This window comes from Rhododendron vialii, chromosome 2a (genome assembly GCF_030253575.1).
Source record: "Rhododendron vialii isolate Sample 1 chromosome 2a, ASM3025357v1".
NCBI classification, from domain to species: Eukaryota; Viridiplantae; Streptophyta; class Magnoliopsida; order Ericales; family Ericaceae; genus Rhododendron; species Rhododendron vialii.
Genome location: NC_080558.1, coordinates 39,440,706 through 39,505,695, shown reverse-complemented (window position 1 = coordinate 39,505,695; position 64,990 = coordinate 39,440,706). Strand labels below are relative to the sequence as shown.

General features: G+C 37.9%; 2 protein-coding genes across 4 annotated transcripts; one reads left to right on the top strand and one right to left on the bottom strand.

Annotated features, from left to right (window-relative positions):
- The first annotated feature begins 4,746 nt into the window (after nucleotides 1-4,746).
- LOC131316481 (potassium channel AKT1-like) lies at nucleotides 4,747-16,855 on the top strand. Its single transcript, XM_058345867.1, has 12 exons — nucleotides 4,747-5,111; nucleotides 8,942-9,307; nucleotides 9,882-9,939; nucleotides 10,030-10,350; nucleotides 11,337-11,582; nucleotides 11,808-11,906; nucleotides 12,445-12,477; nucleotides 12,612-12,797; nucleotides 13,564-13,758; nucleotides 13,868-13,943; nucleotides 14,881-15,471; nucleotides 16,198-16,855. Exons 1-12 carry the CDS (start codon nucleotides 4,846-4,848, stop codon nucleotides 16,491-16,493), a joined length of 2,733 nt encoding a protein of 910 aa, XP_058201850.1. The 5' UTR covers nucleotides 4,747-4,845; the 3' UTR covers nucleotides 16,494-16,855.
- Nucleotides 16,856-20,382: 3,527 nt separating this feature from the next.
- Nucleotides 20,383-28,226, bottom strand: LOC131316452 (probable boron transporter 6). Of its 3 annotated transcripts, none has more exons than XM_058345823.1 (14): nucleotides 27,911-28,226; nucleotides 25,817-25,925; nucleotides 25,648-25,730; nucleotides 25,306-25,498; nucleotides 25,038-25,176; nucleotides 24,783-24,948; nucleotides 24,528-24,694; nucleotides 23,162-23,335; nucleotides 22,945-23,040; nucleotides 22,735-22,851; nucleotides 21,882-22,207; nucleotides 21,336-21,615; nucleotides 21,080-21,184; nucleotides 20,383-20,817 (listed from the first exon to the last, which is right to left on the bottom strand). In XM_058345823.1, exons 2-14 carry the CDS (start codon nucleotides 25,915-25,917, stop codon nucleotides 20,788-20,790), a joined length of 1,977 nt encoding a protein of 658 aa, XP_058201806.1. In that variant the 5' UTR covers nucleotides 25,918-25,925; nucleotides 27,911-28,226; the 3' UTR covers nucleotides 20,383-20,787. The 3 variants fall into 3 exon arrangements, with proteins under 3 accessions (XP_058201806.1, XP_058201804.1, XP_058201805.1); XM_058345821.1 differs by having other exon boundaries at nucleotides 21,053-21,184; nucleotides 27,911-28,225; XM_058345822.1 differs by having other exon boundaries at nucleotides 21,053-21,184; nucleotides 21,882-22,204; nucleotides 27,911-28,223.
- Between the last annotated feature and the right edge of the window lie 36,764 nt (nucleotides 28,227-64,990).

The following is a 64,990-nucleotide window of genomic DNA, read 5'->3' as shown; positions in this document are numbered from 1 at the left end:
CGGTGTAAATGTTTCCTCCAAATCAATTGCATTGCGCCACGTCGCCATATTTTATTAATTGAGACCACTATTTTGACACGCGTCGCAATGCAATTGATTTGGAGAAAATAAATGTTTACACCGACGGTGTAAAGAATTTATTCTGTTTTATTTACTCTCCCATATTGTTTGGACTTTTTCGACATTTGTGTCAATTTTCAATCGCTCGTATCTTCCAATAAAAATCTCCAATAATAAACAATATGGATCTTGTTTGATAGTTCTCGATTAGATCTATAATACAAAATTTTAAAAATTATTAAAAAATATCATAAATTGAGAGATATAAGAGTTTAAAAAAATGACACAAATACCGAAAAAAACCAAAGATTTTGGTACGGAGGGAGTATGATTTTTGAAGGTGCGCCCCGTGTTGCATCCACTATCCTTCACATGAAAAGTCACTTCCTAATACAAGTATATAGTTTAGAAAACAGATAAAGGGGAAGTGGATTTTTGCACTCTTCTTTTTACTAACCACACTCTTCATTTTTGTTTTTTGTGTGTCAAATTACCAAAATACCTGTCCCACTTTTCAATACGAGTATTGTTAATATGTGCCCTAGGGACATATATTAGGATTGCATTAACTCTTTTACTATATTTTACTTTTTTTTTTTATGGGGAATGAAAAATAAAATGTTTTGGGCATGGCCCGACAAACAGAAAATTACCCCACGACATTCTTGTGTCATTCCCCATCTCGCAACCCACGCAAGGACCCAAATGAAAAGCTGGACAAAAAAAATACTACTTTTTTTTAATAATAAAAAATAAGTATTTATTTCATATTTTTAAACTAAAAAATAATGTAAATAAAAAATAAAATTTTGATTTTTTTGTACTGTATAAAAGTTCTTATCGAGATCTTTCAAACAAGATCTATATTGCATATTTTTAGATTTCAGTAAATCTATTATTTTTTAGCTTGAAATTGTCTTTTAAAAAATAAAGACTTCTTTCTTGTTATGGAACCGGGCCATTTGTCCATTAAGTACTAACAATAATAATTGCAACCATCTTTTTTAGAGACATGGTGTTGAGATGATCCGAAACACTAATGTTATTGGTACCGTGTTTTTTTTTTGGATCAACAATGCTATTGGTATCATTGAGAAGATCATGAATGGGAAAATTCATTTTGATCGGATATAGTTAGGTATCAGATAACATTGTGTTTTCTAAATATTTTTTTTTGTTAGATACCTAGATGTTTGAAGAAGATAATTTTTTTCAGGAATAAACTTCTCAACAAGTCCTATAAAATGACCGATTCAGATTATATCATTATGAGCTTGGTGCATGTTTAAAGTATTTTTTAAATGAAAATTGATTGATTGTAGCCTGTTGGCTTTAAAAAGCGTTGAAAAAACAAGTTGATAGCGAAGTATTGAATAGTGCCTTTTTGCGCTCTTTTTTTCCTTCTCTTTTTGCTTTACGTAGGGTACCAAGTTGATAATTAAGAGCATCTTCAACCCATACTCCATTTCTTCATTTTAGAGGAAAAATATTCTTCAATTCATCCTGTAAAACTTTCCTCCATTTGGGAGGATGAACTTTGATCTTCTAAATATAAAGGATGAAGGAAAAAAATAGAGGATCTCTTCCAAATATGTGTTAGAGTTGAGAAATAGAGTGTTGGGTTGGAGTTGAGATAAATAGTACAATCCTCTAAATCTACTTTTCAAATAAAATAGATTAATTTGATCATCTCAAATAGAGATTTGGAGGGTGTTGGATTGGAGATGCTCTAAGAACTCGTGGGAGTTCAAAGGATTAGGAAAATGGTGGGAAGAGAATATATATATAAAGTTCAGGTTCGGCCCTGAGATTTCTGAGGTCCTAGGCAAAATTTGAAAATAGGGCCTCTCAATTTTTAGTATATTTATAAGTTGTTCAAGATAACAAACAAGCAACGGTTGTAGTTCAGTGACAAAGTACTTAGAGCATCCATAATGTAATAATCAAAACTAAAAGGTTGCTAAAGTTAGCAATGTTTGCTCAAAAAAGTGCTCACATTGTAATAACCAAACTTAGCAATCTCTTAGCAACTCATTAAATTTTGACCTTTGAATAACCAAACTTAACAACTTTTACCAATAACCAAAACTCAATAACCAAACCCAATAACCAAATTCAAAACTAAAAAATTAAAAAACACCTCACATTAGAATCGTCTCATCGAGACGAATAATTTGGTGTGGTCGGGTGCGTGATTGGAACTCGTTTGCAATTGGACATAGATGCATTGCGTATTGTGGTTTTTTTTTATAGAGATACAAAAATAACCAATGTGGAGATCAAGTTTGTTATGTTTGATTATGAACTAAATGGATAATCAAATGCTGACGTGACACATTTTGATTATCGATTTTGATTATTCCCATTGCGGATGCTCTTATACTGCCTTTTAGAATCTCAGGTCGAGAGTTTAAGACTTTAAAACTTCCTTTTCAAAACCTTTTTTTGTACATGTTCCAAAGCTTTAGGATAAAAACAAAGCCGTCGGGAATTGAACTTGCATTTCCGCGCTTCAGACACTCACGCTTAACCACTGTGATACATTAGCCTAGTTGAAAAATATTTCACATACCTAATATTTAATATATTGCACTATTTTGGGGTCCAATTATTTGGCCCAAAATGAAGAATCCTAAGCGATCGCCTGGACTTATGCTCAGGGCTGGCCCTGATAAAGTGAGAGAATTGAAAAGTCAAAGAGTATCATGGTCTCAATGGAACAAGTTTTTCTCACATTAACTTCTTTCACTATTTTCTATAGTAGTGGGCTAAGTAGTTCTCATTTAATGATTCTTAACATTTGTCCTCATGGCCTGTTTGGATGCATCACTGTGAAGAGGGATTGTAAAATACCCCTTCTAATCCATGGGCCCGGCACTAATACGCCGTTTGGGAAAGCAAAATACAGGGGGGATTTCTCATTACCCCCTCCTCCATAGTAGCTGCTAATACCCCCTGAGGGGGTCTTCCAGATGGGTAGGTCTGGAGTAGTTATTGTGGAATCCCCCCTAATTCCCCTATTTTAGGACGATTTTACCCTTTGTAATCCCCCTTCCCCACCCTAGGTACCCATTCTGCTTCTGTTGGAAGAAACGATAGGGAAAGCTGTGCAAAAGAAAAAAAATTAAGTGTTCCAAATTTTAATTCGTTTAAACCGGTGGAAAGATTTTAGTTTTTTGATCATTTTTTTCTAAATGGTCATAATTAAATTTTGACTGTAGAACTCTCGTTGATTAACCGTAAGAAAGTCATACAATCAAATATCTAACCAATGAGAGCCCTAAAACCAAAAATTAATTATAATCCTTTAGAATAAAATGATCAGAGAAATAGTATCTTTACATTGATTCAAATCGATTGAAAATTAGAACACTTAATTTTTCAACCTACAGTTTATATATTAAAAAATATGATTAAAAAATTAAGTGTTCTAATTTTCAATCCGTTTGAACCGGTACGAAGATCCTATTTCTCTAATCATTTTATCATAAATTGTCATAATTAATTTTTGGCTTTAGGGCTCTCGTTGGCTAACCCTAAGAGATATTTGGTTGTATGACTTTCTTAGAGCTAATCAACAAGAGTCCTAGAGTCAATTTAATTATGACCATTTAGAATAAAATGATCAGATAACCAAAATTTTCACCGGTTCAAACGGATTGAAATTTTGAACACTTAATTTTTTTTGCTTTTTTCTCAGCTGTCCATCTCGTCTCTTCGAACACTTAATTTTTTTTCTCAACTCGTATTTATTCTAATTAAAATGAAACTAACAAATTTTGTCATAAAACACTGTATAAGGGCAAAAAAGTCATTTAACAGTTTTTTACATCAATCCCCCTTCCTTATACCCCAAATTAATCATCCATCCAAATCAAGTACTATTAAATTTACTAACCATTCAAAACAATTGGATAATCACCATTCAATAAAGAAAAGATGGTATAAAATAAATTAAAACTAAACCTAACATTTTTATATAATTAATTATTATATTAGTTAACTAAATTATTATTAATTATTTGTAAACAAAATTAATCAAAGTTGGAGGCCAAGTCATCATATATTTTAATGTAATGAATAATCTAACTAAACACTGCACAAGGGCAAAAGGGTCATTTGACAGCTTTTTACATCATCCACCATTCCTTATACCCTCTATTAATCCTCTATCCAAACAAAGTATTACTTAATCCCCCTTCTCTAATACCTCATCCAAACAACCTACTATTTAATATCCCCTCCATAAACATCACATCAATGTGGGCCATCCCTTACTATCCAATACCCTCTACTATCCAATCCCCCCTTATTACATAACACCTCCAAATTTAATCCCGCATCCAAACGAGCCCTCAGGAGACATATTAAACAAAACCCTTTCAATATTCCCTTTTTGGTTTTTTTGAAAGGATCAAATGTCTTGTAAAACAAAATCATGGAGATGCATCAGAGTCTAGTAAAACTTGGAATGATTATGTTGTTATTCAAATGAAATGATTTTTGCATAAAATTTAAGGACATTTTTGGCAAGTCATTCATTTAAATGGTGTAGTACAAAATTTACTACTCCAACGTACGATGCAACATGAGCGCGACCAATACGGATGCAACAACGGAAAGCAAAGCAAAACAGGGGAGAGAGAGAGAGAGAGAGAGAGAGAGAGAGAGAGAGAGAGGCGAAGAGGGCATGGAAGGCCAAATGCCAGAAAGATACACATGACGCATAGAGAGAGAGAGAGAGAGAGAGAGAGAGAGAGAGAGAGAAAAGAAAACGGGGGGTGAATGGGGAGAGAAATGTCGTGGGTTGGGAAGAAGAAGAAGGTGGCGTCCACGTGCGGCGGAGGGGGTGGCGGCAGAGGGGTTTTGCCTTTCTCAAGCGCAAGCGATTTCGAAGAACATACCAATAACAACAACAATAACATGTCGAGGGACGAGCGTAGCTCCTACTGCAGCCTCTCCGCCGGTATCCTCCCTTCTCTCGGTGCCCACACCAACCGCAACACCAAAGTTCGCCCCTTCATTATCTCCCCCTTCCATTCCCGTTACAGGTACCCCCTGTATATCGTATATCTATTTTTCGTATTCGTTTGTTTGACCTGATATGAGTATCGGATGGGACTATACTCTCTCTCCGTGACAAGGAATGCAACATGGGACACAATCGTATTCAGAGCCGCTTGATATGCGTGGGTCCATGTTGCGTTTTAAAATTGTCTACTTTTGTGACCGTATCTGTTTGTTTGACCTGATACGAGTATCAGATTGAACTATAAAGGTAACTAAATATCCCGTGTTTAGTTAAACAAAAAGTCCAGGGAACAAAGCTTTCGGACACAACTTTGTTCGGAGCCATCGAATGTACGTGGGCCCATGTGCATCGAACGGCTCTAGCAGTTGTGTATCTAGCATTGCTCTTAGTTTGTATTTATTACTCAAACTGAACATGCATTGGAACCATGAACGTCTCCATATGTAGTATTAGTAATCTGATCACTATTAATCAGGTCGATTTGTATATCTGTTGGTTCAGTTTGGTATTAGTCTCATTAAACAAACTAAATGAGCTTGAATGTATGCACTATGCTTCATTTTTTCTTTTTGGTAAATTACTTTTCATTGAAAGAAAACCAATCAGTATAGGAACAGCGGGCCGTAACCCTGAAAAACAAAGACAACCAATTCACTCATCTGGCCTTTGCTAGGAAAAAATCCACAAGTCCTAAACCCAAACCCCTGAGTACATTGAAAAAACAAGCTATTAACAAGAAAAAAACAATGAGAGGAATGTTCCACTTAAGAGTTAAGACAGATTAGCCTATTGTCATCTGTCTTCTTTATGTGTCTCCAAGAGCAAAAGCTGGCACGCAAATCAGACTCAATTTTAGCAGTGAGATCCCCAATGCTGAGGCTCTGTTGCTAAACAATTATTCTATTCCTCTCGCACCAAACATAAATGACAGCAGCCAAGGAGAGTTTAAAAATTGAGCTCTTAAACATCTGATTCCTCCTGTTTGCTAAAGCCCAATCCACATCATCCTGCAGATGCAAAGCATCCCTACCAGATTCAAACTTGTGCAAGAAATGATTCCAAACTCTAATAGAATAAAGAATAGCCAAAGAACAAAAGTTGACGATCTTCTTGGGCCATGCTGCATATATTGCATAACACATACTCCATCAGTAGCTATCCCCCACTTCAAAAGCCTGTCCTTGGAGGACAATCGACCAAGGATAGCTATACACTCAATTATTGCCCACTGAGGCACATGGTGGAGAAACCAGATCACCATGCTCCAAGGGGCTTTGACTCCAATGGTTTGCCAAGCTGATTTGGTAGAAAAGTAACCAGTAGCCTAGAGAGCCCACTGCTGATTCTGCACAGCTGATATTAGGGGTAAGGGAAGCAGGGGTACGAGCCATAATGTCTTGGACTGCATGACTTCTGACCCTAGGCCATCTCCACCTGCCATCATCAATCATAGAAGTAACTTTAGTTGTCAATAACCAGCGGCACCAGCCTATCCCAGTGGGCCTAAAGGGTGCCAATTGTCTAACCACGGGAAAGTGTTTTTTTCCATCCCCTACCACATTCTTTGTCCGAGGCTGAGCAATAGACCTGAGTTTGAAGAGGTTACTAATTCTCCAAGAAGCATTGTTAGGAGCATTTGTAGCCTAGAAACACTGCCTTTTTAATCACAAGGGTAAGGATCCACTTCACGCAGAGAGTGTCTATCTTCTTGCAAACAGCCCACAAATGTCTAGACATGTATGTGATATGCTTCTTTGATAGTTCTCTTATGGTTATACCATCACCCAATCAGGTCATGCTGAACAATATACATTCTCTTATGGTTCAATTCCCCTTTTCTGAATTTGGGTTTTGCTCTATTTCATTTATGGGTAACTTTTTCTTTCCACTTTCTGTTGTAGGTTCTAGATCTTAGGGTATATGTATTCCCATTCAACATATACCAGGTAATTCCGAGCCTAAGTCCTTGTAACGTCCCGCACCAACTGACCTGCTTACCCTTAGCCTAACCACGTGGCTCAAAAAACTAACCTCAAGTTATACAGTAGCTGGTCGGAAGCAATTATATATCAAATTCATTTTCATTTCATGGCTGATGTGGGATTGCCCATTTATGGGCTCTCACAATCTCCCCACTTTATAATGCAACGTCCTCGTTGCATTGGCCCAACCCTTCTCTTGGTGGTCATAGTGTGACACTTAGTTCTGTACAGCACATTAGTGTGCTCGTACTAGATTCTAGAGGTGGTTTCCACCATGTAGACCAGGGTTATGCTGTGATACCACCTATAATGACCCACGCTAGCTTACCTGCTTACCCTTAGTCTAATCACGTGGCTCAAAAGGTTAACCTCAATTTATACAGTAGCTGGTTGGAATCAATTATATATCAAATTCATTTTCATTTCATGGCCGATGTGGGATTGCCCATTTATGGGCCCTCACAATTAATTGTGAGAAGGTGGGGAGATTGTGTGACCCCAAGCCCATAAGTCCCACATCGGGGAATTGGGAAAAAGTAAAGTAATTTATAAGAGATTCCGACCAGTATAACTCGAGGTTAACCTTTTGAACCAAGTGGTTAGGCTAAGGGTTAGCAGGTCAGCTGGGGCGGGTCGTTACAGTCCTGGTACAAACCTCAAGGGGAGAAATAAATGGATGCTAATCATCATTCCACCCTTAGAGATTCGACCTAGGGCGCGTTAAAAGGAAGTTCAGGTCCTAGCCCCAGTGGTCTGTGTAATTTTTCAGCTGTATATATCATACAAAAATGTGCATGTGTACATGAATTATAGGTCTGTATATCACTTTAATTTTTGGTTTCAACTAGATGGTGGACACACAAAACGGGAGTGCTACAGTTCTACGAATATCTCGGTAATCAAATCCTTGATCAGCCACTGTTAAATTTGAGATATTGAATGGAGATGGAAGGGGGGAAAAGGATATTTAAAACCAAGGCATTTGTAGGGGGACATTTGGGCATGGGAAAAATGGTGCATGGCTTTGTAGAAAGGGGAACACCAAAATGGCGATATCTGTTTAGTAGGTATAAGCTTAGATTGTGGACTTTTCAACTACAATGCGTTGTCTTGATTGTGCTATGGTTTTGATTTTATGGATCTTGCTAGGCTTTACCGCTTTAATTACATTTTGGATTTTTCCCTTGAGAATATGTTGTTTTAGTTTTGTTGGTCTGTATTCAAGCAAAATCAGAATACTTTGCGCACTTTGTTTTCTATTAAACTGGTACTATGTATGGTCTATGAGCACATTGAGGTCATGAAGTCTAATTTATATAAAAAGAGAACGGAATGCTCTCATTGCGAAACAAGAATTTTAGTCTGCGAAGCACTGATTTCTTATGTTTATCTCCTTCCTCTTGCTTCCCATTTGTTTGTTTGTGTTGTTATATAGTTAATTTTTTAGGGTCTTGTATGATTGTTTTTGTAGTAGTAGGTTTTGGATTCATGCTTCAAGAACCAATCGATTGTTTTTCTTAGTTGATATTAATTGTTGGTTTATTGCTTTAAATTTTTTTAATGATGTAGTTGTCATGTTCTATTTTCTTTGTGAGTTTCATTTAGTTATTCTACTTCATGCTTGATTCAGTTGATTTGTGAACAGAATGAATGCGCATTCTCAGTATCTCACGTGCAGAGACTGGGGAAATGTCTGGTATATGCATTTTGTGTCTTTTCTTCTCTTACGACTAGGAAAACAATCATTTGCTGGATTTTTTTTCTTTAACACGTGTCAATTATACTGCTTGATTTTAAGCTGATTAGTTTTTTTCTTCCCTTTTTCCCAGTACTAAATTTGAAAAGCATGCGTGACTGACCTTTGCAGGATTTGGGAAACATTTCTGGTACTTTTGGTATTCTACACAGCTTGGGTTTCCCCCTTTGAATTCGGATTCCTAAATAAACCCACGGCTCCTCTCGCCATCACTGATAATGTCGTCAACGGATTTTTTGCCATCGATATCATTTTGACATTCTTTGTAGCCTACCTCGATAAAGCCACTTACCTTCTCGTCGATGAGCCGAAGCTGATTGCTTGGAGATATACAAAAACCTGGTTGGCTTTTGATGTGATTTCCACCATCCCTTATGAGCTTGCTAAGAGTATTCTACCTTCACCTGTAAAAGAATATGGCTTTTTCAATATGCTTCGTCTTTGGCGTCTTCGGAGAGTGAGTGCCATGTTTGCAAGGTGAGCTAATTGAGGAAATTATTATCCAGTTTGTTATGCTACAACATGATTTAACAATCTGTCGATTCATTAATTCACTATCTTTGAGTTTGATTGTCTGGTGAGTCAAATTGTACTGAGCAACAATTGTGTTAGTTATGAGTTTTCTTCATAATTGTTGCAATACGACTTCGATAATCATATTATGGGCTCTGTCATTTCACAGGGAGAAACACATACCAATATAACATAGCACTCTATAGCTAATGAAAACATTTTCTTTGATTCACAATTAACAAAGATGAGTAGTAAGAACTGCTGGTATCGTGGTATTGTCTATTGTTAATATTGGAAGTTGTTTACCACAACGCGGAGTCAACGTATAACCCATCACATTACTTTTCAACATCTTCTAGAGGTAACGAAAATCACATTATAAAGCTGACAAAAGTTTTCCTGATCTTTTTCTCAACCTATAGCCTCATAACTGTCATCAGTACATTTCCTTTTCTCGTTATGGGATACTTCATTCATATTGATCTCTTTAATTTGTTCTGTGTTTTTTTTTTTTTTTTGTGAAATGATATTATCTCAGATTGGAGAAAGATAGACACTTCAGCTATTTTTGGGTTAGATGTGCCAAACTCATATGGGTAAGTGCATCTTCTTCTTCTTCTTTTTTTTTTTTTTTTGCATAAAAGAGATTTTGTCAGGATTATCAATCTAAATAGTCTTCTGTGTAGGTAACTCTATTTGCAGTTCATTGTGCTGGCTGCTTCTACTACCACCTAGCTGATCATTACAAAGACCCACAAAAGACATGGATTGGGGTTTCTATGGGGGGAGACTTTCACAAGCAGAGTTTGTGGATTCGGTATGTGACAACAATCTACTGGTCCATCACCACTCTAACCACCACTGGCTATGGTGATTTGCATCCTGTTAATACACAGGAGATGGTCTTTGACACATTTTACATGCTCTTCAACCTTGGATTGACGTCATATCTGATTGGAAACATGACCAACTTGGTTGTCCATATCACCAGTCGAACTCGGCAATTCGTGAGTAAATTCTTCTTTCTTGATTAAGTTGATACTGATACTTTGGCTTAGGTAGTTCTGTGCATACTTTTTCTAAGTTATGTGAGCTATTTAGGTCTTAAACTACTTTGATCTAGTGATAATTCCTTATCAAAGCTTTCCACTCTAAACTTTTTACGTGTGGAAAACATAAGAACATACCATTTTTGTTCAGATTCCACCAATTATGGCTTTGAAGGTGAAGATGTTCCACCAAGCACTTCTCCAGGAAGAAAGATTCATGCAGCAATGCATTGATGCTTGAATCAATGGAACGAGCCTAAATGTGATTTCATTTACATTGCAACTCAAAGCGGAAAATTTTCATAGATTGAAAGTGATTCCAATCCATGCTTAGAGCATGAGGTTGTTACACGGTCTTGGGTAGAACTTAACCCCAAAAGCTAGCTATTGACGTGAGGATGCCTTGACGCTTATATACTTCATATTACTTTGGTACCCAGGCGATGTGGGACTTCGCTTCACACCCTCCCTCACGGGCAGCGTGCTCATTCGGCAGCACCTGCCGCATGTAGGCCAGAGACATGCACCCTATCCATCTCTGGTACCTAGCTCTATACCATGTTACATGGTATTAGGTAGAACTCAACCGCAAAAGCTAGCTATTGAAGTGAGGGTGCCCTTACGCTTATATACTTCATATTACTTTGGTACCGAGGCGATGTGGGACTTTGCTTCACTGAGGTCACTCGAATGGTATAAATTTATAATTGTTTTTGTGACGTTACAATTTTATCAACTGATAGTGCTGGTTGTATTTCTGGTTTTTGTATTGGGGAGACACGTCCTTGGTGCCTTTTTGTACATATTTATATTCCCTTAAAAAAAAAAAGGGAAGAAAAAGTGGTGGCTTATTTTAGCTAGTTCATTGTTAGATAAATGATCTCCATGGGGCTTTAACTCATTATTTCCATAAGCTATAATGGTATTTCTCTGTGGATGCTCAGAGGGATTCTATTCAAGGTGCCTCAAGTTTTGCACAAAGGAACCAACTACCACCTCACCTGCAAGATCAGATGCTTGCTCACTTGTGTTTGAGGTTCAGAACTAACTCAGAAGGGTTACGCCAACAAGAGTCTCTTGATGCGCTTCCTAAAGCCATTAGATCAAGTATTTCACACTTTCTCTTCTATTCAGTTGTTGACAATGTGTACTTGTTCCGAGGGGTTTCAAATGACTTACTTTTTCAGCTGGTAAGTACTTGCATTACCTTATCTTTTTGTTCTTATTATTTTTGTGAAGAAGACTTCATGTCGCGCACCAAGCGACAAATTCTGCATTTCAATTAACCTTTGCTGACAGTGGAAGCACATTTGCATGCAAATTATCTTGATGCACATCTGAGAAATTCTATTTTTTACATATCTATTAAGTACCTTTTATGTTTCCTTCACTTCCTGATATTTTGAACTTTGTAGGTTTCGGAGATGAAAGCAGAGTACTTTCCTCCCAAAGAAGATGTGATTTTGCAAAATGAAGCACCGACGGATCTTTACATTCTAGTTACTGGAACAGTTGTAAAAACCTCTCTCTCTCTCTCTCTCTCTCTCTCTCTCTCTCTCTCTCTCTCTCTCCCGTAAAGTTAGAGAAGATACAAGGAGTCAAAATGAAGTGTGTTTTTAGGAGTAAATTTCAGAGAGCATTGCCTTAATTGAGTACTGGATTGGTATTCTACTGCAGTTTTTCTTTCTCTTTAGTGTTGGAGATAAACCAAAAGGGTGTGTTTGGCAGGCTGGTAAGGAAAGGAAAATCAAGCTTAAACTGAGTATTTGTCTTTCAAACCCAAACTCCCAGTGAATTCTCCTAGATAGCATGTGTACAAATTTCTTGACTTCAAAAGTCTTGTGGTACCTAAGATTAAAAACTAACCAACTAATTCATAGCCACTCCATGGCTCAATTAATAGGATAAATTTGTCATAGGTAACTTCAATTTCTGCCAGATAGGGCTTCTAGAGTCTCCTAAAATTGAAAAACAGGACTTCATGTTCAGTTATCTCTGGTTTTTTGTTCCCTCTCGCAAATTTCTGCTTCTGATATGGGATTGTTTGTGCAGGATCTCATCGTAAAAAAGAATGCAATAGAACATGTAAGTTACGAAGTTGTATCCTTTCCGATTTGCATCTTATGGCATACATCGCTATTGGGCTTGTGAAAGAAAGAAAGATTGCACAGAATGTTTGGCATTTATTAAATAGGTTTACGTGCAATGGATGATTGCAGGTTGTTGGAGAGTTAAAGACAGGGGATGTTTGCGGTGAGATAGGCGTCCTTTGTTACAGGCCACAAGTATTTACTGTTCGGACTAAACGATTGAGTCAGCTGCTCCGGTTGAATCGTACGTCATTTTTGAACATTGTTAAGGCCAATGTTGGTGATGGGACAATTATCATGAACAATCTTCTTCAGGTTTGCAAATGTGACACCTTATTTGGATTTATCTAGAATTGTTAACTGATGCTTCACTTAAGTTGGAACAGAAGTTTCTCCAATAGATAGCTCATTTCGAAGATTTTGATTTCCCCATGGAAAGCATTTTACTTGGTAATATGTTCTGCAATATGTCTGATTCCAACAATCTGTCAAAATTTAGAAAGTATGCAAAATGTAATTTGCAATATGTGTTCTCATGTAAGAAGAAGGATGTCTAAAGGACTTGCATGTACAGTGAACGTATCTTGTATTTAAAAACTGTTTGCTATATCCCTCTTGGGTAAAAAGAGCTCTTGTAGAATCTGCATGAAGTTATACTTGGTAATAGTTGCTTGGAATTTCCCATGAAGTTTATTGGGAGACAAAAGAAATAAGAGGTTCAAGAAACTCGCACCCACTATAAAGTCTATAATCATTTAGAAGCACAAAATGCTACACTGTTGATAATAATCTTTCCAGTCAATTAGAAGGGTTCACTTCTGTTATGAATTTCTGGGGGATGCGCTGGAGTTAGCAACCCAATGTCAAGAATGTGAATGCCTCAATAGCATAGGATGACATAATGTCATGACCATGCATTCATTTTCATGAGTTTTCTATGTTTGCAATCAAGTGGAATTATATTAATCAATTTGTCATTGAAAGTAGCACTGGTAATGAAAATTGCAAATTCTTTTATGCTTCTTTAGGTATGTAATTTCTGGAAATTATATTTTGTGCACTATATTTGTGGGTGATACAGCATTTGAAAGAGCGGAGCGACCCTCTGATGGAAGCAGTTTTGGCAGACACAGAGCACATTCTAGCTCAGGGAAGAATGGATTTGCCTCTCAGTTTATGTTTTGCAGCCATGAGGGGAGACGATCTATTGTTGCATAAGTTGCTGAGACAGGGTTTGAATCCAAATGAACTGGACAGCAATGGGCGAACAGGCTTGGTGTGCAGCTTCCTCTTATCTACTCATTACAGTTCTATACCATCTTCGAAATAAATGTCAAATTTTAAGGTTATTACTTGTTAGTTATTCATTTTCTTTTATGCTGCAGCATATTGCGGCATCAAAAGGAAGCATAGATTGTGTGCTTTTACTCCTAGATTATGGAGCAGATCCCAACAGAAAAGGTTATAAATCTATTTCGTCATCCGTTTTTCATCAACCAAATTGGTTTACTTTTACGTCTCATCTCCTCCTTTTTGAGGCCTATTATTGATGTCTTAACCCTTGATTTTCCTTCCTATGGACTTCCTACGTTTGCAATTGTGTTTGATCATTAACGTGTAATGTGGCCTCTAGAAATGGAAACTATTTGACTTCTTAAGACTCTGTATGGATCATGTGATTTGTGGAGGGATTTATGAAAGATGGACTGAAGATGCTAATTTTATGTCTTTGATTTCCCTATCCCTTTCCTTGCCGTTAACAAATCCCTGCACACATCCATGTTCCAAACACAACCTAGATGGTTGAGATCAACCAATTTCCGCAAAGAAATGCTGCAAGTATCTTTTGGGCCAAGGAGGGCCATTCAAGTTTCTTTGCACCTTTTTTAGGATCCTATAATTTGTGTATACTGTATGTACATAGAAATTAGAATGATGATCTCCAAGTTTTTCTAATTTTTTTGGTTTCTTGGTTTATTTCATGAGAATTCCTACAATATGTGGAGCGAAAGACAACTATGCACAGATAATTTGATTGCATCAGCTCTATTCATTTGGTTATACGGAATATGTAAAAAGTCATTTTTTTATTGTTTTCCCTGATAAAATCATAAGAGATTTATTGTTTTCCACATATATTAGTTCAACCTTTAAGTCCTTAACTTGCAGGTCTAACTAATTACACTAAGATCCTATATACATTGGATGCATAAATGAGACAAGTAACCTATCAATTTTCACTAATTTATTTCTAACCGCATATTTAAGAAATGATCTTATCCTAGAAGTTAAACTTTTTTTGTACATGCCCCATCCAAACTCAATATTTTGTTTCATCCTTGAACTACCGATCACTTTTAATGACATGATCATAGCCGGTTCCGTACCGTTTATGCAGATTCAGAAGGGAATGTTCCCCTGTGGGATGCACTTTTGGGGAAGCATGAATCGGTGATAAAACTACTTAGAGACAATGGTGCGAAGATATCTGCTGGTGATGTTGGTCAGTTTGCTTGCTTTGCTGTTGAGCAAAACAACTTAGATTTGCTCAAGGACATCATCAACCATGGTGGGGACATTACATTGCTCAATAGTCTAGGGACTACTGCACTTCACACCGCTATTTCTGAAGAGAACACTGAGATAGTGAAGTTCCTAGTAGACCAAGGAGCTGATATTGACAAACAAGATGTCCACGGGTGGACCCCTAGGTGTTTGGCTGACTATCAGGGACATGAAGAGATAAAAGCTCTATTCCAAACCATGAAGGATACTGGAAACCAACCTGCTTCTGTTCCTGAGACACATGGGGTGCTCTACCGTAACAAGTACCAGAGTGAGCCCACAATGGCTGTTTTTACCCCTGAAGTTGACCCACAAACAGATATCAAAGAAGTTAGATGGTCCGTTGGCCAACAGCGAAGGAGGGGGAACAGTTTTCACAATTCTCTGGTCGGGATCATGTCAGCTGCCAATAGACCCACTGAAGGTATTCTGCACATATCTTAAATTTCATTAATTTAGAGAAAGCCCTGTGTTAACTACATTTTGGAGGAATTCACGAGTTGAGGGCCTGAAATTAATCACTTTGAACTTGTTTAGCGAACATAACGAGGCTATGAGTAATGATTCTTCAAGGATTAACAAAGAATAAATAAAAGAAAACACGAATTAATTATGTCGTTACTTGGACTTAGTTAGCAAATATTACAAGGATATTTTGTACTCCCTCCGTCCCAAATTGCTGGCCCTTTCTCGGAGACCGTGCATTTTGCATGCCAAAAATAATACGGAGTAAAAAAAACTCATAAGTACATATTTTTTGCATGCAAAATGCATGGTCTCCGAGAAAGGGCCAGCAATTTGGGACGGAGGGAGTAATGATTATGACATTACCAGTAAATACCAAAAATAAACAAAAGAAAAGGTAGGATTCCATTAAGTTCCATGGCTATTGGTCTTTAGCCATGCGTAATCGCAATGGCATCTCCACACTGAGCTATGTGCTCTTTGAAAGAAGTGGTTATGAATTGCAAAATTTACCAGTTATCAGTTATCACATATCTGTTTTGGGATCATTCAAGTTTTTAAGGAACTGTCTCAGTAATCTCTTGAACTTTTTTACGATTCATGACAATTTTGTGTTGATAATTCAATGATTCATGGTGAGTTGTAACGTATGAATACTAATCACAAGTTGTATCAAACCATGCAGGTGAGAGTGGCTTTTTACCATCTTCACGCAGTTTCACAAAACCACCAAATTTGGGCAATAACCGCATAAGAGTAACAATTAGTTGCCTGGAAAAGGGAGAAGTTGCTGGGAGACTCACATTTCTGCCTGATTCTCTTCAAGAGCTACTTGCTATAGGCGCGCAGAAATTTGGGGTCTCTCTGACAAAAGTCTTGCTGAAAGATGGAGGTTTAATTGAAGATATCGAAGTTATTAGAGATGGTGATCATCTCATTCTTGCTGGTGACGGAGGAGTTGCGAATCATCAAGAGAAATAAGAGGTTTCCTCCTTCCACATCTTAACTGTACATTCTTGCCCTCATCTGAGAAGATGGAAATTACTGTGCATTCTTGCCTTATCTATCATAGTCCCATGTCAGATTGGATACCTGCAAGGTAGTGGACTGGTTGTGAATTGTGGATGGTGGAAATTCAAGATTACATTGATGTATGAGTATGACATATGTATTTGAGAGGTTATTACTTGCATATTTGTTTACTTTTGTTTTGTTATTTTTTTTCCCGCTTTTCTTTCCGTTGTACTGTTAATTACCTCGTATTCTCACTGCATATTGTTGGGTTTGTAAATTACCAAAAAAAAAATGTTTGGGTATGCGGAGCCTAAAAAGTACTTTACCTAGCTTGTTTGCTACTGTTGATACCAAATAAATTATTGTTGGGTTGTGGCTGTTGAAGGGTATTATGCCAACGTATTGATGTAAACCCTACTACCCTAGCATACAGAGTATTGTTTGTTTTTGTTATATCATGCTGGAACTCATGTGATCCGTTCGCGTAAACAATCGGGCTGAATAATGTAACTATGTTGCCGTTCAAAAAAAGAATAATGTAACTATGTTAGTTATGCTTTCTTTTTGTGATTGATTTTCTGTGTTCTTTTGTGTGTGGTTCGTCGGCCAACATATTAAGTATTGTTCAGCTCCTGCCAAATCAAAGTTTTATCTATTGCTCGTTCACTGGTTTTGGATGTGTTGAGTTCTTTCATATCAAAACTTTGGGTCATTTCTCTTGATAGAGTAGTCAAGACATAAGAGGAAAAGTTAAAAAAAAAAAAAACGACCGAGGAAGATGAAAAGATCTTTAAACTAAAGAAGACCGAGGCAGACCGTGTGGTCCTTCATGGTTGTTCCCGGTTTATGTGGGGCTCATAGGCGGACCGATTATGTCGAACGGCAAAGGTTTGTTTTCAACCTATCTCTCTGCCTGAGCGGAATTACTCTTGGACAAATGAGTGGGGAAAGAGCCCAAGTGGTTGGTAGATCACTCTCTGGCTTAGCATTTGGTAGTTCAAGTCAAGTAGAGCTCGAAGTCTTCTTGTACAGCTTAAACTGATGTAGAACAAGTGGCCGGGATGATTATAGAACAATTGGACCATGTCAAGTCAAAGAAGAAATAATTACTTATTGAGTGGAGTAGTATTTTATTTTGAAAACTTTTATTAATTTACGAATAATGTTAGGAGATCTTATTTGTGTTGCTTGTTTTGCACGTTTCTAATTTTTCTAATTTCCTTGGCGATCTTATTTCCTTTTTTTTTTTTTTTCTTTTAGTCTTGGTTTCCAAGTATTTGCTTGGTCTACACTCTAAGAAGAGCAGAAATAAGGATGTAGGCCTAAGGGTCATTTATTCATTTATCAAGAAAAAATTTCTAGAGTTTTCTCTCTTATTTCCTTGTCGATTCAAGGTGTCTTGTGGATTTGAGTGTTCTATCTCATCGGTTAGAACGCTACCTAGCCCCGTGTAAGTTCTGTTGCATCATAAACAAAACCCTAATTTGAATTGGATGAAAATGCTTCTAAGAAATGTAAATGAATGAGGACCAGTAGTTGGTTTTGGAAGGCCAAAGTCATCACAAGAAGCTGCCCAGGCCTCCAGATAAATTGTCTTCTGGACCTGGTGATCATCTGATGAGATAGTTATCCGTCTCTAGCGTTGTCACACGGGTATGCATCATGGCGGTTAGCCTCCCCGCGAAAAATGGAGGGTAAGTGTGAAAGCAAAGATTGAGTATATAAGTAAAGCCCTATCGACTACATGGTTCATCTGAGATATATCTTTTGAGGCCACGTAGTTTGACCGAAGGATGTCCATATTCAGCCGGTCGGGTCATTAGAGGCGGTATTAGAGTTGACACCGACCGGATGATGAGGAGCTTGAAGTGCTTATTTGGGTACTTGTCTCACATTGCTTGATGGTTGATAGTTGTTAGACCATGACGGCAACGATTTTAAGTGGAGGAGATTATGAGGTCCCACGTCGGTAAGACTGTCTATCTAAAAGCCCATTTGACAATATTCTTTTCCATCTGCAAACTTCTAAAAGCCAATTGTATCCGTTACTTATTAACTATTGATTAAAGAAAACCTGTTATAATTGGGAGCTTAACATAAACGGGGAGGTTCCGGGGACACTTAAAAAAACCCTCCAAATCTTAATCTCATAGTTCCCGATCAAATTTTGATGATCTGAGCCGCTCAATGTATTCAGAACGTGATTTTAAGGGAGCTCGTGAGAAACTGGCAAAAAAACTAACTGGGAAGGACTTGATTTGAGCAGTTTTTTATTGGACCGTTCAATAAAGTTCAATAAAACCGGTTCGGATGAAGCCCTTTCTGGTCTTTTTTTTTGCTTATTTCTCGCGGGCACCCTTAAAATCACGTTCTGATTACATTGAGCAGCCCGGATCATCAAAATTCGATCGGGAACTTGGGGGATTTTTTTAAGTGTCCCCGGAATCGCCCCGTTAACATAAAATTTAGGGTTTTTTTTTCCCAACAAAAGATCTCAAAAGTTCCATCTCTACACGGATCAAATCGTTCATTCCCTTTCTGCAGCTTGTCAGGATTGCCAATAAGCTTTTTTCCCCTGAAATTTGTGACACAGTTTTGGTTGTGGGTTTTGCTTACAACTTTTACGAGGAAAAACATAGCGTGGACGAGGAGGGTAAGCGTGAAAGCACCTTTTAAAAACCTCCCAAACAACTGATTCACGAGTGCGAGAATGGAGAGCGCGAGCACATAATGAGAATTGAGAGCAGGAGCGAAGGCCATATTAAAGGATTATGCGAAGACCATTTTAAAGGATTATGTGACTAAGTTCCTAACTGGGAGAGAGGTGCTTTATCGACTTGGAACTTGTAAAAGGCTTGACCAGACATTATGCAACCAACACCCTTTCATTTGGAGGACTTCATTTAGGTTGGCATTGAATTTACCGGAGGCTTCATTATGAGACAGAAAATTGTGACCATGCTCTTGTCGGAGGCGGGTTGGTGCAGCCCCTCAAAAGTATTTGCAGCTCTCAATCTTACCGTGACGGTCCGGATTTTAAAAAAACTTTGCCCCGGAAACTCATTCGCGGGAAAGTTTTTTAAAATCCGGATCATTGATTGCCGATATGGACGGTCAAGATGGAGGCACTGCAACATTGCTGCACACCAGCAGCGCAAGGTCCTGTTCTTGTAGATTATATATAAAAGAGTTGGATAAGAGTTGTTCAACTCCCATTGCTCATATTCCCAATAAGACAGCATAATAATAAGCCACACAGTGCTTCAAATATTCATCTAAACCTTCGGAACCTGTCACTTTGAACGGGTTTGGTTTGGTTTGGTCCCTTCGATTTGGAATGTCAAAAAATTTGAAAACCAGTTCAGTTTTGATTTTGGTTAAGTAGAACCGTATTTAACCGAACTGACACTTCTCAACACTAACCAGCTCTAGTCCTACATTCCCCCCATCACTCACTCTTCAACAGCGATTGCACTGCCTGAGCTCTCTCTCATCAGCCATCTCTTTCCCTTTCTCTACAAGAAAGTTGAAAATTGTGAGATTTTTGACGGTTTTTTTTCCCCCCCCCTTCTCTCTATGTTCTATTGTTTTGTTGGTAATTATTCTTCATAACCAAATGAAAGGAAAAATCCGGATGAAATCGAACAAAACCAGACTGATTTCAATCTTAATAGGAACCTTTTTGAGCTGAAAATTTCCTAGAAACACTATTAAAACCAGGAGGAGGGCCTTCTGGCTTTTCATGCTTAATAGGCAATGGAGACTTGAAAAGTTATGCTAGGTTTCTGTCTCTTTCAGAAAGAAAGAGATCATGAAAGGCATTAGACACACACACACACACAGAGAAGCCCGAATAGGTACCTAAACTCTTCATTCAGCAGTTTTGATCGACAGAAAGTAAACAGAGGACTTTGTCCTGTCTCTTCGTACCTGTTTTCTGGCAATTTCCTTAGCAAAAATATATAAGTCGCGATTTAAGGACTAAAAAAACCATCCTGTAAGCAACCTAGCTAGTGGCCTCACCTACTGGGAATATACAGTAAGATATAGTATCAGTTATATGCCTGAAGTGCTTCATTCTTTCATTCCCTTTTACACTTCTCTAATTCCTTTTCTTATGTTGTTCTTCTGTTCTCTTCTTTGGCTTTTCAGATATCTAGTGGCCCTATTATCAACCACAGTTATCGACGAGAGGATAAGCTTTTCTTGAACACTCTTCTCTCAAGTATAATTAGCACCAATGCCATCGAATCAGCTCTATTCATATCTGGCCATGATCTTCTGGGTAGACCTGAAATAAGAAGGCATTTTTCAAGGTCATATTTCTACCACAAGCATGAGAAAATTACTCACAGGGACTAACCTTTGTATATAAAATGCCAAACGTGAGAACTCTACATATGTACCTAATCTACCCCTCCCAGACCCCATTAAGGGGAATGGGTATACTTTTTCCAAGCATGAAGAAATAATCTACTTCATGTCAACTTGATGCAAATAGCAAAAGATGGAAATGCGTGACTAACCGGAAACTGCTGTTCTGGGAAGCTTACCGATCGCAGCTTCAACTCGCCTCTGTGGGTTGTTATCTCATCCAATATCTCTTGAGAAGATAAACCCATGTCTGGATTTTCCCCATCGCTAGATTGTTCTCTCTCCTGTTCACAAACAGGAGAAGGAAGCATATAGAACTCAATGTAACAACCCAACTAGTATTCAAAACCAATTTTTTGTACTTGAACAAAGAAAAACTCTCTTTCAAGTGCTATATTATAACTGAAATGCGATAACACTCATAATAAAGAATACCCTGAATGACAGACTCCTTACATGGACTGGAAGCCCAGCGACTTCTTCGTACTCAGCTGCATCTAATTCCTGAAGATATTGAGGTGGGAAGAATTTTGGAAGAAGATGTTCTCTTATGCTTATTAGAAGGAAGAAAGGTAATGGGAACAAGATTCCAGCTATTGGTATCCATGTGACCCCGAAGCAAATCAGGAAATACACAAGCTGGAGAAGTGTAAATGTGGCGATGTATCTGAATGGAACCGATTCCACAAATGAAGCATGGACCTCTTCCAGGACTCTGTTCAACACAATGCCACAAGAGAAGGAACTAAGATAATGCTGGAAATTCAAAATTTATTATTCTTCGAAGTTAAAAAAAACCAGTTTCCAAATGTCTGGTGGTTCTGACAGCACCAAAAAAGGAACAGAACCCAGCCATCTTTTTAATACAAGGTTGAAGAATGCAGTTTGTATTTCATTCATGCACATGGTTGAGAAGCACTCTTCATACGGGGATGACATTTACCCGATTAGTAAGCAGCATAAAACAGATGGACAACTTACTTAAAACGACGACGAGGAGTAATGAAAAGCAGCAACAACCTCTCCCAGAACTGATTACCAGGGAGGCTATCGATGGCCATGTAAGCAAAGTATCCCCAAAGAACTGAGGTGGGTATCATCTTGATCACAGGTATGGCCAACATTGCACCGCCCACGAGGAGAGATTGCAATAAATTGCTCACTCTTTGCTCATTAACTCGGACAGGCAAGTGAGCATCAATGTGCTTCTCAGGATCAAATTTTCCCTTAGCTTCTCCTCCATCTTTGCTGTTCATTACTGCCTCTTTCAAGTTCTCCAGTTCCTTATGTACGGAATCATTTTGCTGCTAATTCAGAATTAAATTGCTTAAGAAAACAAGAGGACAAATCCAAATCTACACACTTAACCAAGCATGGTTTTTAGGATCGTGTGAGTGCGATCCAAAATTTGATTCTGTGAATCGATACAAGCTTCAGGCAATTCAATTTGAATCTAGCTGTTGAATCGCAGATTAAAGGAATCTTGAGATTCTATTTTTGAGATTCACTTTTATTCAATTTCATTTCAAGCTTTGTTTATCTAAACCATAATGCTAGGTCTTTTTTACCTCTCTATCAAGAAAATCTAGTAATTGATTAGTTATGTTGATCTATCCCATCACATGCGTATACAAACAGACAATTTGGTCATATCGATAGTATTTTATTTACGACACTACTTTTAATATACATAATCAAAACTTCACACGATATCCATTTGAGTGACCTCAGTTTAATACTATTCACGATCCCCTATTTCATAAAAACAGTTCACGGTGTGATTTGCTATTTATACAAAAATGCACCAAAGTATCCAAACAAGGAAAACACTCACAGCTAGAGAAGTGTCCATCTCAATGAACACAGCTTGCATCTTTCCATAGATTTCTGAGTTGCTTGCTTGCATTTTAATGCATTCCTTGGCACTCTTCACCATCTTCTTTCTAATCAACTGCATGTCATAAGTTATAATGTCTAAGAATTCGAAACAAATACTCCTACACTGTTGCATAAATGATGTGGATTCTTCCGAATCATGTCTCACCTGCCTCTTGAGAACTGCAAGACTCCTAGTGTGCATAGGTGATTGAGGGAGGACTCCGTTGGAAGGAGGGAGTCCAAGCAAGCCACAAAGTAAAGTCTAAAGCCACAAAATAAAATACAAAGTATGTAAGTCTATATAGAAAGATACATCTGCACCAAAATTTATTGTAACCCAAAACCTCAAGATAGAAAAGAACAAAGTTTCTGAAAACCTTTACCATGAATCCGAGCAAAAACAAGTCATAATGGTAAGAGGAGGGGTTTTTGAGATTGTATTCCTTCTGCTGTGCCATCTGTGCAGCTACACTGTGGTCAAAGAAGTATAAACCTGCAATCATCACAGCTGGTAGAATGGCAATGAAGATATATGCCACTGGGACCTTCCCCATATCCTACAATTTCATTCCATGAAGCAAATAGTTCAGTAACATATTATAGTTTCTCAAGTTCTTAAACGTATTAACAAATGGTTCAGCTTTTTACTTGGTAGAGGAAACATTCTCAAGCAACAAACAATAATGCAACTTAGAAACTCCACCAGAAGGTGCTTGACCAAAAAAAAAAGTGATAATAAAGCCCACCAGATTTGCTAGGTACCAAAGTTACATTCAAATCAACCCTGTCCGAAAACAGGATCAAAAGAACCTATAAATAGAAAAAGCTGAACCTTTTAACCTTGGCTACAAAGAAAAACCATGTCATGTCATTTCTTCAAGTTTTATATAATGGACACTTATCCTAATTAGGACCTGGACTCCCCTTGAACAGCTAATTTCCTTGTACAAAATGATGAATGGAAACTATACTGAAATGACTCCTTTATTAGCACTATAACTATCGCAGAGTCTATTTCTTTATTCAGTGCTTTCTTCACTTAAAGGGTCCTCATTTCCTAAGTTACCAAACAATATAGTTAGTTCTCTCCCCATTTTGATTAAATAACTTTCACTCCCGTAATTAGGAATACTCTCTCAATATTTCTAGCAATCAGTTTGTAATATACACAATTAAAAACAAGTAAACAACAATTTTTTTCGGATTAAAAGAAGCTTTCTGATTTCTTATTTTTCGCCTAATGAGAGGCTATAAAATCCCTATCTGGCTCAAGAATACCCAATGAAGTTCGTTTTCTAATTATGGATACATCTAAAGTTGTTGATATATCAAGGTAATACTATTACAGATGAGTAGTACATACTTATATTTGCAGATATAATACTTTCTTCTCAGGATTAGGGCATTAACGCTGAGGTTCCCCCAAGAAGTTATCAAACTGGAGTTGTTTCACTTTTCATTTTCCTAGAACCTCTTACCTTTAATTGGTTTTCATTGATCAGATAGTTTTCAAAAACATCTGACCTGCGCTCCAAATTTTTGTGTTTACTCGCAATTTACACAAACAACTACGGCGAACATACCGCATTGCATCAAGCATATTGCTAGACAAGCACACAATCTTAAGCCAACCAATAGACCAAGCTCCTAAGCTTTTATCCTAATAATTAACCTGGACGTGAAGACATGAAATGTTCATAGAAGAATAGAGAGGATTTGATAACGGCTTATTCGCAATAGAACAAATACCTTGACCACCGTCCAATGGTACAATGATCCGGCTTCCCAAGGAAGAGGACAAAAGAGCCTCCTGGGAACTCCAGAAGGAACTTTGCCAGGGACACTGTAAGATAGTGCTGTCCATAACAATACCATAAGGGGAACGCCATAGTCTGCAATGAAACTTCGCAACCACCCTGTGTTCAGCAAGAAAAAACGTTGTGGGTTAATGTCAAATGGCCTTTTATCCTTCCAGTTTAATTGACTGGAGGCCAGCTCATGTACCTGTGGCATAACGCCAAGACCTAGCTCGTCTGCTCTTCAGAGCAGTTAAAAGCACACCAAAAGAGAAAACAATGGCCAGCAGCCCATTTGTATAAAGCCACTGGAATTGAAACTTCTCTTCATGCGGATTTTCAGATTTTGGGATACTAAACTCGCTCACAACCCCCTATATTTGAAGAAAATATTAAGATTCGTGCACATACTGCTATTTTGTTTGAGTCACAAGCTGTCATGCATGGTCAATCAAAGGGATACCTTAATGGCTTCTTGTATGAAAAGAACAGCAATTAGCATGCCAAAAAGTTCCCCCGCAAGCCTTGTAAATCTAGAGATGATTGTGCAAGCATTGAATATTGCAAGAAGAAACAGCAGCACAGCGGTCCAGATGCAAACCCTGTGAAAGAAAAAGAACAGAAAAAATACAAAATTAGCCTTACTTTGGATGCCATGACACTTCCACCAATTATGGGGAACACGAGAAAGGGAAAAAAAAAGATGAAGAAGAAGAAATAGAATTATTTACCATCCCGCCCAAGCAAGAAAGAGCTCCCGCCCCAACTCTGGCCTTCCTTTACTGAATGTGTACAGATAAGTGTACATAATAACTGTGGGTTCTGCAACTCCTAAAATCAAGAGAGGCTGTCCACCAAGTATTGAGTGGATGATTCCACAAATAGCAGTAGAAGCAAGAGTTTCAATCGTGCTCAAGCTTCCGTCTGGTAACCCAAAATAATTGTCAGGCCCAAACAAATTACTCCTTTGCACATCACTAACCTTTTTGGAATTATAATCAAATTTAAGATTGCATTTGCTGCGCATTTGGCTTTACAAAACTCTGTAGTCTACAGAATAACTAAATGGGTACCTGTTTCCCGGCTCAACTGCTCGCCGAATGCAATAACAGGAAGAGCAGAAGCAAAAAAGATATATGCAGTTGGAGCCAATATCCTGGTACGAGTGAGTGATGAGAATATATTAAATCTGCTGAGAAAAATATCAGTTGCGCATTTGGTGAATTGCAACAAATAGCATACCTAAAGCCACAACAAGCCTCTTTCCAGTCTTGCTTGTAGCATGGTAACCTTCCTTTGATGTCTTTGATGACCCCTTTGAATGGACTTCTCAAACTATCCATTTTGGGTTCTGCAATGCAATGCAAGAACGCACAAATATGTGTATCATAAAGCTTGTACGCAAAAAACATGATGTCCATTTTTTCAAACCCATATCAACAGAATACACAATGACATTGTTCACAGTTCAATACGTACTATAACATCTTATAATCATCTACTATATATGAAACAAATAAAGCAAAAGAAATAAAAAATGAAACAGTCACTAGTTACAAATAACCTAAAGCATGCTAGTGATACCCTGGATCCTTCAAAAAGACATTCACATTCCAGGATTCCTATATTCATACGAGAAAATTAGAATATAGTGAACACAGGATTGCACGTGCCAGATTACAAATTTTTTTATCTGATGTTTTATGAAATTTGTTCAAGACTCAAGAGAGGTCCATATCTCTGTCACGCTCATGACATTTTTTAATTGATACTTGTATTTAAATCATAAAGGAACCCATCCTACACATGAGCTCACAGTATTTACAGAGGAAAGGCACAATAGAGGTTTTTAAAGAAAACATGACCAAATCCAAGCTTACGACCAAATTGGCAAATTGCATATACGTACGCATAAATAATTAGAAACACTGGGTGGGTAAAAAGAGAAGCAGGTAAATTTCAGAAGGAGGTAAATTTCACTTCATACACAATTCATGCAATTTACATGAGCAATACAACATCATGCACGAATTATGCAAAGATTGTCCTACCCAAACAAATCATTTTACACATCATTCCCCAACAAGAACAACCACCACCATTCACCAACAAGAACAACCCCCAGTCTATACGGGGCTTTCACCCAATTTTATTATGACTTTCTGCTCGTGGAAGGCGGGATTGTCAGTTGAAGTGCGCGTAAATGGCCTAGACACCTGAATTATCAAAAGAAAGAGCAACAATTCAACTGGCTAGCAAGCACCCCAACCTCATGCTGCATATAGAAAACCGAAACAATACCACAAAAGGGCATTCACTTTCGGCTCCGCAAGAATTAAATAGTTCCATCGCGACTGCTTAGAAAACAGAAAGGATTGTCCATCCATGCAAGATTCACTTTCCGCAGCTTTCTCACTGTCCAAACAGCGATTTTAAACACGTATTTGTGCACGAACACCCCCAAACCCCACCCCCTCCCATGAAAATAATAATTAAAAATCTAGAGATCCATCTGTTGACTGATTGTAGTAACCCATAAGCAATACTATAACTAATCAAGATCAAGATGTGTTTTTCTATTTTCCCTTCAATTTCAAAGTTCATTTTTTATTGTTTTAAATGGAAGGGCAAGAAATTCATTTATGGTAATAAATACTCCAACCCAATAGTGCTACGTACACAGATATACCACCCGGCCACACATCCGGCCACAGATGGCTCTGCAGCCATCCGATACACATTGGATCCACAACTTACGATTGCGAAGTCATTTGCAGTCGGTTTCTGTGTCTGTAACATTTCCGTTTGCCGCCACTAGAAAGAACGTGATAGAGAGAAGAATGTTAATTGTATACTGATTAAAGTGTGTTTTTTCTCCCTTCTAATTCTCTGTTTTTCTTTTACAGTAATATTTAGCATCATGTCACTTTATACAAGTAATATCATAAACTCCACTTTCATGCATTGTGTGTCCGGCCGCCCGACCTCTAGTAATTACTCTATCCTCCCAATTTATTTGTCTACCTTCACTATTCCAAGACTTCTCAAGAGACGGTATGAATCTTGTTCTATAATTTTCAATTAGTTCTGGTAAATAAAATTTTTCAAAATTGTATAAAACATTAACGATTTGGTAAACCGCACATACGTCAAAGCTGGACAAACAAATCGAAACCAAGAGAGCAGAAAATAACGACATTATTGCAGGTTCCAATTCCTCGCAAATCAAGAAAAATCCAGACACAAACACAAACAACACCAGCGAGAAAACAACACTACACATACATTTTCGTACAAATCTCACGATAAGGTTCATGTTTTCGAATAATAACAGACCTGTTCGAATGAATGATAGAACCGAACGAGAACGGTCCGGTAGAATCAGAGAAGGCGAACGAAGAATGTCGGGGTTCCGGCCGGCAAAAGCGGCCGGGGAAAAAAAATGGGAGAAGGTGGGAAAAATGGAGGAGGAAATATTCTCTCTCTCTCTCTCCTTCTACGCTCTCTGCATTCTCTCTCGCTCTTGAACGTTTCTCCGACTTTCTCTCCCCCTACTTTCTCTCTCTCTATAACAGCCTCGTGGCCTCGTCTGCTTTTAAGAGAGAGAGAGAGAGAGAGGGAAGCAACTTGGTTTTTCCGATTGGAATGTATTAGGCCTTGGTTCGAAAAAAGGAAAATTAGCGCGGGGTTGTGTGGGGCCCGACCGGATCTTTTATGTACATTCCTGGTAACTGAATCGTTTCGTACTGCGGATCAAAAATAAAATAAAAAATCGTTTCGTATTGGCGAAATTATTTTTTCAGTATCTTGTACTAGTATATTGTATATTCGATTACAAAAATTCTAATAGCAGAGACGATTTGCAGAGAACCACGCAGAGAAAAACGCGTTTGGCCCCATTTCGGGTCTCGAAAAAATCTGAACGCCCCTACGAATCCAAAAATAATACTTACCGATATCCGCTCGAGCTGATTTTTTACAGGGCCTCATAAAAATAAAAATAATATTCAAAAATTTATGGATATTTTTCTAAATTTTTTCGGGACCTGAAATGGGGCCAAACGCGTTTTTCTCTGCGTAGTTCTCTGTAAACCATCTCTGTGGATAACAGGGCTCATTGGATTAATAGCTAGTTGGACCCTTGGGAGAATGGGGGATGAACCCGAGGCAAGTGCACAGCATGCGTGATTGTCCATAATCTGGGCCGTCCGTTCAGTCATCCTATGGTCCACATCTCATCTCGGTAATGAACGATTGTTCATTGCCGAGATGAGATCTAGACCGTTGGATGGCTGAGATAGTGCACAACACTCATGTTGTGCACAACAGGGTCCCCCAATTCATGGGGGATGCTGCTGAGCATCTCCCTGTAGAGCGTGTGTAGAGTGGTCGATTCGATTGTTTATCTTGGCCACCAACTGTTCGGATCTTGACCAAGCAATGGACGGATAAAATTTATATGTGCTCAGATTCAATCCGAGTCGTTTGTGCCGACTGCCGAGATAAACGGACAGATGAGCTGCTCTACATGGTGTAGATGTGAGAACCCACCTCTTCGGGAGGTGGGCACTTGTCCCACATCGGGAATATTACAAAGAATTAAATGGAATATAACTATATGAGTAAAGGCCGATCATCAATTACTATATAACTTGAGGTTAACCTTTTAAGCTACGGGATTATGCGAATGGTTAGTAGGTTAGCTGGGTTGGGTCATTACAAGTTGGTATCAGAGCACAACTCTGGTCTACATGGTGGGAGCCACCTCTATAATCTAATACAAGCATACTGATTGGGCTATACAGACTGAAGTGTTACACTATGGCCACCAGGAAAAGGTTGCTGGGCCAAAGGGTGCAATAAGGACGTTGCAACCAAGGTGGAGAGATTGTGAGAACCCACCTCTTCGGGAGGTGGGCACTTATCCCACATCGGGAATATTATAAAGAATTAAATAGAATATAAGTAAAGGCCGACAAATTACTTTATTACTTGAAGTTAAACTTTTGAGCCATGTGGTTAGGCGAATGGTTAGCAGGTCAGTTGGGTCGGGTCATTACAGTAAAGCGCGGGGTGCTCGGTGAAGACCATTGGTAATTGGTAGGTGTAAAACGTCAAGGAAAACGAATTCCATGGTTGAGAGTGTTTTGGCTTAATAATCTGCTGAACTATTTTTTTGTTTTTATTCAACAAATTTTTGCTTTTGTTAGTTTGCATAAATTTTTATTGTAAATTATTTGTTTGTGTCGGGGAGAGGAATCTAAAAAGTATAAAATTGTGATTAAAAAAATTCACTAAAAACAAATAATCCAAAACAGACACACTTTTTGGATTATTTTTATTTTTATTCAAGTTGTTTTTAGTTTTGTTCATATATTTTTTATTTTCCTCATTTTTCTTGTCAAGATGAACAAATAATTCACACAAATTTGATGCAAAACTAACAAAGACAAAAAATTAGTATATAAAAAATAAATGCAGGAGGATTATTAAGCCAAATCACTCGTTAGTGTTCAAAAAGTGGGACAAGAGATTCTTTTAGTGCTCTAACGCCCTCCTGGGTGTATGTAGTGCGTCTCGGTATATTCAATCAAATATTTGTAGAGTTCGCTGAGTAGATTATTTAAGCAAAAAATAAATTGATCATATATCATAATTTTGCAGTCAGACAGTGTTAATTATAAGAGCCAGACTACGACCACCGCACCACACGTGCGGTGACCGTCCACCGCACGGCTATTGGGGCTCATTTCGGGCCCTACAAAAATACAGAAAAATATTCATAAATTTTAAAATAATATTTTATGCGGCCTTGTAAAAAATCAATTTCAATGGATATTGGTAGGTATGTTTTTTGAATTTATAGGAGCGAAACTGCTTAGTTTCGCAGTTTTCGCTCCTACAAATTCAAAAAGCATGTCTACCGATATCCATTGGAGTTGATTTTTTACAGGGCCCCATAAAATATTATTTTAAAATTTATAAATATTTTTCTGTATTTTTGTGGGGCCCGAAATGGATCCTAAAAGGCGTGCGGTGGACCGTACACCGCATTCCACGTGGTGTACCTAGACTTTCCGTAATTATAACAAATGACACAAATCTATCTTGATTATGTGGATATCAATGTCCAATTAATTTGATTTGTGATATAAATGCAATTAATGTCCAACAACCTTTACAAACTAAACGATTCAAATCGCGATGACAAAATATTGACTAAATACATACGCAGACTACACCCCTTCGTGCATAAACCCACTACATGGACCTTGTCTCAAAAAGTGCACACAAACTTATGTGGTCGTATTTGTAATTTATGAATTGTAGCTTTAGTTTCTTGATATTACTTGTACATTTTCGAGTTTTTTTTTTTTCCCCTGAACATGCATTTTTCGAGTGTTGATTAACATAATTAAAAACAACAAATACGATGTTAGAATTCGTGAACTTTATTGCGTATATTGTTTCGGGTCGTCCAATAATTTCTCGTATTTGCAACATATATATGCGTGTCAAGAATGACAATAAAATTGTACTCCACTGTTTTTATTAAGATAATAATACTCCATTCTTTTCATATTGAGAGTCTCATACTCTCTCTCTTGCCTTTTTTCAAATAAAAAAATTAACTACTTCCGTGTATAATTTTTTTGAATTTTCTTGCACAGTATTAAAGATCTCAATTAGTATTTTAATTTGATGCGAAAAAATTCAAGAAATTATACACGGAATAATTGATTTTTTGATTTGAAAAATAACACGACTTTTCATAATAGACTTTCAATATGGAACGGAAGGAGTAATTTTTTTTGGTTATTTTGCTTCATCCTTAGGGTGTCTCCAATGGCATAACCAAAACTTAAAAAATTTCTAAAGGTATTAATGTTGGTCCAAAACATGGCTCACATGGTTACAACCAAGCCAAGCAATGGTATAACCATACGCCATCCTTTTTATATCCATCCAAACAGTTATTTCTACCCCCATTTTTCGAATCCACATAGATGATTTTAAGCATAAATATCATCGGTCTCTCATATCAGTTGGGTTGAAAATTGGTTGAAAATCATTAGATGCCTGAACAAATCATATCTCAAACGAAATATGATTTGTTCACATGTCTATTGATGTCCGATGTAGTAATTGATATTTCTGGGAAAATGACGGTCAATGACGTGTTTTGATAATTAATACCCACCAATGACATTTTCGGCATTAACAAATGTTCTTAACATGTTCTTGACGGGTATTAATTATCAAAACACGTCCTGCGCCGTCATTTTCCCTAATTTCTTACTATCCCAATGGATTGCACATGAGCTCCATTAATACTATGGATTGCTTGCGATTGTCTCATCATCCCTACATAAAGATACAACAACAAAGTATAGTAGTATTAAAAATAGAGTACGTTTATCGAATGGTGTAAGAAAATCAAATTGGATAGGAAATTGTTTCAGACACTCCTCTTTTTCTTCATTTACCCTCCCGCATGAAAAAATAATTAGAAGACTAAAATAGAGAAGAATTATGCATATTGAAATGAATTAGTACAAAAAATAGTGCATATAGCATTTTCCCATGATTAACTTACGGCCCGAAGAAAATATTTCAAATTAAATGTGAGCAAAATCTTAATACTAAGCCAAGCAGGATCCCAAAATTGTTTCAAATTTTACAGTACTAAACCATTCGTGCAGTGTTTGCATTTGTAAAGGATAAAATGATAACTAGAACTGATGATTGGAGTGGTATTATGCTTAATCAGGCGAGTCATGAGGTAAAACTCAAATCGGTGGCAATGGCTCTTCCGACGTATGTGATGTCTTGTGTTAAAATTCCGGAGAGTCTTTGTTCAGAGATGTCCGCTATAATGGCATCTTTTTGGTGGGGGGAGAGTGCGGGAAAAATGAAGATGCATTGGATAACGTGGGATAAACTTTGAGAGAAGAAGTCAGGAGGGGGATTGGGTTTTCGGGACCTATCATGCTTTAATCTTGCGCTTTTGGCTAAGCAAGGTTGGAGACTATTATTGGATGAGAACTTTCTACTTTCACAGGTACTTAGAGCCAAATATTTTCAGAACTCTTCGTTCTTTGAAGTGAAGGCTGGGTCGAATCCCTCGTGGACGTGGCGCAGTATTTTGGAAGGGAGGCATGCGTTGGAGGATTGGGAATGGAAGGAGGGTAAGGGCGAGAAAGGGTCCGTGGCTGCCAAAAACTATTGGTTTTCGGCCCATAGGAATTAATGCGATGGGGATGAATATGAGGGTGAGTGAACTTATCAACCCCAGCAACTCACGAATGGAAGATGGATGTGGTGAGGGCAGTTTTTGTAGACGAGGATGCAAAAGCGATTGAGGCAATTCCATTGCCGAGATCGGATATGAGGGACAAATTGGTATGGCACTACACGAGTAACGGGTTGTATACGGTGAGTTCGGGATATAAATCTGCATTAATGCTTAAACATAGAAGAGTCGGCGGTGGGGAATCTAGCACTAGAGAGGCGAACAAAAAGGCGTGGAATAAGGTATGGACTCTTCCAATTCCCAATAAATTGAAGCATTTTGTGTGGAAATGTGTTCATGGAGTTCTTCCAATTAGGGAGAACTTGTTTCGGAGGAGAGTTACAGAGGAATTATTATGCGTTAACTGTGAGGGTGATTGTGAAACTTTTCCCCATATTTTTGCTGAATGCCGGTTTGCTCAGATTATGTGGCAAACATCGCCGATTGGTTGTGTTCCGGTAATGCCGGATCAGAATCAATTTTAATGTGGTTTGATAAACTGATTGAAAGATGGAAAGGTGAGGAAAACTGGAAGCAAATGATTACTTTGGCGATTTTTATTTTATGGAGAATTTGGAAGTATCGTAACGAAAAGTTGCATAAGGGGCAAATGTATGAACCTCAATCTGCCATTTATAAGGCTGTGCATGATGCAGTGGAGTATTGTCAGGCAACTGAATTAGGGGAATAGGTGGATATTTGACATCAAGCTACGAGTTCGGAGCAAAGTAGAGGCTATTGGGAACGGCCAGATCATGGGTGTGTCAAGATCAATGTGGATGGAGCATGGCTAGGGAATTCGCCAGGAGAAGGTCCGGCTGGTGCAGGAATCGTAGTGCGCACTGCATCTGGCAGATTTGTTGCTACTCGAGCAGTTAATTTGGGGATGATGGGCTCTGTTTTGTGCGCGGAGGCCGGGGCTTGGTGAGCGGCTATGAAATTTGTGCACGCCTTGGGCATCGGTACTATTGTGGCTGAGGGAGATTCACAACAGGTTGTTCGGATTTTGAACAGGGATATACTATGCCCGACTGATGTGGAAGTGATAATCGAAGATATCCGTGGATTGGCGAGACGGTTTGTGAGTTGCTTGTTCCGATTTGTGAGAAGATCAGCTAATGTGGTGGCTGATACATTAGTAAGTCATGGTGTGCGAGGTTCTGGTACGGTTCCAAGACTTGGGAAGCTAGACCTCATTTGTGATTATTGTGCTCTTTAGGGCGAGATAATCATCTTTTTTGATGTTTTGTTTAATTTGGTATCAATATATGGCTGTTATAATTTTGACAAAAAAAAAAAAAAAACCATTCGTGCATGGCATAGGTTGAATGCTAGCATTATTTATTCACTCGTAGCTCAATTACGATGTACACTTGTTTTGGCTAAATAGTTGAACCAGATTATTTTTTGTCCTTATTTAAATCTTTTTCGCGTTCCTCAGTTTTCTATCGATTTTTTGAGGATTATTAGTTTGTCTCGGCGAGAGAAATCTAAAAAGTAAAAAATTATTATCAAAATTTTTAAAAAGTTCACTCAAAACAAATTATTTTTTGTTTTTACTCAAAGAAAATTTGGCTTGATTCATAATTCTTTATTTTTATATTTCTCTCAACGATACTTATAAATAATTTACAAAAAATTGAAGCAAAACAAATTAATACGATTTTTTGTGAATAAGGACAAAAGAATAATTTGGCCAAAACACCCCTAATTTGAAGACAAAAAATCAGATATGGAAAACAATAACTATACTCAATAAAGAGAGGGGAAAAAACAAAAAAGCTACGTGCACAGCAAGCTGTGCACAAACCCTTTTTTCTCCCGTCTCGGGTTACACAAAGATGATCGGAGCCGCTTATTTTGTTCAAAATATGTCGTTTAAGATCTCTGTAAAAAATGAGCTTCGTTCGATATCGTTAGAGGCGTTAACAAAACACCCAAAATCACTTCAGAATTTAGGCCAAATGAGTGGATCCGATCATCTTTGTGCAACCCGGAACGGGAGAAAAAGGAGTCTGTGCACAGCTGCTGTGCACGTAGCATAGCTCGGAAAAAAAAAGATACAATAAACAAAAGTAATACGGAGTATAACAGAGAAGATAACGGAGTTTAAAATCTACTAGTTTCGTGTCGTGCGGCATTCCTCGGACATGTGCAAAATAAAGGATGGTGGGGACCCGAAACAATGGGAACATTGGGCGGACAATCCACGTACAGGCTGCTATGACTTCACGGTTGGCTTGCCAGAGGAAACCGCGTTGTGTTTTCCATGTCCCCATCATTCCCCCCCCTTTTTTTTTTTTGGATAGTAACTCATTATTCGATCAGTTTATGCGCGCTTCGATTAATTTTATCGCCTACTTGGAGCGATCCAAATTCTATGAACTGACCCTGAAAGAATTAATAGCATATGAGAAGTTTTGAACTGAAACCTTAAGAGGAATACGGCATATCACTACGGCTCGTTTGTTAGAGGGATATGTTTTAGAAGAGAGAGTGGATATAATAAAAGGGGACAAAGAGGTCGATATGGTTGGATGAGAAATAGTATTATCAATCATTCTACTTTCACACCCAAATGCACTCCCATTTACACACCCTCACTCACAATAGAGGTGGAGCCCGCACACACTACACATCCACTGTGTGTGGGCCCCACCTCCATTATGAGTGGGGATGTGTAAATGAGTGTGTGTTTGGGTGTGGAGTTAGAATTTTTGTAGTACTATATTTGGCTATCTCCAATGACATAATCAAATTTGGATAATCAAAAGTTGTTACATCAGCTTTTGATTATCCATTTAGGATATTGCTAAGGTTAGCAATGTAGAGATCCACAATAACATAATAATTGGATAACCAAAACTTGCCGCATCATATTTTTAAATTACAATAAATTAAAAATTGTGAAGATAGAAAATAATTTTTGAAAAAAATAATTTTTATATAAGAAAAGATTTAAAAAAAAAAAAACAGTCAACAAACAGTTACTGGCAACCAACAAATAAACGCGCAGTCAAATGCCAAATCCATCTCCCTATCTGTATCCAACAAATAAACTGACGAGGCCACCCAACAAACAAGGAAATCACAACTCCTTTTGTCGGAGACTCTCGTCGTTGTCATCGTCGGTCCGACGACCCTTCCAAAATCACAATTCACAAATCACAACTTCGAAAGTGGTTCTTCGGAAAATTTTTATTTAAATTCTGACCGTCCGAAACCAAAATAGACCTGCGCAATTCACTTCCGTAAACAACTATTCACAGAAAGCTCCGCTAAAAAGATAAGCACGGCCCACTCTCATACGATGTTGCCAAATAGACTGCTAAGGCCTTAATCGCTAAGCCAACCCTTTAGAAGTAATAAAATAATTTATATTTGAAGAGCCATATCGATGAAAGATTCAAACGAAATTGAAAATAATTTTACTCCGTACATCATTTTTGGTGTAGTTCTCTCGCTATCAAAGTTAAACAATGAGAAATAACTTTTGAGTTTGTCATGTCATCCTATATAACATTTCATGGCTAGTGAATTGATTAAATTATTGACAAAATGAGTCCATCAAATTCAAATGATTAATAAAACATTTAAAGTTTGAAGTGTCATATGTTGCAAGTGGTTCTTCAACTTGTCACTAGTAGGGGTGTGAAAAAACCAGTGGAACCGCGGACCTGACCCGACGGTTTCGGGTGGCTCCGAACCACTACTTCGGTTGGGTGCGGGTTGATTTTTTTGCCAATATTGTACACTTTAGTGGGAGGTTAGCGGGGGAGTTAGTTAATCCACATGGAATCTAGAAGTTATCCATAACTCTGAATCCCAAACGCCTCTGTCAAGGCTCAAACTCTGACTTCACTTATGAGAGGAGTAGGAGACAACCGTCGGGCCTTGTTGTGAACGGCACCGGCTACCATGCCCCAAAGCGGTATTGGGGCATCATGCCCCCATTTTTTTTTAAACACTTTTGGATCTCTTCTTTCGATCTTAACCCTTGGATTCATGCCCCTCTCTCCTAGTAACCCTTGGATCCATCCCCCTCCCTCCTAAAATTATTTTGAAAACACCTAAAAACGTTGAAGTACAGCCTTTAGTTGTGGTAAGTGTGCCTTATTTTGTGGTAAGTATCAGCATAAAGTATGGTAAGAAGAGCCAGTGTTCATGGTAAGTATAATGGTTGAAAAAACGCAAAATCATCTTATTTTTAAGAGGTGGTTTTGATCCAAGGGTTCAGATTAACCTAAAACCTAATCTAGTGGTCTATATTAAATGGGGGCATGATGCCCCAATACCACACTGGGGCATCATAGAAATTTTAGTTGTAACACGAAGTTGAACCCACAAATTATGACGTGTACGGTACGGAGAAACAAGAACTATGGAGATCAGCTGATCATTTAAGTCGTTTTCTTCTGCATGTAGACAAAGCACAATACATGCGGAAACCGGGGCCCAGTTGTGCCTTTTTATTTCTATAACGTGGTGTATGGGCCAACTTGCGCAGTAGATCTCGATTAATTTCGGGGACATAAAGTTAATAGTCGGGTGAAACCTTCAGTGATCCTAAAATTTGGAATGTTTGGCTTCCATAGAATTCGAACCTATGACTTTATGGAGGACAAATATTATTGTTTTCTTATGTTCACTTGACCAAAGGTTAGGACCAGCTACTGTACTTATGCAACAATCACCGTCTCGAGCCTAAAAACATAATCAGAACTTTTTAATTCGTACAAATTGACGCTTATTACCAACCCAGCAAAAAAATCGAGCCGATCGAACTTTGGTTACCTAGTAAACAAAATAGTACTGTACTTATTTTTAAAGAGGTGATATTAATGTCCACAAAATCAAGCTCGAAAATGGGAATTCGTTTATCAGGTTATCGATTCGCGATCAAATAAATTTTTCGTGGGGTATTTTTACGCGTTGAGCTCTATGAAGTGAACGATTCAAATCACGTTTGCCGCGGGAGGATACCTATTCCAGGGCACATCAGAGACCTGATATGGATATTATTTTCATCGTATGTGATGATGAAATTATCATGTCGTTTGAATGACAGAGATCGATAGACATTCGCCGGGTATCACGCGAAAACCTTTTTTGGCGCACAGTTTACGTTGCTTCGGTCAATTCCGTGACACGAGGAACTAATCGGGTTTTATATTGCTTCAATCAATTTCAGATTCAGGCCAAAAGTAAAAGGGAAAATGTTACAGATGGAAAATGCTAAAGACGTACAGCTGAATAGTCCGTCGTTAAGGTTTAAAAAACGTATTAGAATGTGAAAAAAATGTACTCCCTCCGTTCTCATTTTAGAGTTCAGTATTTCATTTTGAGCTGTTTCTTAATTATAAGTGTCTATTTTGTAAAATTAATGGGTAAAAATTGGTGAATTTTCTATTTTGTCTATAAAAGTGGATTCTATTTTGAAAAGTTAGTGAATAAAAGTATAATAATGATGTCTCCATAGAGGGTAAATAGAAAAAGTGGAGGTAAAACTTGATGTAAAATGTATAATGATATTTTTTTAATAAATTGTAGTTACGAAGCTGGACACTTAAAAAAAGACGGAGTAGTATAAAAATATGTGAAAGTATATTAAGAAGTGTAAAAAAAAAGCACTGAAATATGTGTTTTTTTTGTCTTTTTCTTTACTTATTGATAGCTCAGTAAGACCCTTCAATGAGTATATTTAAGAACCTATATATCAAATACCCAATTACGGGTGGTTTTGGCTAGTAAAAATGACTTAGGCCCCGTTCCGGAACAAAAAATAAGTCCTTATTTTTTAAGAAAATAATTTTAAACTCAAAAATTATGGGTTTATTAAAATCTAAAAATATGCAATACGAATCTTGTTTGGAAGACCTCGATGAGACATTTTATACGATGCAAAAAAAATTGAAAAATTATTTTTCATTTACTTTATTTTTGAATTTAAAAATATGAAATAAGTTGCTTATTTTTTAAGAAGATTTATGGAACGGGGCCTTATTGTTTTGTTTATAATCAATTTTTTTTCGCGTTTGTTAGTTTTGTGTTAAAACCAACAAACAACTCTTGACCAACCGTTGTTTTTCAAATCTTGTCTATATATATTAAACACTATTTCCTATCAATAGATGATCGGCCTTTTGTTCTTGATTGTAACTTTAGGGATGTGGGAGAAAGTAGATGCACACAATGCTCTTAAGCTTTTTATTCATAGATAGCAACATCTACATTAGCTGTTTATTATATTTACTTATAATTTGTTTTCCATTTTTTGAACATATAAATTGTTGTTTATTATTATGGAATTCTTTTCATTCCCTCAACAGGGGAAAAAAAAAAAAAAAGCTTTGGAAAGAAGTAGTGCAAAAAAAGAAAAGAAAGTGTAGTAGTGAACTTTTTAACTCTTGGAATTATGCGTGTATGATTGGCATGTGAACCGATATTGGAGAACTATTCAAGTTCAAAGGCAGTTTGGTCCTCAGACATGTCAAATGCCACTAGGGGATCAATTCACCAGGGGAGCTGAATTTCATCAGACCAAGTCTGTTTTGTGTACATGTGGCCTAGTTATAGCAATTCATGATGGCAACACTAGTGATCTATGAAAAAAAAAAATTCTGTTTACCATTCGTTGAGAAGGGATAATGCTATGGTGTCCCCTACCTAAAAAGGGACATCGGTTATAAACGGTATAACAAACCACTTGAATACATAACAAAAAATCTTTGGAAGGCATAACCGAGCACCATAACATTTGCCCGTTGAGAAAGGTTTCATGATGGTAACCCATTAGCCATGTACTGTAGACTTCCATTCAGGATATTATGGCCGAGATGTAAATCGCATGCCCTTGGAATAGATATTTCTCCCAAGTTAGAATTCAGGATATTATGGCCAAGATGTAATTCACATGCACTTGGAATAGATATTTCACCCAAGGTTTTTTTTTTTTGGTAAATATATTTCACCCAAGTTAGATTACGCGTTTATGTGTATGTCAGCAAGAGTACAAGTCGAGAAGAGTCTTTCGAAGATATTTCTTGGGCTGGGCCTAGCCCACTTTGGGTTTTTTTAGGCTGGATCTAGTTCACATTGGTGGATTAGATTTCTTTTTGTGCTTAATTGTAAGATTTGGACTTTTAGGCCATCCCATTAGATGTTGTGGAGTTTATCTGTATTATCTGGGCTTCTTAGGCTATTAAGTGTAATGGGCTTTGTCCTTGTGGATTCCCTTTCTCCCTTCTCCTTAATTAATTTTATTTTTGTCGATAAAAAAAAAGATATTTCAAATTATTGAAATTCGTAAAAGCGAGTATTTGAAAGGGAGAGCGTAGGGGAAGATTAAGAGTGAGACGGGCAGGGAAGTCCTCTTAGAAACTTGGGGTTCCCAGAAGGTTTTAATAACTTTTCTCTCCATTAATTTATTATTGTCATCTCTCTATCTATCTTTTTCTTCTTATTACTCAAAAAATCTTTCTCAAAACCTTTACCAAACAACCCCTAAGTGACCTAGATTTAGACCAAGGTTTTTTTGTTTTTTTGGCTCTACAAAGGATTTTTCTTTGGTTTTGATGGACCAATAACTGTTTGCTACTTGTGTAGTGAACAGATGAGTGAGAAGTGGGCTAGAAGGCCAAATCACAAAGCAAGCCATCCAGGTCTGAGAGTGAGAGGCCCAAGATAGGAGAGTGAACGCCACCCACATTAACAGAACGCAATCCTGTTTATTTTTTTTAACATGGAATTAGAAAAACTACGAAATTGAATACAAGGTAAGGGGATAAGTAACACCCCTCATGTCCTCGCAGAATTGAGACTTAATACAAAACAGAATTGAAAGATACGATAAATAAGGAAAAAGATGTGATCTTGCATCTTGCGTTAAGAGATCCGTACATTTGTTTTCTTCCCTCATGACATGCCTCAACGGTGGATCACCCAACCGGTGTGAAAGGAACCTGCAATCGACAATCAAATTGTAGAGATGATGGGTGCTTGTAGCATTGTTGATAAGGTGGATGGCATTAGAGACATCCGTTTCAATCTCCACCAATACAATGTTACATTGTAAGAGAATCCCAATGCAATGTTACATTGTATTGGGACGTCGAAATTGTTTCCCGTTTTCTCCTTCATCTTAAAGGAAATACTACTTTTTGCATTGTCATCCGGAATTGATACGATTCAATACGCAATCCTGTTCAGACCATTCCAATAAGCCCCTAAATATTGAGCAAAGACATATTACTCCTATATATCACTGGAGGAGGGCCACTGGTTACTACAGTACTACTATATCACTTCTTAATTAATAATTCTGTTCTGACCATTTCAAGGTTCCCGTTTAGTATTTACTTGGTGTATGAGTGTCGCATAACGACATGGGACCTAACAATTAGGCGCATCGAATCGATCTTTAGACACACTCATCAAGAAAAAGAAACGACGATTCTAATTTTGCATCGGACGATCAACTTTTTGTATACTGAAGAAAGGAAAGACGATGATTAATTTCCCCAACTCCTGCAATTGATCATAGCAGAACTCAGTGTCACGAACTACCTTAATTAGCTATATAATAAGACAATCAAGCTGCAGCTTTATTGTACAAGGGACTGAATTTAAAAGTAAGCTCCAATTTACGCACAAATTAGAACAACTAGTAGGAGTACTACTTAATTAAGTGAGAGTTAATTAGCCACGGTCAAGACTTGAGAGTTTAATCAGTTGAGCACCAGCCCACTAGCTGAGTCAGTGCACAATAGAGAGGTTGTTAACGCACTAAGATTCCGTTATAACAGACTTTGTGACGTGGAGCCGTGGCTGAGACAGTTACGACTTATGAGAGAGAGAGAGAGAGAGAGAGAGAGAGAGGTTCTCGAAAAATATCGGTTTTGAAAGGGGCAGCTTCTAATTCTAAATGGACCCCATTTTGATCTCAGTGCACATGGCTAGCTACATCTCAGATTCTCACATGCGCCATTGAGAACCGTGCCAAAAGAAGTTGGGGTGTCCTGAGGATAAAAGTTGGTGTGTGTAGTAGTGGAATCTTCCCACTTACTACTAATTTTTAAATCTGGCGAGTCACGAAGCACCGAAAATACCCCGACTCAACCTCTATAAAACCCCCGTCATTTCAACCCTTTTCAGGCGCCAATACATCAATTCTCTCTCTCTCTCTCTCGTGATATTTGATCTTCCTAGCTGTATCTCATCCATGGCTGACGATAAGACAACTCGTTCAAAGCTTTCTGAGAAAGATCGCAAAAAAACTGAAGATGAAGAACTTCGCGCCAATATCTCAGGACCGAAGCCTAAAGACACAAGCAAAGGGAAATCAAAGGCCAAAACCCAAGCTCATGAGAACACAGAAGAAGAAGAAGAAGCAAAAAAGAAGAAACTGAAGATCGGACTCGGTGATACCAAAGGACTCGAACGCAAGACAAACAAATCGGTTGGCGGAAAAGAAATAGCTGACTCAAGCGGAGTACAAATCAAATCCGCGAGCAAGATACAGAGCGAAACTGAAATGCCGATGAAAATTGATGAGAAATTCGAGCTGGTGAAGGCAGAAGCTGAGAGTTTCTCTGAGGGCGAAGAAGTGAGTCTTGATTTGAAGAAGAGCGATGATTCTAATCGGTCTGTTGAAGAGTTCGCGGGAAAAGTCCATGGATCGCCTGGTGTTATAGTAGAAGATTATTTCAAGCAAGTCCATGGATCGCCTAGTGTTACATTCGAAGGGCTTGGGATTGAGAAGAAGAGTACTGGATCGGACCTAGAAATCGACACTACCATAGAAGGACTGGAGGAAGAATTAGCTCGTCGTGCTAAAAAAGGAAAAGCAAAATTAGAGGGAGAAGGAAAGGAATTAGATGATTATGTGGAGGTTGAGACTAACGTTGAACTCGAGGATAAAATGTACGATGTTGTTTACCCACCTAAGATTGAAGGACTCGCGAAGGAGATGCGCGAATTGTATCGTCGAGTTACGAAAGGAACCAAAGACAGGGTGAACAAGCTGATGAAGGACCCGGACGAATCACCATCAGAAGGTGAGGAGGAATTGGAATCGGAATCAGAATCAGAATCAGAATCGGAGAGGGAAAATTGTGAGATGCTACTGAAGACGTCGCTGCGTCCGATGCTTGAACTTGATACTGAGATTCGTGGACTGCTGAAGGAACTGGAGCAACTGGAACAACTGTTGATACAAGAGGTCGATGAGGCCGGGCTGAAAGTGCAAGCGCTGAGAGTTGAGGTTGAGGTTCTGAAAGAGAGTAACTATGCGAAGGAAGTGGAGGTGATTGGTATGGTGAAGGGATTGATGGATGGTGGTGCTGCAAAGGAGGACGTGATCGATGCAGTGTGGAAAAGTGAAATTGGTCCAATGGTGGAGAAAGCCAAGGAGAAAATCGCTCAGGTGAAATCGGAGAGGAAAGAAGTGGAGATGGATCGAAACAAGTCTTCGGATGCAGCAGAGAATTGAGTGTTGAGTTTCTTCTGAATTGGAAGTGAGAGGTTTCTTCGATATGTTGGCATTGCTCTCTGTTTCTGCTGGCTGGCAGTCGTTCTGTTCTGTTCTGTTTGCTTGCTTTTGTTGATAACCAAACTGTTAGATGTTGAATCCAATCATCATGACTGTGAATAAATAAGACATTGATTGGAAGCTTTCTTCTAAGTACTTCTTGATTTGTTGGTAATATCTGAATCTTTTTTCAAACAAGTAGCAAGATTGAATTCAAAATTCGCAAACAAAATTCTACTCGGTTTTTTTTTTATCAACGGTTAAGCAATTCATTTAAACATTGGAAGGCAAGAGATTTCACCACGATATGTAGGAAATTAGGAATGAACCAAAGCTACCGAAGGCAAAAATCTGATTTTTTTGGATTTGATCTTGGATATTTCAAAAAATGTTTGGATAAATGTCATAATTTTTTACTATTTCCATTCGTCTTGATAAGACGAATCCACAAAAATTAGGTATAAAACTAACAAAAGCGAATAAAATTTTAAATAAGGACAAAAGAAGAAAAATGCTAAAAATTCCAAAAAACCCTTGACAAAACTTAGCCTAAGTAGTATTTTGCTCCATTACACAAACAACAAAAGAGGCGACACGCAATGAAGCCACAACAAGCTTTGCTATCATTTTTTAAGATTTGTTTGATACATATTTTGGTACTTTGGACCTATCATTTTGTTTTTTAATTTTAATTTTCCTAATAATTACATTAATAAATGTTTGAACATTTCTGATTCTGTTGTAGATTTGGTATGGCAACTTGAGATCAACTTGCCTGGTGATTTTGTGGAATATTAACATTTTTTTGATAAGAATCCGAAAATGACCCGAACAGTAAAAACATGTCGCAAAATAGATCTTTGTCACCTACTATTAATTCAATTGGTGTCCAATATAGAAGATATATATGATTCAAGTAATTTTCAAGTATAAAAGTGAGCTATATGATTAGTCGCATAATCAAGTTATACAACCTAGATCTTTTCTCTAACAATCTTATAGGTCTCATCATTGACACTTTTGAATATCATACAAGCTGCTTATAATTATATGAATTGTATTAATTACTTGTGAAAATTATTATTTAAGACTTATTTTTAAACAGTGAAATTGTATAATTTTATGACTTATTTTTAAACAAAAAAGTTTATAATTTCATCTAACATCCATAATAATTTCCCCCCCCTTGTGTCTATTATTGTCTTTCCATGAGATCTAGTGATGAAAGCCACATAAGAACATAGTGCGACTGACATAGAGCACGAATGCTTTTACTCATTTTGACGTAGTTGGTTTCTATGAAAGTTATGAATCCCGTACTGTATCGGCCGGTACGTATTAGTTATTTAAATTCGGTATCCTATACTTTTAATTCTGTTACACTTCAAATGCCGGTCGGTACCAGCCGATACTAGTCAGTACTTGACGGTACCGGCCAACACTGAATAGTACCGAACAACTTTTATATTTATTTATGCTTCAATTACCGGACAATACCGGTTGGTATCGGTAAATACCGAATAGTACCAGACAAAGACAAATACTAGACCACTTCTTATTTTTATTTTTAGTTTTAATAAATGTGTATATTATACTAATAAGTTCTTTTATGTAAAAAAATAAAATTAATAGCGATAAATCTGAAACGGTACCCAGTATCTCACCGATGCCGATACGAACCGTATCAGTAGAAAAATCGATACTCTAGCCGGTAGTTAGCCCAGAACGGTATTCAAAATCTTCGTTTCTACACTCTCTGTATTTTGTGATGCTCCTTAACGTTGTAAATAGTAAGTAACAACTATTGATAGCTATTGCTTAGATCAATTTTAGTTAGACAGAGCAAAATTGAGGTCGCTTTCGAAATTTTTTTGTAGGCGAAGTCAACTATGTTTTGATGCAGTGATTTGGTTTGTAAAATCATGTCAATGGACAAGTAGATTAAGAGCGAGACGGAGAGTTGTATTAGAAACTTGGGGTTTTCAGAAAGTTCTAAAAAAGCCTTTCTCAAAAATTTTACCAAACAAAGTGACCTAGATTTAGACCAAGGTGTTTTGTTTTTGGCTCCATACGAAGGATTTTTCTTTGGTTTGGAAGGACCAATCAAAAAGAGAGCTTAGGAGAAGATCCATGAGCTTGACCTCATGGTAGATTTGTTGTCCGCTTTTTCGTTTGGGTGGACCTCACAAAGGTCTTTTTTTTTAGTTTAAGTTATGTCCGGATGGGTTTCTGCCTCCATTAATTTTGGAACTTATCAAGCGTTAATTGTAATAATTTGAACCGTTCATCGTGTAGATCTCGTAAAATAACATGTATACGCAAAAAATCAGCTTGACTGGACATTAATAGTTGGAGTATATTAAAAGTTGATTTTTAATTTTTAAAATAGATGGCCAGATTCTATAATTAGTTTTTTAGTTAAATTGTTCATAACCATTTATTTTATAAATCAAAATTTAATTTTTAATATAGCTATTAATGTTCTCGATGAAGTTAATTTTTTGAGTGGATATACTATTTGGCAGACTCTACAAGATGAACGATTACAATAAACGCATGATGGGACCCGCAATGGGATCCACAATGGGCAGTGGAAACCATGGGGTTTACACCTCATCCGAAAAGAATTCGAACTCTTTTTTTTTTTTTCTTTTCTTTTTGCAACTGGTTACTCTATATATCACTTGTTAATTTCTGTTTAGACCATTCCAAGACTTGCGTTTAGTATTTACTTGGTATATGAGTGTGGCATAACGGCACGGACATAACAATTAGTTGCATCGAATCTTTAGACTTACTCATCAAGAAAAAGAAACGACAACTCTCTAATTTTGCATCGGACGATCAACCTTTTTTGTGTGTGTGTGTAAATTGCATATCGGACGATCAACTTTTGTATAACCAAAGAAAGAAAAGATGATATAATTTCCCCAATTAACCTTTCCCAACCTCTGTAATTGATCATAGCAGAACTCAGTGTCATGAACTACCTTAATTAGCTAGACAATCAAGCAGCAGCTTTGTACTAGAGAATGAATTTAAAAGCTCCAATTAATTTACGCAGAAAAAACAACTACTACTTAATTAAGTGACAATTAAGCCATATTTAGCCATGCACGGTCAAGACTTGAGAGTTTAATTAGTTAAGCACACAGCCCACTCACTAGCTGAGTGCGCAATAGAGAGGTTGTTAACGCACTTGGATTCTGTTATAACAGATTTTATGAAGTGGAGCGTGGTTGAGACAGTTAGGAGAGAGAGAGAGAGAGAGAAATCTCGGCTTGCAAGGCAAGCTTCTAACTCTAAATGCACTTAGGGGAGAGAGAGAGAGAGAGAGAGAGAGAGAGAAATATCTCGGCTTGCAAGGCAAGCTTCTAACTCTAAATGCACCCCATTTTGATCTCAGTACACATGCATGGCTCTAGCTAGTACTCCATCTCACATGCATTGAGAACCGTGCCTTAAGAGGTTGGGGTGTACTGAGGATAAAAACTCGTGCGCGTAGTACGTAGTAGAATATTCTTCCCACTTTTTAATAAAGTCTGACGAGTCAGGAAGTGCCGAAAATACCCCGACTCAACCTCTATAAAAACCCCGCCATTTCAACCATTTACAGGCGCCAATATTTCAATTCTCTTTCTCTCTCTCTCTCTCTCTCTCTCGTGATATTTGATCTTCCTAGCTGTATCTCATCCATGGCGGACGATAAGACAACTCGTTCAAAGCTCTCTGAGAAAGATCGCAAAGACACTGAAGATGAAGAGCTTCGCGCCAATATCTCAGGACCGCAGCCTAAAGACACAAGCAAAGGGAAATCAAAGGCCACAACCCAAGCTCATGAGAACACAGAAGAAGAAGAAGCTACGAAGAAGAAACTGAAGATAGGAGTCGGTGATACCAAAGGACTCGCCGACTCGAGCGGAGTACAAATCAAATCCGCAAGCGAGATACAGAGTGAAACTGAAATGCCGATGAAAACTGATAAGAAATTCGAGCTGGTGAAGGCAGAAGCTGAGAGTTTCTCTGAGGGCGAAGAAGTGAGTCTTGATTTGACGAAGAGCGATGATTCTAATCGGTCTGTTGAAGAGTTCACGGGAAAAGTCCATGGATCGCCTAGTGTTATAGTAGAAGATTATTTCAAGCAAGTCCATGGATCGCCTAGTGTTACATTCGAAGGGCTTGGGAATGAGAAGAAGAGTACTGGATCGGACCTAGAAATCGACACTGCCATAGAAGGACTCGAGGAAGAATTAGCTCGTCGTGCTAAAAAAGGAAAAGCAAAATTAGAGGGAGAAGGAAAGGAATTAGATGATTATGTGGAGGTTGAGACTAAAGTTGAACTCGAGGATAAAATGTACGATGTTGTTCACCCACCTAAGATTGAAGGACTCGCGAAGGAGATGCGCGAATTGTATCGTCGAGTTACGAAAGGAACCAAAGACGAGGTGAACAAGCTGATGAAGGACCCGGACGAATCACCATCAGAAGGTGAGGAGGAATTGGAATCGGAATCAGAATCAGAATCAGAATCGGAGAGGGAAAATTGTGAGATGCTACTGAAGACGTCGCTGCGTCCAATGCTTGAACTTGATACTGAGATTCGTGGACTGCTGAAGGAACTGGAGCAACTGGAGCAACTGTTAATGTTGAAGGTCGACGAGGCCGGGCCGAAAATGCTAGCGCTGAGAGTTGAGGTTGAGGTTCTGCAAGAGAGTAACTATGCGAAGGAAGTGGAGGTGATTGGTATGGTGAAGGGAATGATGGATGGTGGTGCTGCAGAGGAGGAGGTGATCGATGCAGTGTGGAAAAGTGAAATTGGTCCAATGGTGGAGAAAGCCAAGGAGAAAATCGCTCAGGTGAAATCGGAGAGGAAAGAAGTGGAGATGGATCGAAACAAGTCTTCAGATGCTGCAGAGAATTGACTGTTGAGTTTCTTCTGAATTGGCACTGCTCTGTTTCTTCTGAATTGGCATTTCTCTGTTTCTTGTGTTGGCATTGCTCTCTGTTTCTGTTGGCTGGCAGTCGTTCTGTTCTGTTCTGTTTGCTTGCTTTTGTTGATAACCAAACTGTTAGATGTTGAATCCAATCATCATGGATGTGAATAAATAAGACATTGATTGGAAGCTTTCTTCTAAGTACTTCTTGATTTGTTGGTAATAGCTGAATCATTTTCCAAATAAGTTGCAAGAGTGAATTCAGTATTCGGAAACAAAATTCTACTCGGTCTTTTTTTTTTTTATCAACGGTCATGCAATTCATTTCAACATCTGAATGTAAAAGATTTCATCACAATATACACGGATGAACCAAAACTACCAAGGCAAAAAGCCGGCTTTTTGGGCGTTATCTTTGATATTTAAAAAAATGTTTGGATAAATATCATAATTTTTGCGTTTTTGATTTGTCTTGACGAGACAAATTCACAAAAGTTAGGTGTAAAACTAACAAAGGCGAATAACATTTTGAATAAGAAAAAAACAAGAAAAAGCCTAAAAATTTCAAAAAGTCCTTGGCGAAACTTAGCCTAAGTAGTATTTTGCCCTATTACACAAACAACAAAAGAGGCGCCATGCAATGAAGCCAACGAGCACTGCTATCATTTTCTAAGATTGTTTGATACATATTCTGGTACTTTGGACCTATTATTTCGTTTTCTAATTTTTATTTTCCTTATAATGTACATTAATAAATATTTGAACATTTCTTATTCTGATGTAGAATTGATATGGCAACTTGAGATTAACTTGCGTGATGATTTTGTGGAAGATGAACACTTTTTTGAACAAGAATCCAAAACCACAAAATGAACACTTTTTTGAACAGGAATTCAAAAATGTGAAAATGTGTCGCAAAATAGATATTTGTCACTTACTAATTCAATTGGTGTTGAATATTGAAAGTATATATGATTAATTCAAGTAATTTTCAAGTATAAGAGTGAGCTTATATGATTAGTCGCGTAATCAAGTTATTCAACCTAGATCTTTTCTCTAACAATCTTATTCTCATCATTGACACTTTTGAATGGCACACAAGCTGCTTATAATTATATGAATTGCATTAATTACTTGTGAAAAATATATTATATGACTTACTTTTAAACAAAAAAATTACAATTTCATCTAACATCCATAATATTTTTTTTCCCTTATGTCTATTATTGTCTTTCCATGAGATCTAGTGATGAAAGCCACATAGGAACACAGTGGTACTGAAAATTTCCCATTGACTGAAAAAAAAATAAAAAAATAGTGGGACTGACATAGAGCACTGAGCACGGATGCTTTTACTCATTTTGACGTAGTTGGTTTCTATGAAGGTTATGAATTCCATAGTGGTATTATTTAAATTCGGTACCCTATAACACTAATTACGTTACACTTTAAATACTAGTCGGTATTGACTGATACCGGCAATACTGGTCAGTATTTGATTGGGTACCAGCCAATACTAGACAACTTTATATTTATTTATGCTTCAATTACTGGACAATACTGGTTGGTATCGGTAAATACCGAATAGTATCGGACAAATATTGGACCACTTTTTATCTTTATTTTTAATAAATGTGTATATAATACTAATAAGTTCTTTTATGTAGGAAAATAACACTAATAGCGATAAATCCGAAACGCTACCCGGTATCTCACCGACATCGGTACGAACCGTACAGTAGAAAAATCGGTACTCTAGCCGGTAATTGGCCCGGTACGGTATTCAAAACCTTTGTTTCTATACTCTTTGTATTTTGTGATGCTCCTTGTTAACGTTGTAGTAAATCATAAGGAACAACTATTGATTGCTTTAGATCAATTTCAGTTGGACAAAGAGCAAAATTAAGGTCGCTTTCGATAATTTTTTGTAGGCGAAGTCAATTATGTATTGATGCACTGATTTGGTCTGTAAAATCATGTCAATGGATAAGTGGATTAAGAGTACGACGGAGAGTCCTATAAGAAACTTGGGGTTCCCACAAGGATTTTAAAACTTCTTTCTCCATTTATTACTGTCATCTATCTTTTTCTTATTATTTCTAATCTAATAATAAAAAGACCTTCCTCAAAAGTTTTACCAAACAACCCCAAGTGACCTAGATTTTAGACCAATGTTTTGTGTGTGTGTGTGTGTGTGTGTGTGTGTGTGGCTCTATATATACAAAGGATTCTTCTTTGGTTTTGATGGACCAATCAAAAAGAGAGCTAAGGAGCAATTCAGCTTGCCTTCAGCAAGAAGAAAATTGAAGCAAAGAAAGAATTGGCTCCGACACTTTGAGGTTTGAAGTTATATAATGTATTCCACAAATTTGTAAGTTCTCTTTTTGTTTTGCAAATGTTCTCTTTTCTAATGGGGACAACAGTTTCTTTGTTTTTGTCGTTGCAGCCTGGCCTGGTACTTACCTTGATCAGAAGGAGAAGCTCATCAAGTACAGGGACTTTGTCAACAAGGAGCTTATACTGTTTTCAATGGGAGACCTTCTTGACTACTTTGTTGACTTTTGGGTGGCTCCACCCTCCTGTTGCTAGCACACCAGAAGAGATTTTGTGTGCAAAGTCTGCACTTCTCCTGTTGCTAGCACACCAGAAGAGACTTTGTGTGCAAAGTCTGCACTTCCCTGTTCACCAGCACACCTCCGTTGATGATTGAAAGCAAGTGGCCTACAAGTGGTCATTTAGTCCTCATGCAGCCATGGAGTAATGGTTTTGTCTGGCATGGAAAATCTCAGGCGTGGGTCAGCATTATTGAAATTGATTCTCCCATGCTTGTGAACAGTGCACTGAATTGTGCCTATAAATGAAGGCACTAGTTTTCTGTAAGAATTATCTCTCTTGAGTGAGAGACCAGAGAATGGAAAAATCAGAGAGAGTTTGAGAGCTGCATATGTATGCATTTGTATCAGTCTGTGAGTGAGTGTGAGTTAGAGTGATTTGTAATCCTCCTCCTCCTAAATATAATTCAGCTGCCCCCCCGTGGACGTACCCGATTTTGGGGAACCACGTAAATCCGTTGTCTCTGTGTTCAATTGGGTGTGTGTGTTTCTTTGTGTGTTTTTTGGTTTGATCCTTATTTCCGCAACAAATGGTATCAGAGCACTAGGGAACCAAAACTTGCGAAACCACCGCCATTTTTGTTCTCTGTCCGAAATTGCAGGTTTTCGAAACTGGTTGAAAACTTGATCTGATCTGTTCATCCCGTTCGTATCGTCGATACGAAGAGATTGGTGTAAAACCCATCTCAATCGGAGCAGTAACTACCTCCCACGCGCCGTTCAATCGTGGAGCGTGTAAGGCTAGTTAGCGTGTGTTCACGCTTTGTCCAAAGGTTAAAGAAGAAGCTGAATCTGCTTCCTGTACCTGCTTGTTGGTTCATTAGAAGACGTTTGACCGGTCAATTTACTCTTCGACGTTTTTTGACCAGCTAGTTTTGATCAGTCCAGTCAGCCGCACCTAGTCAGCCGACTACGTTTTGTTTTCGCGATTCCAGAGCCATTCTTATTCCGATTTCAGCGTGTGAGTAGTTAATTTTTGACTATCTCGACGTCCCAGATCCAACCGTACACTTTGTTTTGCGTGATTCCTCTCCAAAAGTTGCTGCTATAGTTCAACGCAGCCTATAAACGCTATTAGCGTTTCTGAGCGACGGTTCTTTTTCGGGGATTTTTCCTAAGGAGTCCCGATGGCCGAAGCATCTGAAAAAGTTGTCACCGAGCCCTCTATAGGCTCTATGCGGAGGACAACGGTGTCCAATGCCAAGTTCGAGGTGGAGAAATTCGATGGCACCAATAACTTTGGCATGTGGCAGTGCGAGGTGAAGGATGTATTGATCCAACAAGAGTTGGATATTGCATTGGAGGATAAGCCCAATGATATGGTGGAGAAAGACTGGGATAGATTGAATCGCCAAGCTTGCGGCACAATCCGTTTGTGTCTTGCAAAAGATCAGAAGTATTCTGTTATGAAGGAGACGAGGGCTAAAGAATTATGGAAAAAGCTCGAGGATAAGTTCATGACCAAAAGCGTAGAGAACCGCCTCTACCTGAAGAAGAAGCTCTTCCGTTTCCAGCACCGTGCAGGTACCCCGATGATTGAACACTTAAATGAGTTCAATAAGATACTTGCTGATCTACAGAATCTGGATGCCAATATCCTTGACGAGGATAAGGCACTGCTGCTGCTGAATTCTCTTCCTGATGAGTATGATCACCTGATCACTACTCTGTTGTATGGTAAAGAAGAGATTAAGTTTGAAATCGTGTCCAATGCTTTGATCAATAATGAGTATCGCAGGAAAGACAAGGAGACTCACAGGGACACGACAACTGAAGCTCTGATTGTGAGAGGCAACTCTCGGCCCCAATCGAGAGGAGCCCCTCAGTTCCGCATTCCGAAAGATGTATGTGCCTATTGTCGTCAGAAAGGGCATTGGAAGGCAGATTGTCCAACACTAAAGAAAGTGAAGGACACAGAGGATTCCAACGCCAACATTATTTTTATGGAGGATGAAGATGTTGCTCTTGTCAGTTCATCATTAGCTATCCATCCTGATAACTGGATATTTGATTCTGGTTGTACCTATCATATGTGTCCCAACAAGGACTTGTTCTCCAGCTTCAAGGAGTTGGATGGAGATTCAGTTATTATGGGCAATGGCCATGCCTGTAAGACTATGGGGATAGGTAAAATCAGCTTGTTTTTGTATGATGAATCTGTATTTGTTTTGTCTGATGTTCGGTATGTCCCGAACCTGAAGCAAAATCTCATCTCTTTGGGAGCTTTAGAGTCCACAGGTTTAGTGATTTCTGTGGAAGGTGGAGCTCTAAAGATTAGTTCAAAGAATCTGGTCGTGATGAGAGGCATCCGACGCAACAACCTATACTTCCTTGAAGGGAGTAAAGCTGAAGGTGGAGCTGCCACCGTTATTGGGGAATTTGATTTTGAATCTACTGCAGATCTGTCCGCTGAAGTTATTGGGAGTGAGTTTGATGGTGGTTCAAGCTCAGTCCACCTGATTCAATGTTAAGCACCTTCGGGGTGCATGCGCCTCTAGGGCGCCTGGGTCAATTGAGGTTGAGCATTTGGCTTGATGTGGGTCAAGCATCTGAATTTGTATATGAATCTGTTGCCGGGACTTTTGAGTTGTCGCGCGACTTGTCCGAATCTGTTCTGAAGTTTACTCGAAGACTTCGAAAATCTGGCTCTTCTGTTGGTTTGTTCCGGAATTCTGAATTTGTTAAGAGCATCTATTATCTGCAGTCAGTCTGTTTGTTTGTCCGGTTTTGAGAGCAATGTTGTTTGCTTTTGTTGTTTGCTCTCTTGTCTCTCTTTGTTTGTTAGAGTTTGTAGAGAGTCTGTTTGTTCAAGTTTTTGGATTGTATTTGGAGGCAGCTTGATTGTGTCTTAGAGGGTTATCGCCAAGGTGGAGATTGTTGACTTTTGGGTGGCTCCACCCTCCTGTTGCTAGCACACCAGAAGAGATTTTGTGTGCAAAGTCTGCACTTCTCCTGTTGCTAGCACACCAGAAGAGACTTTGTGTGCAAAGTCTGCACTTCCCTGTTCACCAGCACACCTCCGTTGATGATTGAAAGCAAGTGGCCTACAAGTGGTCATTTAGTCCTCATGCAGCCATGGAGTAATGGTTTTGTCTGGCATGGAAAATCTCAGGCGTGGGTCAGCATTATTGAAATTGATTCTCCCATGCTTGTGAACAGTGCACTGAATTGTGCCTATAAATGAAGGCACTAGTTTTCTGTAAGAATTATCTCTCTTGAGTGAGAGACCAGAGAATGGAAAAATCAGAGAGAGTTTGAGAGCTGCATATGTATGCATTTGTATCAGTCTGTGAGTGAGTGTGAGTTAGAGTGATTTGTAATCCTCCTCCTCCTAAATATAATTCAGCTGCCCCCCCGTGGACGTACCCGATTTTGGGGAACCACGTAAATCCGTTGTCTCTGTGTTCAATTGGGTGTGTGTGTTTCTTTGTGTGTTTTTTGGTTTGATCCTTATTTCCGCAACATACTTGAATGAAGATGGGCAATCTATTGAACCTACTTGGTATGTTTTTGGAGTAGTAGTAAACAATTTATATTACGATGAAGTTGTTTGGCACGTTTTATAATCATTTGCCATTTTCTAAAGGTACATGCCGATCATACCGATGGTAGTAGTCAATGAAAGTGAGGGAATTGGGACAGGATGGAGCTCCTATATTCCGAATTATAGTCCAAGGGATATAGTTACTAATGTGAGACATTTATTAATGGGTGTTGCTAATACAACTGCGAATTTACTACATGTAGCTAATTCATAAAAGAGAAAAAATTCCCTTTTATGAATTAGCTACATGTAGTAAATTCGCAGTTGTATTTAGCCGGGCCCTTATTAAATGGTGAGCCAATGGAAGTTATGGATCCAACTGTAGCAAAGGGTTCAGAGGAACGATTGGGAAAACAACAACCAATGAATCCGGGGTTAGTTACACTATCAGTGGAATTATAGAGGAAGTCAATGACACCCCACACTCAGGAATTTAGAGCTGCCAATCCGACGATGGACTCAAGATTACAAGGAATTTCTGGAATCAATTACTACAGGGAATGATAAAATCAATGATACTTTATGCAGTCAAGGTATATAGATGCTGAAATTGGTGGTCTGGATGAGATCTAGTTCTCATATAGATGTTGAAATTGGTTGCAGGATTACAGAGAGCATAATGATGACACCACTGTCCATTTTGAAGGCAGCAACAAGTGCTAATGCCGCTAAACCTGCTGCAAGGAAAAGAGGGCCAGCTAAACCATGCATTTTAAACTTCCAATGAAACTACAAATGAAAAGAAAACAGTTGCTTTCACTACATGGAAAACATATCCGACGATTATTTGCTACTATTGAACAACTTAACACAATGGCATCAGACAAAATTTGAGCATAGACAGTAGATATTGTCTATTCCCTTCCATGGCAAGACGCAAAATTTCAAGACATCATTGAAACCATTTAACTGGCCAAAAATGATTTGAACTAATCCCAAAGTAAGATAAACAACTCACACCAAGAGGTGGAGGGATACAAAATCACACTAAGCCCATCAGCATCAATCTTCCAAACAACGAACCAATTGCAAAATTAACATATAATTCCTCATTGTAAATGCAATAGCTACACACTTTAGGAAATAACTGCCATCAAAACTAAGAGACAATGGGACAATAGCTAAATGAGATGTCACCATTCATAACAAAAGAAGATTTGAAACTGTAGTATTTGTCCACATCCACATCCACATGTATTGTGAAATTACGCGGAAGCTCAACCCAGTCCTAGAGGGGGGGTGAATAGGACAAATAAAAAAAAATTTAGCTTATACCCTTTTTAAAAACAGTCATGAAGCTAATTAACCTTATGTTGTGAGATTGGTTTATATTAGAACAGCCAACAAAAGAGGACTAAAAGGTTAGAATTTATACGACAAATTTTCGAGTAGATAAAAAGGTTGTTTTGCTTGAATAAGAAAACAGTTATGCTTGAGCCAAAATACAACCTCTTCCAAAATGTCACACACACACTATTGAGCAATATAATTAAGCAGCAGAAAAATAAACAGAGACAAGACACGTGATATACGTGGAAAACCTTAGGGTCCAAATAACCCTAAGACAAAACCACGGCCTAGTCCACTCTTTTCTATTAACCAAAAAGAGTTACAAGTTGCGAAACAGATTACCTTAAGCCTTACCCTTAAGCGTTACCTATGCTCGCCAACTTATGATGCTCCCCGAGCTTCTTTTTGATTCAATAGTCTGCCATGAACCTCAAGTTCGATCTCCGGAATCAACCAGCTCCGAATAGACTTCTCGTCAATCCGGCCAACAGCAACAAGGCACGAACGGATCACCAAATGAATGATAAATGATGTGCGGTATGAACAGGACAATCCAAAAACGTTCGGATGGATGCAGGATGCAAGAACATTGAGATAGGATCGTCACAAACACTCAATATGAGTTGACGTGGTTGTCAACTCATGAAAACTACGAAATCCAAAACCTTGTAATGATATGTTTCTGCAAAAAGGTTCGGTGATGTCCAAAATATGATTAAGGATATATTTATATGATTTTCTAGTAAAACAAAACCCTAATCAAAATAAGGAAATAAAATATAGGAAATAATCTCCCTAAACAAAACAAAATCCTAGCCTCCAATCTTTTTCTATTCTCAGAAAAAACACCTTTAAAGATGTGCGTATCAAAGGAAAATTACTTGCAATACCAAAACTCTAAAATTGGTAACAAGATCCACTTAATATAGAAACTTGACCCAATCATGCACAACACAATTTTAATCAAATTTAAGCTTTTGAACACAAATAAAATATTATGCATGATATGCCGTGAATGATTTTACCTTTGATAAACGGAACGGCTTCACAGGATCAAATTGGCAAAGGCAAGGGGAGGAGCATCACGCGAGAAACTACCCCCTATATAACCTACCCTATTACAATTAAGTGAAAAATAAATACCATTGTAACAAGGTGCGTTTTGGACAATTCCGGAAAGTGCCAAAAAAACTTACATATTGGCACCTTACAAATCAGAAACTGTAGTATTTGCGAGTTAGTTTTTGTCCATTAACCAAACTGACAAAGGAGGAGAACCCAATCACCGTCTGGGTAGAAAATCAAGAACCCACAAACAATAAGGGCTCTGCGGCGCTATAAAATTATTTGCTCCACCATCAAAAGTTGTCCAAACAAGCAACTTCAACCCACAAAATCACTTCAAAGTTTCTTGCACACAATCCACAGGAGTATCAAGTACATGAATTTGACCACCAATACCCCATAATCTCCAAGTATGAAATATTGACAAGGCTAAATGATACATCTTGGAGAGTCCATGTAGCAAGGGAAAGAAAGAAAAAACATAAATGAAAATTGTAGAATAGCATATCCACTCACCACCGACAGGTTTCTAAGCCCCTTTCTTTCGCTGCTCCACAAACCGAGATCTAAACAGAGCCAGAGGAAACTGAGATTTTGCTTAACCATTCACAAAACAAAAACCATAAAAAGTGCGACGACTTAGAAACCTGTCAAAAGTGATGGACGCAAACTGATAGTGCTATTCTTGTTTCGTGCAATATGAATACTCAATTGAACTCAACCTTCATTTGACTAATGGTATAGCATAGGATCTGTATACCCATTCGCTAAAATTGGTTGTATAAAGCAACTACTATCATTCATAACTCAACCTAATTAAGCCTCATTTTACTTGATGTTCTGAAAATAGTCATCAAAATAAGAAAGGGATTCATATAAGTTCTAAACATAGGTCGTAGCTCAGTCCATAAATATTGACAACCTTTGGTTCAATGCAACTAAGCGGGAATGGAATGTTCATTCTCCTGGAATGCTCATTAAAACATTGGGGGTTTGCTAAAAGAATGACATAACATGGATATCACGTCTAGATTCATCATTAACCAAAAAGGTAAATGGTCATTCTACCATAAGGCTAGGGAATGGCCATTCCACCGTAAGGCTAGGGAAGAGACACTGTGAGTGCTACTGTAAAGGGATACGCCAATACGAGGAATAGTAGACGATCTCTGTACCCACCAAATTTCTTTCTAATTTTGAAACATGTTCAGAAATCAAGTTTGATGGAGCATTTCATATATAAAACCCAACCTTATATGTTGTTTAAAACAACATAGAAATCTGCTACCTTAAAGGTTTCAAAACCTATGTACTTCCTAGCTAAAAATCATATCCGCATATATATTCCAACCTTTCAAACGTGCAAAATGCCTTCAGAAAAAGGGCACAAATAAGATGTCCATGCAGAGGTTCTTGAACACAATGTGAACATCTTCAAAAAAAAAAAACCCTAATAACATATTTAGTTCAGGATCCCCTCCCCCCTTTTTTTTTATTCCCCTATTTTCATATTCTTGGAACCAGCAAAGAATTCCAACTTTCTTAATCCCAATTTTTCAACACCTCACTAATGGAAAAAAAAAATTCATCCCAATATATTCAGAATTATAAACAATTATATCATTAATTATAAAAACCAAGGTAAGAGTAATATCCTTACTTTTATCGCCGAGGGATAACTTTTAATATGGAGTCTTGTTCCTTGTTATTTTCATCAACGAAAAGATCAAGCAAAAGCCTTTTCAGAATGTTAGAAATATGATGACCTTGAAGTTTAGCTGAAGGATATGTTCTACCATCCCAACGGTTCACAAACTTCATCACATAAATTCCACAATCATGACTACAAAAAGAAAAATGAAAGACATGACTAAAAGGCCCAAAAGAATGACAAAATAAGTTGCCCATGGAAGTTATGACAAACATGTTGGTTTGTCGTGGAACATCTGCATATTCAACTTCAAATATGCAGGAATCATTTCGTGACCTTCGCGTACGTCTCTTATTGAGGAGTGCAAATAGATTCTTTTGTTGTAATCAAAATTGAAAACAAGTTTGTAAGTATAATAACAAGTGTGCTAATCAAGAGATAATGCATCAAGTCCAGCGACAACTTACTAGAATGTCGACTTGCTCCATTTGTTCCAGGTTTTATGCTGTGTGCTTCATTGAGTTAAGAATACATTACAAATAAAGTCAAAAAAAATGACTGAAAAGTAAGATGGATATGTTACCGCAAAATCTGGAGAGAAAATGTGACATGATGGGTGACCCTTAGTCGCTCGGGCTCTTTCCTTCAACATCTACCAATCCCTAAATGTGTACATAACCTACGTGTTGTCCAATGTATGACAGTTAGGCAACGTTATGACACAAATAACACAAATTGAAGTATGGAATATACCATACTACACACAAGGCCCTTCTGTCGAAACGATTCAGCAATTTTCTTGTGAGTAAGAGGCCACTTTGCCCCTTCAATATGGATCAACACCTCGCTGTTGTGCCCAAAATAATTTGTTAGTATACCAAAATTGGGAAAGAGATAGCATGGTTTTAGAAATCTAACCGATGGTTTTTACTACAAGTCATTTGGTATGTCCCGAAAAAGATAAAGATACCTTAAATCATTTGTCGCTCCCCTAATAAGATAGTTGACGACTGAATCTTCTTCTTTCGTTAATTTCGTTGTATTAACAGAGGGTTGTGCAACATAAGGAGATTGAATAGATTGGCTCGGCTTCACATTTCTTCGACTTTTCTCTTTGTCGAATCAGTCGAGATCGCTTCCGTTTCCTGCTTTCGCTTATAGGACGCTGAACCATCTATGATTTTTGATGTCTCCCCCACCTCCCCTTCCTCCTCAATCTGATCCCCCTTCTCCTTAATCTGATCCCCCTCATTCTCCTCAAAATGATGCAGCTCAAAATTTCCAGTAAATTGTGGCGAATGACCTTCATCTTGTATAGGTTCTGGCCGTGGACCATGTTGAGGGCTTCCACCAACAAGCTCGCCCATAATAGCATCCATTTCATGCAAGCTTTTTAAGTTAGTAAAAAAATGACGCATGAACTCTTTGTACATGTCAATGCAAATTTGAAATGGTAGAAGATAAAGCAAAATATGAGCTTATGTGAAAACTAATATAGGCAATATAAAAGACCCATGAATCTATGAAATATGGAAACTAAGCCAATACCATCACCTGATTTCTCAATTTATGGGGAGGAAACTAAGAAAGAACGGAATCCTCAACTGGCTTGTCCTCTGGCTCTTTGGTAATTCACACATCCATCAATTTTTTCGTCCATAAGGCAATCGCCTGAGGTTCCTTCCCAATTTCAACATCCAACGGATTTAGGTTGAAATATATGACCTACAAAACAAATAAGTCTTAATTTTTAACTTCCTACATAAATCATAATATTGTTATTAAAAGTGTTAAATACAATGATAGAAAAATTAAGTAAATATACCATCAAAATGAACAAACTACCATCAAAATGAACAAACTACCACCAACTCCTTCCGCCTTCAGTCCACGACCTTTGGTTTCCCTAACCTTATAATTTTGAATCTCGTTGACCAACCAATCCAAGACAAAGGCAGGCCACTTATAAGTCTTTAAGGTTTCAATGTCGTCGGCAACCACCCCCGGGAACAATCTATTCCCAACGACTTCCTTAATTTGTTGTGGGGCACAAAAAGCATCCCAAAGTAAATAGCATGCAAGCCCTATAAAACCTCCCATCAGTCCACCCTTCCCGAATCACATTTTGCAATTTGAAGATTTCAATACCCTTAAAACCTCCGTTAAAGTCCACTTCAATTTTTTGTCTATGTGATTCAAGGCATTTAGTGGGCACGGGTGTGTCCCCAATTGACATTCCCAAAACTCTCGCAACATCTTCTTCAGTAATTGGGACAACTATGCCCTTCCTCAATTCTATGCTGCAAGTTTTAGGATTAAAATATTGCACCAACTACATAGCAAAGGCTCTATGCAGATGTGCACACTTGACATCAACTAATGTATGGAATGGATTAATTGTTTTGATTGCCTCAAGTTGGTCATCAATCAATGTACGAATCAAAGTAACGAATTTTCTAGGGGAACACCTCGTCTTTATAAAAAGATGTAAGTATAAACAAACGGAAAATTATATTGGCATATCACAAAAGGTAGCAAACATAGCAGGTATTGGATGGTCATTTTGTTAGTATGCAACGTTTACATGTTAAAACAATCATGGGATTTGTGATAATGAATTTAGTAGTGTGTTACAGTGGGGGTTACAATGGGGCTAAACTCAAATTCGATAAGACCGCAATGAAAAATTATACATATTCAAAGGCATTACTAGCTATATATGGACAGAAATGCACAGAAATGTGAAATTCCATGATTAAGCATTTGGACTCCTAACTATGCTACAAAGCATCGTTAGTTATTGACACATGCATCAGCCGCCCACATGTTTTTACTGTGGCATTTGCTAACAACCCATTTCATTGACATACCGGCACTTTCTTCTTCTTGTTACTCTCCCCTTTGCTCTTCTTCTTCTTTGGATGGGGCGGACAATTGTCGGCCTCTTCTTCGCTCTATTCCTCATCATTCTCTTCCTCATTACTTGATCCCTCATAGGTTTTGTCGTAGTATTTTTGCAAGTATCCCTCATGCCACCATTCCGATATGGCTGCCATCACCTACATAGGAAATGAATATCATGGACAACATTAAAAATTGGTACTGATAAAATAAATACAATTTCTTTCCATCCCTCAATCCTAACCTCTATTTGTTTTTTTATATTGTCTTCTTTAAATATTTTCTTTAAACCTTCAGTAAAATCCTTCCTCCATTTAACCAAGGATTGGGTGGTCAATAGGTATTGTCAATAGGTAAGGGAGATAACACATGACATCAAATATAATCTATTAAAACTCACACATAAAGAGCGAAACCACTTGGTTTCCATTGGGATTTTTGTGAACTACTTCCCTCATGAACTATTGCAGCCTTCTTGACCTTCACTTTGATAGGTGGTACTAGTGATTTCCTAGCTTGACCCTTTGAACGTGCCATCATAGAGATAAGTGCACATGAAACCAGGAAGTTTATGCATAAAACCATAATAAGCAATCTGTGAAGCAGAAATCTTCAAAATATGTTTCAGATCATCTTAGTTTCCTAGGGCTGGCCAAAACTATTTCAGACTTAGTCAAATTGCATTACATTGTTAATGGATGAAGACAGGAAACTACCATGTTTAAAAAGACTCCCGGTGAGACCCATGCACATAGAAAAGCAAGAACATAAAATGAAAGAAGTTGCTCACATACAACTACAAGTAAACTAGTTGTTTTTGGGAACTGTAAGTAGTTGCATGTCCAAATTGTATTGGGACAATTACATGATAATTTCCCTAATTCTTAAGTCATCACGTGATTTGTCTCGCCAAAATCAAGGAGAAAACCTATAGGCATCGTACAAACTTGATAAAATTCCGACACTCTTTAGTTTTTCTAGCAAGATTGCTTGACATGTGATGTCAATTCATATCAGTATAGTTTCACAATATGACGATTCAAACTTGAACGAGCAAAATGAGCAAAATGAAGTCTATGCATTGTTGTGCAGCAAATATAAGACCAGTAACGAACATTATAGCACTAAGAACGTCAATTGACATTCAAACTTGAGTGCAGTTCCCAAGTATGACAGCATATATAAGACCACTACAAAGTCATAGTGAATCTATGATTTGGAATCACAATAAAATGGATAGAGCAATTACAAGCCATTTAGTGGTTGTAAGGCTCATGGGTTATGACATGTGTTAATGCCAATACTAGGAACAAATTGTATTTGTGTGAGGTGACAGGTGATTGTTCCCATTATAAATTTAAAATGCAGGAGTGTCACAATAGTAGAACGTGCAAGTAAAAGAAATAATGTTACGACTTAGAATTTTATTTAATTTATTAACTATTTTGGCCATTATTTAATTGGGTGTTATGGTTGGGTCCTGATTAATTATTTTTGTGTTCAACGGATACAATTGTTGTTATTATAACTACAAGGGTATGAGCTTAATTAACCATAGTAAATTAGTTTTTTTTTACCTCAGTTAGAATTTTAGATATTTTGTTGAACTAGATGGCTATAATTGTGGGTGTTTGTGATTAGTGGGTAGTTTTATAAAGTTATTCATTAGGAGATATTTTCACAGAGTAAGGTTTTTATTTGGAGAGAATGTGGGTCAGTGAAAGTCATTATATTAGACTAGGGTTGTTTATTTTGGGAGAGAGAAGTTACAACAGTCGAAGTTGAGAGCAGCAGTCAAGGGTTTCGGAGTGGTCTTCTTTGGATTCTCTGAGGTAATTAGTTTTCATCTACTTCGTTTTCTAATCTGCCGCTTCACAAAGCCATCAGGTCTTTCTATTGGGCTCTAGTTTTTAGTTAATTTATTGTTTGTACGATGGTGTGTACGTGGGAAACATCATGTGGTGTGGCAGTTTGTGATGATCTAAGGTGGTAATAATCTGAGAAGGGAATTCGATGTTGCTCAAGGTATTGGAGAGAGTTCTTTGTTTAATAGTTTTGTTACTCAATGCAATAGTAGTTTCGGTAGTTTCGGAGTAGACGGCTTTGGACTGTTATAAGTGCAAGTGCTTTATACATATTTTATTGGTAACAAAGGTGATTATTTGGAAGGGGTAACAGGTGGTTTCATGATATTGTTCCTGGAAAAAGATCTCGTTGGGGTGTTCGTGGGTGGACCTTTGGTGGCTACTGTTGGCTTAGGAAACTTAGGAATGTTTAGGTTGTGGTAATTTTATAGCAGTAGTTTTCCTAGCTTTGTATTGTCTGTATATTATATTTAGACTAGTTAGTTACTCGTATGTTCTATTTTTTACAGGATAGTCCCGTTTTGCGTGATTCGAGTTTCATTACTTTTTGGACCCAGGTGAGTGGTTAAGCATGTTACGTACTTGCGAACTTTCCCGTATCCCTTAAATTATTGTTTTAGAAAATTAATGATTGAAATTGGGAACATGTATTTATTTTATTTGGGTCTTGAAATTGGCATGCGGATTGGTGAAACTATTTATTGTTTGGATAATCGTTTGGTGAGAATTTTGTGGATATTGTTGGGAACATATTTTGGAAGTCCAGGGAAATTAATCCTCTGTGTGCGGGTGACTCTGGCCATTAGGGAAGAAACCGGATTAAGCCGGTGACCCTAATGCTCAACGGTTGTTATTGACCGGATCATTCTTAGGGAAAAGTTCCACGGGCTGCCTACTCGTGGTGACTCTAAGTTTTGATATTGGATCCAATTATGAGACATTTATTCACTGGCATTTGGTTCTATCGATATTGGTTGTGGTGCCCCATTGTTGTTGGTGATTGGTTTGTGATCACCATTGAGATTTATTGGTAAATGATTTATGGCCAAATTTGTTCGTTCGATGCACACCTTTGTATGCCAAAATATGTTAACGTGATAATCTATTTTTAGCCAAGTTTTAGAACATTATTATTATACATGCTTTTACTACTCACTGAGCTCGTCAGCTGACGGATTTATTCCAATTTCATTTTCAGGCAAGTTGGGCAGTTAGGAGGACTCTGGCGGCATCTCGGGGATTTCATTTGTTGACCTCCTTAGGGTGTCTCATCTTTTTATTATTATTATTATTATTTTTTTTGTTTTAATAATCGCTTCCGCATTCGAAACATTTGTCAAAAAAAAAAAAGGATTCTTTTTATTATGGTTGGATCAGTGGATGTTGGTTGTTTCATGGGATGTTTGTGCCCCATGCTTTCTTTTGTTGAACTTTAATGGTTGGAGTTGTTTTTAATAAAAAAAAAGTGGTTGGCTGTTTAGTAGTTCTTTGCTTTGGAATTTAATTAAATTTCTTTTTAGGCTGCATGTTCTACGAGTTTGGGTCTTGTGGTTCATGGCCGGTCACTTCTCATTTTGGGGTGTGACAAATAATACTCACCTTCAAATAGAGCTCTGAATTTGGAAGTACGACGGGCAATTTGTTTTCAACAAGAACTAGTATTGTGGTAACTCCAATTTCCACCACTTGACCTTTTGTTCCGGATCTAATCTACACAAGTAGTTATTTTTCAC

Coding starts and splice junctions, on each gene's coding strand:
- LOC131316481 (XM_058345867.1), top strand. CDS start 4,846: ATGGGGAGAGAAATGTCGTGGGTTGGGAAGAAGAAGAAGGTGGCGTCC. Junction 5,112..8,941: donor CCCTTCCATTCCCGTTACAG/GTACCCCCTGTA, acceptor TGACCTTTGCAG/GATTTGGGAAACATTTCTGG. Junction 12,798..13,563: donor TCATGAACAATCTTCTTCAG/GTTTGCAAATGT, acceptor TGGGTGATACAG/CATTTGAAAGAGCGGAGCGA.
- LOC131316452 (XM_058345821.1), bottom strand. CDS start 25,917: ATGGATAGTTTGAGAAGTCCATTCAAAGGGGTCATCAAAGACATCAAA. Junction 25,499..25,647: donor GCAGTTGAGCCGGGAAACAG/GTACCCATTTAG, acceptor TTGGGTTACCAG/ACGGAAGCTTGAGCACGATT. Junction 21,185..21,335: donor TAAGGAGTCTGTCATTCAGG/GTATTCTTTATT, acceptor GTTTGTGAACAG/GAGAGAGAACAATCTAGCGA.